A 72,089-nucleotide genomic window follows, 5' to 3' on the forward strand; every position below is an offset into this window, starting at 1 on the left:
TTCACAAGTTTGTTGTAGGAATTACATGGACAAATGCATGTTAAAATATGTAGTTTGCAATATATCAGGTGTTTATTCTTTATCCCCCAGGCTGTCCTGTCCCATCATGAACACAACAGTCCTACTAGTCTGGTAAGTGAACCTGTCCTTGACACACAGACCTCTTTTCCTTTCTTTTACTCTCCTCTCAAGTAGCTATCCCTCTCCTTCTTTTTAACCACTTAATTATATGTAATTGTAGCAAAGAATAAGGAACCTTTTATAACTGGCTTTTTATTATTTATTTATTTATTTATTTATTTATTTATTTAAATGTTTGCTCCATCTAAACTAAGCTGCCTAAGAAGAGGTCCCAGGGAGCATGGACTGTGTTGCTTGGTCATGTATGTAACTCCAGAGCTGAGCCAAGAGTTTGGCATATCGCGGGCACTCCATATGTGTCAGGAGTTGGCATGAGGTTCTAGAAGCTAAATTTGCAATCTTAATTTTTTTCGCCCTCCTTGGACTTAAGGCAAGTCACTTAACCTTTGTTCTATTTCTTCATCTGGAAAGTGGAGATAACAGTAGCATTTTCCTCTGTATTCTGTTGAGGATAAAATGTAAAATTAAATGCTCAATATGTTTTACCTATTTATTGACAGTTATAATTAAATAACTATTAAAATAGCACATGGAGATGAAATAACTGACAAAAAAATGCACAAGTATTTTGATATTATTTAACTGTAGATCTTGAGTTAGATGAGCTAGGGCCTTGGGGACCTTTTCATTCTTTTATAAAAGGACACCCCCTTGGGATGCCTAGGTGGCTCAGTGGTTTGGCGCCTGCCTTTGGCCTAGGGCGTGATATAGGAGTTCCTGGATTGAGTCCCATGTCGGGCTCTCTGCATGGGGCCTACTTCTCCCTCTGCCTGTGTCTCTGCCTCTGTGTGTGTGTGTGTGTGTGTGTGTGTCTCATGAATAAATAAATAAAATCTTTAAAATAAAATTAAAAAATAAATAAAATAAATAAATAAAATAAAAGGACACCCCCGCCAAATGACATTCTCCTTTGCACAAGGTGTCCTTCACGTGGCCATGACATTACCCTTGCTCATGTACTTCATTTCGTTTTGCAGACCTTTTGCAGTATTTGCACTGCATTTTGCAGACCTTTTGCAGTATTTGCACTGCATTACCTTTTATTATTCAAGACCCTCTTCCTTCCCAACCCATAAAATTGTATCCTCCTTTCAAGATACAACCTTCATGCAGAGACCCACATGATGTCTTCTTGGATTCCCCCACCAACTGCCTTCCGTATCCCTCTTTCCCTTTCCTTCCAAATACAACAGGTCACAGGTCTTCCCATCCTCTGCTACTCCATGGCAACCCACCCACACCTCCCTCACAGCATTGCATGGACTTGCCAGATTGGCTTCTCTGGTTTATCTCTATTAGATTAAGAACTCCTTGCCTGCAGGGTTGGCTTCATTTTTTATCTCCCTAAGTAGGGAACCTGGCAGGCCTCTGTCCCATTTGATGGGATCACATTGGATTGATTTAGCTGGAACTAACAGCCCTTTGTGAAATCATTTGCTCTGCCCCTTCTTACATTCTTGTCGATGATTTACTCCCATTACCTCTTACTGGAACTATATAGTCAGTTTAGTTTCTTGAGATGGGAAATTAAAACAACAAACAGGTTGAGTGGGGTGAGGCTGCCTTAAGGGTGATTATAAAGGATTTGAAAGCAGTACTGTAGAGACATGCAAATCAGCACCAGGAATCCACCCCACCTTATTCTCAGAGTTCTGTAGTTTCTAGTCTTTTCTTTTGGGAGGAATCAGCCTGATGCATTGAGCACAAGGGTTGGTCTAACAGCAAGCTGACTGGAATATGTGTGAACTCCCTAACTCTTTGGATGAGTTTAACTGCGTAAGTGTCTTCTGGGAGAGTCTAGCCTTATCCATAGGTTTGGCTTTGAAAACAAGGGAGAGGACAAGAAAGCTGTATTGTTCACATGTGTTTGAGCTTATTTAAGCTTTAAAGTTTTTTTTTTAAGTGTTTTATAAAAGAGCTTTTAATAAGATAATCATTTTTTGTAAAAGCAGTACTTGAAAAGAAAATGCTTAATGATTAAGAGAAGCTTAGGAAGGGGTGCCTGCCTGGTGCAGTTGGTGGAGAGTGTAACTCTTGATCTTGAGGTTGTGAGTTCAAGCTCCATGTTGGGTGTAGTGTAGAGATTACTTTATAATTTTTTTTTTAAACATCAAAAAGAGCTTAGGAAAAAGACTCCTATTTCTACAAAATGTCTGTACATTAAAAATATTTCAATGTACATTGGTATCATATTTTTAATTTTTTCCTTGAAGAACATTTTGAACTCTTCCTAATTTCTTAACTGTTCTTAAAACAATAACACTTTTATTCATCCCTTACAAAGTGGTATTTTAAAATTATATAAAAAATTCTCATAAAATATCTTTTACTTTGGGAAAATTATGACCCATATTAAAATCATGTAAATAATTATAAATGAATTCATCACACTTTGAAGATGCCAAAGGCTTTTTTTTTAAAGACTTTATTTATTTATTCATAAAAGACATAGAGAGTCAGAGGCATAGGCAGAGGGAGAAGCAGGCTCCTTGCGGGGAGCCCGATGAGGGACTTGATCCCAGGACCCCGGGATCAGGCCTTGAGTCAAAGGCTTTGAGCTTCTGCTCAACCAGGTGCTCAATGCCACAGGTTTTGAAGGCAGGTGGACCACCTGAGTCTGTGCCCCTTCCATCACTGTGGGTCCTTGGATATAGTATCAGCCTCTCTAAGCTTCCAATTCTCTGGACAAATCTTGGTATGTTTCTCATCAGACTGATGTGTGGATTAAAGTAAAAGATTATGTAGGAAGGCAGCCCGGATGGCTCAGCCGTTTACCTCTGCCTTCAGCCCAGGGCATGATCCTGGAGACCCGGGATGGAGTCCCACGTTGGGTTCCCAGCATGGAGCCTCCTTCTCCCTCTGCCTGTGTCTCTCATGAATAAATAAATAAAATCTTAAAAAAAAAAAAAATGATGTGAGAAACAAAGGCACAAGAAAACTTAAGTTTCCTTATTATCCATAGCCCACTGACAAGTCCTTGAAACAAGCAGAGAGACATTCCTCTCTGAACTCAGCAGCCTTGATGTTAATACTTTGCCAAGGGTAAAAGGCAATCTGGGCCCAACCCCAGGATCCTGTAAGTCTATTTTAACATATAAAATTTCCTTTGGAAACTTCCTTTATCTCTACCTACTCTCCACCCCCCAAATACATGTTGGCAATCATTCCTCAAGCATACAGCCTACTGATATCTGAAAGGTCTCATGACTAAGGTTTTACTGAACAGTAATAAATGATCTTTTCCAAACAACAGCTAGCCTCCTCAAGGCCCTGGAAACTTTGTTTCCAAAATATCTGAGAGGCTTATGCTTTCCCTAAACCCCTCTTAACTTGAAAGTATATAATGGGCCACTTCTCAAGACCCCAGGGCAGCTCTTTCTGTCCTTGGGACCTGACCTCATTATTTAATAAAATCACCTTTTTGCACCAAAGACAACTCAATTTTCTCTTGGTCATTGGCTCCAGACCTCACCAACATTCCCAAACTACGTCAGAAAATGCACACAAAATGCTTAGCATTAGGGTTGCCTGGGTGGGTCAGTTGATTAAGCCTCTGCCTTGCTCAGGTCATGGGAATCAAGCCCAGCATCAAGACTCCCTGCCCGGTTAGGAGCCTGCTTCTTCTCCTCCTCGCTTGTGCTCTCTCTCTCTCAAATAAAAATAAATAAATAAATAAATAAATACCTTTAAAAATGCTCAGCAAAGTGCCTGACACCCACAAATGCACAATAAACATTTTTTGATTGTTAAAAATTTACATTTGAACTTTGAATAATGTGGCAGTTAGGGGCACCTACCCCTTGTACAGCTGAAAATACGGGAATAATTTTGACTCACCAAAAACTTACCTACTAATACCTACTATTGATTGGAAGCCTTACCAATAACATAAACAGTCAACACACACTTTTTTTTTTTTTAAGATTTTATTTATTTATTCATGAGAGACACACAGAGAGAGGCAGAGACATAGGCAGAGAGAGAAGCAGGCTCCATGCAGGAAGCCTCATGTGGGACTCGATCCTGGCACTCAGGAATCACAACTTGAGCCAAAGGCAGATGCTCAACTGCTGAGCCACCCAGGCGTCCCAAAACACACTTTATATATGTATTTTATACTTATATTCTTACAATCAAGTAAGCTAGAGAAAAGAAAATGTTATAAAAATCATAAGGAAAAGAAAATACATTTACAGTACTTTACTGTATTTATTGAAAAAAATCCATGTATAAACAGACCCTTGGAATTCAAACCCATGTTGCTCAAGGGTCAAATGTATACTAAATTTCTACCTGTTTCAGGTACCATACCCCAGCCTATGATGCTATAAAGACAAGAAAAGGGTCCTGGCCTAACTTCTACTCTATTTAGAAGAAAGCAAGGACAGTGAAAAAATTAAAACAGTCTTTGAACTACTGACAGCCAGGAAACAGGGAGCACTGGAGACGAATAAAAATCTTTGTTTCAGAAACTCCAGCTGACCAAAACATTCTACTGATTTTGTGATGCAAAAGGCCAGAGAGCGGTACCTGGGTGGCTCAGTGGTTGAGCATCTGCCTTTGGCTCAGGGCATGATCTGGGGATCCTGGGATCAAGTCCCACATCAGGCTCACCACAAGGAGCCTGCTTCTCCCTTTGCCTATGTCTGTGCCTCTCTCTCTCTCTCTCTCAAATAAATAAATAAATAATAAATAAATAAATAAATAAAATTCTAAAAAGAAAAAAAAAAAAGAAAGAAAAGCAGAGCCTAGAGAATGTTAGCAATATTCACGATATTTAGAAATAGAGCTTGGTGTTTCAGAGAATGGGCTCTAGAGACAGAATGTCTGGGTTTGAATATTGCTTCCACGGCTTGCTTGCTCTGTGACTTTAGGCAAGTTGTTTAAACGTTCTGTGCTTTTATTATCTATGAAAAGGGAGATGATGATGATTTCTATGAGATAAGGTTGATATAAAGATTTATTAGTTAGCATATGTAAAGTGCTAAGAGCAGTGCCTGATTCATCAGAAGTATTAAAGATTTTCCCACCCTTACCCAATATCTCACACCAGTTAACAAAACAGAGGATCCAGGAATCAAGTCTCCTGGCCACACAAACAGTGCATCTAGCGCTGTAATAGAGTGCTTTAATTAACTATCAATACAAGCTCAAAGAGAGACACTGAGTCTACTATGTAATCTGTGCTGTGCTAAGCATCTTACCACCTTTTCTCTTTATGGCTCACAGTGATCCTATAAGGTATTTTCAGTCTACAGTACCTTCTCTGCAATTCCAAAATAAAAGAAACTCTGAACACTCAAAATGCTTCATTATTCATTGGGTGACTTGACTTGAACTCCTTTGGAGGTAAAAATCTGACTTATATTGATATAAAACTATCTTTAGACATCATTGCATTTAGTGCGAACATGAGTATGATTCGCTGGAGAAATTTAATATTTTTTTTATAATGGAGTGCTGTCTCACATCCCCTGTCTAACACCTGAGGGTGTTAATATACATTACTAGGTTGTTAGATAATATATAGTATTTGCACTGCATTACCTTTTATTATTCAAAACTTCCAAATTGTATCTTTTTATGATGATAGAAATGTTTTATAACTTTATTGTAAGGACAGTTGTACAATTCTGTCAATTTATTAAAAAAAAAAAAAAAAACAACAAATCATTGAATTGGTTGTGCCTGGCTGGCTCAGTCAGTGGAACATGTATGTGACTCTTAATCTTGAGGCTTTAAGTTCAAGCAGCACACTGGCTGTAGAGATTACTTAAAAATAAAATCTGAAAAAATATCATTGCATTGTGCATATAAAACAGATCAGTGTAGATAATATATAAATTATACCTTAAAAAAGCTATGTCCAAAATGCCATTACAAAAAGGAAAACATAGATCATTATTAGGAATAAGAAAATTAATTTAGGAACACCTTTAACAACTGATCATGGTGTTTGGTGTTTTAGACTAAAGTCGGATCTAGCTGATGAAAGTACTTGAGTGGTATCTACATAGGATTTGAATCTGTAATGACATGTGAGTGAGTACTGTAGCAGTTTTCAGGAAAGAGAAAGGAAACTGCACACACACATACACACATGCACAATGGACTAAAGGGTAGTAAAAATAATTAACGAAAAGTTAATGAAATTGAAGAATAAGTCCAAATACTGCCTCTTTTATCATTTTTCCTGAGCCACGCCATTCCATCAGAATTCATTTTCTCCCTCTGAGCTTCCATAGACTTTTCTGACTAGGGAAACTTATAATGTGTTCTGGTCTTCTGCATTTGTTATACAGAATTGTAAGCTCCTAGACAGCAAGGATAGTTCTGTTCATTTTTGTATTACTCATCGTGCATAAAAAAATGCTTAAATAGGAGTCTAGTTAATATCTGAATTATATTGAACCACTTCCTCAAAAAAAAGTTTATACATAAAGGGTTGCCTGGGTGCCTCAGTTGGTTAAGTGTCTGCCTTCTGCTCAGGTCATGATTCTGGGGTCCTGGGACAGAACCCACATTGGGCTCCCTGCCCAGTGGGCAGCCTGCTTCTCACTCTCCCTCTGTCCATCCCCCTGTTTGTGCTCTCTCCTCTCTCTGTCAAATAAATACGTAAAATCTTTTGAAAAAAATGTTTATACATAAAAAATTATATTTTGTTTCTAATTTTCAGAACATAGCTGATCTTGAGTTTTGATTAAGAGATTATGGGCCATTGTTACCACATCAGTTTTACAAAAACAAAAGGTTAAAGATGTTAAGTTACTTGTTCAAGATGACACAGTTGTTAAATGGTAGAGCTGGTATTCCAATCCATGTCTGGTAAACTTAGAACCCAAACCTTTATCTGTTTCTCCTGAAAAAAATTTGTTACTATGGGTACAAAACTAACAAATAAGTAATCTTGATTTTTTAATAAAATCCCTAACATATCAATGTTATAGAAATTTAAAATTTTTCTTTTTTTTTAATTTAAATTTTTTCTAAGAGTTGAATATTTTCTTTCTTTCTATTTTTTTTTTTTTTTTTTTTTTTGGTTAGAACAGTAATCAACCTCCTTTCTTCTCTTCAGAACCTACAGACTCTATCTGAATACTAAAAACTACTGAGTCTTTATTCTTTTCTTTGTCTATTCTCTTCAAACTGTAAGCATTACTGAGCTAACCTCAACAGACAGAATTAGATAAGATAGTACAGAAAAAAAAATAATAAAAACATTTATCACCAACTGGGTTTTCTTTTTCTTTTCTTTTCTTTCTTTTCTTTTTTTTTTTTTTTTTATCAAACTCTTCAACAAATTATCTCCCCAAGCACATCTTCTCATACAGTTGGGTCCCTTACCATGATGTGAGGCCACAGGATGAACTGTCAGATTTGAAAAGCAATAAATACAGTGCAGTCCCGTTTCCTGGGAAAGATCAAATGTTTTGAGTTTGACTTCCTCTCTATTCCTAAAAAACATTTCAGAAGGAAAAGACTGATGGATTCCTCATTGGCCTTTTTCCTTTGTATGTTTTGTTAGATTTTTTTTTTTTTTTTTTATCCAGGCTGTGAAAAGTTGTTGTTCATTAATGAAACTCAGAAAGTAGTCAAGTCCCTTTGAAGTTTAAGACAGCATCTGTTCCACTGTCCAAAGAGAGTAGAGAAATTAACATCTCCATCACATGGGTTTCAATGTAATTCAAGTTATTACCACCCAGAAGTTGCAGGTGCAAGGATATAGCTAACTTTGTTTTATGAAACATATTCGTGTGTGTGCATCTGTGTGTGATGCTTGCATGCATGCACCCATGTGCAAAATAAGGACCAGGTCTCATATAATGAATATTTCAAAAGGTAAGTACAAATACATTCATATTAAGTTAAAATTGCTCTTTGGGTGGATTTTTCTCAGTTAGCTGTCAAAGCCATTTACAGTTCAGTCAATAATGATCTAGGTCTTGTAGGAAAAAAATCTAAATTTTCTAAAGAACAACTTAAATTTTTCAGTTGAGCTACTTGAAAGGGATATATTTAACAGTAAGAAATCAAATTTGAGCAGCATTTAGGGAATTCCTATCTCACTTGTCCTTCCCAATTAAGACTTAAGAAGTAGAGTATTAAAAAATTAAATAAATATTATATTTTAATTTAACTTTGTATATAAATGCACATTAATTTGTCAGTCTTTTGATGTATAGTTATGGCATTTTGGAGAAGAGAAAGAAGCATAAGTCAAATAATCCATGCCATCTACCTTTTATGAGCTATATCAGTAATGAAACTTCTATAATTTCCAGTTTTGGTTTCCTTAGAATGAGAACTCTAGAAACACTTGGAACATGATCTCAATGCATAAACCTTCAATATTTTCAATAGTTTATCATCCATACCTAATTTCATAGCCATTATTTCAAACAATGTTAGTTTTCATAGATCCATTTATTCCCCCTGATACACACAATGTTGTGTTCATTCAAGTATAATTCATTAAAATAATCACAGTGATCCCTGGGTGGCTCAGTGGTTTCGCTCCTGCCTTTGTCCCAGGGCGTGATCCTGGAGTCCTGCATCCGGCTCCCTGTGTGGAGCCTGCTTCTTCTTCTGCCTGTGTCTCTGCCTCTCTCTCTCTCTGTCTCTCATGAATAAATAAATAAAATCTTAAAAAAATAATCACAATAATAATTGCCAAAAGTAGGGTATGCTTATACTTCTAAGAAGATAGAGAAAATATACTTTTCTTTATTTCTTCTATGAAGTACAACTAAAAACCTTGGAAATTATCTATAAGACAAACCAAAGAAGACCTTGAAAAGTCTGTTTCTGGAAAACAGAAATAATATAGACAGGGAAAAAAAAAAAGAACAGAGCCCTAGCAACCTGTGGGACTATCACAAAAGATCTATTTGTGAAGAGGAAATGTTTATGGCAATTATAAAATGTGGAAGTTAAAGGGACATCAAGGGAGGTAAGGTTTTTACATTTCACTCAAGCTGATAAAATTTCAACTTCAGTATTCTGTGATAATTACATATATATATATAATGTAGTATTTACAACCATTATAAAAGACATAAAGCAATAAACTGAAAGAACTACAAATGAATCAAAATGGAATTTAAAAAAAGTTTAAGCAATCCATAGGAAGCAAAGAAAAAAAGAAGTGAAAGAACAAGAAGAAAAGAAAATTTCAAATGGTGAACTTTAAGCCCCAACATATCAATAATATTAGATGTAAATGGCTTAAATACACTAATTATAAGATACAGATAAGCAGAGTAGGTAAAAAACAAAAAAAAAAAAAAACATGGTGCAAGTATATGCACTCTATAAGAAACTTACTTCCAATATAATGACACAGGTAAGTTAAAAGTAAATAAATGGAAAAAGATAAATCATATAAACTTTAAAAGAAAGTGGGGCACCTGGGTGGGTCAATCGGTGAAGCATATGTAACTCTGGATGTCAATGTTGTCTATGAGCCCCACATTGAGTAGAGATTATTATTAAAAAAAAAAAAAAGACCTTAAAACAGTGAAAGAAAGCAGAAGTAGCTGTATTAATATCAGCTAAAGTAGATTTCAAAGCAATAAAAATTACCATTTACTAAGAGGCATATTACATAATGATAAAAAGATCAATCTAAAAAAAATTAATCCTAAATGTGCATGCATCAAACAACAGAGTTTCAAAATCTGTGAAGGAAAAAAAAAAAAAAGAATTGAAAGGAGAAACAGATTCACACTGTTAGAAACTTCCAATACCACTCTGCCAACAACTGTGAGAACCAAACAGAAAATCAGAAAAACAGTACCATTCACCAACACTATCAACCAACAGAATCTAATCAACATTTATAGAACACTCCCTTCACCAAAAATGGAATATATTCAAGTGTCCACAGAAGATATTGCTAGATGGACCATATCATGGGCCATAAAACAAATTTCAAAACATTTAAAAGAAATGAAATCATACAGAGTGTTTTCAGCCACAGTGGAATCAAACCAGAAATTGATAACAGAAAGGAAAGAAAATCACCAAACATGTGGAAACTAAACCACATACTTTTAAATAATCCATGGGTCAAAGAGGAACTTTCAAGGTAAATAAGAAAATATACCGAATGGAATGAAAATAAAAATATAGCACATCAAAGCATGTGGGGAGTAGTTAAAACAGTGTTGAGAGGGAAATTTATAGTTCTACATGCCTGCTTTAGAAACGAAAAAAAATATCTAAGTAAGTATGAGAGAAATTTTTTTTAAATTCTTACATGTTAACTTAGATTCGTTTATGCATTCTTAAAATCTCACCAGTTACTAATTTATTTTACTACTACTACTGATTTACAAATTTATATGACTAAGAGACAAAAAAGGATATTGTTAATTGCCACAATAAATAACAAATAAAAAATATAGGAAAAATAGAAGAACCTTCAATTTTGCTACTAAATAGAAAAAAGTTGCAACTGATACTAAATTGTTATCGTGGCTTTCCTTTGGTGTGTAAGCTACCATTTCCAAATTTCTATTAACTTTTTTCTTTCCTTTCTCTCTCTCTTTTTTTGGCTTGACTTTTTGGTGTGTTGAAAATGTATTTAGAGAAAAAAAATGGTAGAGTTCTGTGTGTGTTTGTATGTGTGTGTGTGATAGCCAAAATGGAAATCTGGCTTTTTATCCAAGTAAACTTATTATATTTAGTCTCCTATATTGCCTTTATAATTGGACTTTAAAAAACATAATTGGACTTATTTTTATCTCTGGTTTCATATGTTCTATTCATCATCCAATTATATCTGTGAAAATAAAAGACCTATTTTTATTACATCGATGTTTTAAAAAGTTTTCATTAAATCCAGTTGATTCGGGATCCCTGGGTGGTGCAGCGGTTTGGCGCCTGCCTTTGGCCCAGGGCGCGATCCTGGAGACCTGGGATCAAATCCCACATCGGGTTCCTGGTGCATGGAGCCTGCTTCTCCCTCTGCCTGTGTCTCTGCCTCTCTCTCTCTCTCACTCTCTCTCTCTGTGACTATCATAAATAAATAAAAAAATAAATAAAAATAAAAAAAATCCAATTGATTCTTTTTTAAAATAAACTCTATACCTAACTAACCTGAGGCTTGAACTCACGACCCCAAGATGAAGCACCAGAAGTTCTACCAACTGAACCAGCTAGGTGCCCCAGAAAAATGACATTTTAGATTTGTGCATTTTGCATACTTCACATTGGTGGTTATATATGGAATTAATTTATGATCAGAAAACCTGTTGATAAATACTGAGAATCTGAACAATGGACTGGTAGGTGAGTTACAGAGGGGAGATCAGGTTTGAGAAATGCATAGAGGAGAAATGTATAGAATTACAACAACTTGAGTGTTAATTCAATTTGGAAAGTGGTAGACAAAAAATCACTTCGGCAACTCTAGCTGGGAGAACTTACCAGAGGGCGTCACTGTACAACATAAAAAAGTATGCAGTACATTTGCACCAAAAGTGCCATTGCTCTCCCAATAGGTCCTGCCCCTTAGGAGGGGCCCTCCCTCCAGGAGGATTATACTTTCCACTCATTTGATGTCAGCTTTGTCCATGTGACTTGCTTAGACCAATGAGTTATGAGCAAAGGAGCTTCAAAGCAGAATCCAGCCTCTTCTGCAACCTTCTCTTTTTCCTTTGAACATCCCAGGAAGGAGCTGTTCTCTCAGCCTAGACACCAGAATAAAAAGGCATGAAGCAGAGCCTCAGTCAATCACACAAAGACAGTGAGAAATAAACCTTTGCTTTCCTAAATCACTGTGATTTGGGGTCTTTTTTTTTTTTTTTTTTTTTTTTTGTGCTGTCGCATAACTTAATCTCAGCTGACTGATCTATGCAAATGAGTTTTCTTATTATCTGGTCTGAGCTCTTTATCTCTATCAGCTGTAAGTATTGACACCACTTTTGCACCTAGACTCAAGACTTGCATGAATGGTGTGATACATATTAAGTGAATAAGGGTTTAGAATATTTGAAATCGGGACTGCCTAGTAAATTCTCCCTCTATAGTCACTTTTTTTTTTTTTAAGATTTTATTTATTTATTTATGAGACACACACAGAGAAAAGCAGAGACACAGGCAGAGGAAGAAGCAGGCTCCATGCAGGAAGCTGGATGTGGGACTCGATCTGGGGACTCCCGGATCATGCTCTGAACCAAAGGCAGACTCTCAACCACTGAGCCACCCAGGCGTCCCTATGGTCACTTTACTTAAAGAATGTGGATGCATGTGTAGGTGGGAAGAAAGAATTTATATAGATCTGAATACATTATATATATATGTATATAATATATACACATATATATATAATGTTTATATTGTTAAATAAATTCATATTATATATTACATATTTATTTCGACTTGGTATTATTTTTATAGCCACAGAAAACATTTTTATGTTACACTCTACGAAGAATAGGAATATTTGTGAAAGTTAGAATAAGGATGATTTATGCCAATTTGTTAAAACAACTATTTTTTGTTAAAACAACTATTTTTAAACCACAATTATTTCCCCTAAGGATCCAAATGTCACTATTTCCCCCCAAAATAAAAACTCTTAGCCTTTTAGATTAGAGCCCATATTTCAAAATATAAATGGGAGTATTTGGAGAGAGATAAAAGAACAAAGAACCTTTGAAGACTGATTTAATCTTACTTGGGTCAGTTACTGTGGATGTTTGGGGATGATTAAAATTTCATCTATCAAAATAAAAATAAGCCAATGACAGTTATTGTTAAAGAATAATATTTTGTAGAAGATATCAGCATTAGACTCCCTTTTGTCTTTGCTCCTTCCCTCCTTTTATAGGAATATGTATATTTTTAGGATCTAACATGTACCAGGCAGTGTGCTAGATGCTAGGGATTAATCAAAGAATAAGATAGAATCCGTCCCTTCCTAAAATGAGTTACATGTTTTTACTTAAAAACTACCGCCTACTTAGGCAGCACACATTCCTGCCTTATCTTAACAAGTGACAGGATTTTCAGCAAACTTGCCATCTTCACCAACTGGAAAAAGCAAAGTCACCCTCAGGTGTAGCTGGTCTGTTGGAGGCACTGAAGAAACAGAAGGTCGTTTCTTCTTCCAATTTGTATCTTTCCATTGGCAAAAGGAGAGACCACCTGCAGAGTGATTCTAAGAAGCCAGTGCCTGTGGCAGAGTTCTTCATTAAGATGAAATGGTGGAAAACCATCATTTGGTTAAAAGGCAAAGTGGTGGATTTGAGAAAACATGAGACTGGAGGAAAAACAGAGTGTGGGGCTCCTTCTGCAAGGCAGGTCACCTTGGGCAAATCATTTCTTCCATCCTAGTTCAAGTTCTTCATCTGCAAAATAGAGGCAGTGACATCAGCTTTATCTTTTCAGAGAATCCTTAAGAATAGCAAATAAACACAAGTAGTGGGGGTGCCTGGGTGGTTCAGTCCCTTGAGCTTCCGACTCTTGTTTTGGCTCAAGTCTTGATCTCAGGGTCATGAGACAGAGCCCGCGTGGGCTCCCCTCTCAGTGGGGAGTCTGCCCCTAGGCCCATTGGTGTTTTTGCTCTCCCTCTCTCTCTCAAATAATCTTAAAAAAACGAACAAATAAACAAAAACATAGGTAAGGAAGTGTGTCACTGCACATGTATCTATCTCTTTTGATTTTAAACTTTATTATTTCCTTTTTTTTCTCTTGAAGTTTTGTCGATGTAAATAAGTAGCATAAATCCAGATTGGCTCCTCCCAGAACATCCAATTACAGTACTGCATTGGGTCAGGTATAGATAGATAGATAGATAGATAGATAGATAGATAGATATTAAGTAGCCAATCACTAAGGAATTAATGAATTTACTTATGTAGCCAATATTGATTTACTATTTTTTTTAATTTTTTAAAAAATTTTTACTTATTTATGATAGTCACAGAGAGAGAGAGAGAGAGACGGAGAGGCAGAGACACAGGCAGAGGGAGAAGCAGGCTCCATGCACCGGGAGCCCGATGTGGGATTCAATCCCGGGTCTCCAGGATCGCGCCCTGGGCTAAAGGCAGGTGCCAAACCGCTGCGCCACCCAGGGATCCCTACTATCTATTTATTATAAGACTTCACATCAGGTGCTCCAAGAGATACAAAAGTGAATGGCACTTTTTTTTTTTTTTAAAGATTTTATTTATTTATTCAGGAGAGACACACAGAGAGAGGGAGAGACACAGGCAGAGGGAGAAGCAGGCGCCCCACGGGGAGCTCGATGTGGGGTTCGATCCCGGGTCTCCAGGATCGCACCCTGGACCAAAGGCAGGCGCCAAACCGCTGAGCCACCCAGGGATCCCTGAATGGCACTTTTGTATCACTTTTCATGCTCTGACACGAAAGAATCTCTAGTTTTAAGAATTTATCCCAAGGGGATAATTGTACATGATTGGATCTTGTATGAATTGTACAAGACCATGTCTTATAATATTTTTTATAATAGAAACAGAGAATAAAATAAAGAAAACAATGAAGCAAAAGAGATCAATTAAATAAATTGTAAAGTTTTGCCAGCGTAGAATAATAAGCAGTTATTTAAAAAGACTAATGTAGATCTCTTTATCAATCAAAAAGAAAAGGTACAAAGATAAATGTTCTTCTTGCATAACTTCTATACATCGATCCATAAGTCTATATGAAAAAATTGGCAACATTTCTGAGTTTGTAGTCTCTTTATGCCATCTATTGTGGTGTGATTCATTTACAACAAATAAGCATAATTTCTACAAAGACAGTAAAGATATTTTCAAAGAACTGAAAGAAAGTGAGTGGCAGAGGACTAGTCCTCAACATCTCACAACCAAAACTAGTCTAAACATACAACTAGAGACTTAGTAAGGGATAAGTCTGATGGAAAGCATAGTGTGGAGTCTCCTAAGGGATAAGGAGAGATGAATAAGAATATCAAGCCAGGCAGAAACAGAAAAAGTATTTTAGGCAGAAAGGAGAAATAGAGTAAGTTACTGAGATGGAAACACGATCTAACTTGTTTACTGTGAGTACACTGGTGTTAAAGAACAAAAAAACAATAAGTAAATATAAAGATCTAATTTTTTTTTTAAGATTTTATTTATTTATTCATGAGAGACACACACACAGAGAGGCAGAGACGCAGGGAGAGGGAGAAGCAGGCTCCCTGTGGGGAGCCTGAATGTGGGGCTCTATCCCAGGACCCCGGAATCACTACCTGAGCCAAAGGCAGTTGCTCAGCCACTGAGCCATCCAGGTGCCCCCAAGACCAAATGGTTCTATTAAGTGATTCATGAATCAGGGAGCAGCATTCATCTAGCAAGCAGAGGGGAGTTCAGAGGAGTTGTACAAAAGGTTGTTATAGGAAAGAGGTTGGGGTGAGAAGTTATCAGAGAAAGAAAGGATTGTTCCAGGCATGGTCACATTCCCCTGAGGAGAAGGGCAGGGGATCTTATTAGGTAGTTTACCTCATTTTTGGGGGGGATAGAGAGGGACAATGTGATAGATTACCTCATTGGTGCTGATCAGATAATTCCTGACTGACTCATCAAGAATTACATTTCTGGGGGAAGTCGAAATTGCAATTAGGTTGGGTATTAAGCCCAGGTTTGGTAACTTGGCTTAGGTGAAACCATTTTTTTTTTTTTTTAAGATTTTATGTATTTATTCATGAGAGACACACACACACAGAGAGAGGCAGAGACACAGGCAGACAGAGAAGCAGGCTCCATGCAGGGAGCCCGACGTGGGACTCTATCCCAGGTCTCCAGGATCAGGCCCTGGGCTGAAGGTGGCACTAGATCACTGAGTCACCTGGGCTGCCCAGGTGACACCATTTTGACCTGCAGTTTTCTTTTTAACACTGTAAATGGAAAAGTTGGCTATCAAGTTGGAAAGTTTAAGGCCAGATCAGACTAAGAATTTGGACTTTTGCTGAGCTGACAATGAAAGTGGTGATATTTTAGGAGAATGATATATATACTCAGATTGCATGGTGGAAATTTTAGTCTTGCATGGATGGCAAGACTGGTATGGCTCCTGGCAGTACCACCCTTAGATCCAAGCATGAAAGACCTTATTTCTGAGCCAATTTCCAGGGCTAGCAGAATCTTCTAACCTCAGTCTGAAGGGCAGGGGTCCAAAGAATAGTACAGTGGAGGCTGATGTCGGTAACTGTGGATGTACTTGGATGTGTAAGCTGAGATTCAATGCATATGCATATTCAAGATGCACTGTGACCAAAAAAAAAAAAAAAAAAAAAAAAAAAAGCACTGTGATCTGCTAGAACCCAAGACCTGACATTTACTGCTCACCTGTTTGTACTCACGTTTGTCCCACATTTTTCCTTAAGCTCTTCTTGCCAGCTTACCTCTTAACTCTGGCAAATGAAACTTGAAACCACCCCTCGGGTGATGGTGACTGTCCTGACAAGACCTCCAGCCCACCCAGACCTTCTGAGCTATACCAGAGTAGGGCCTGTGCAGACAGACTATGGAATGACATGTGGAATGACCCACCATTACCTTCACCTCATTATATTACTAAAATCTCCACCCAAGGAGAAGCCTCAGCCTCATTTACATAATATACAATGCAAATGTAGACATGTTTTCCTTTGTTTTTAAGATTTTATTTATTTATTCATGATAGACAGAGAGAGAGAGGCAGAGGGAGAAGCAGGCTCCATGCCAGGAGCCCGATGCGGAACTCGATCCCGGGTCCCCAGGATCGTGCCCTTGGCCAAAGGCAGGCGCCAAACCGCTGAGCCACCCAGGGATCCCCCTAGGCATATTTTCTTAAGGTGTATGTACGACCCTATGCCTGCCTCTTTGTACAATGACAAGGCTTCCCTGTCTAAAAACTCATCCTAACCCTAAACAAAAGGAACTCACTCGCCCTCTCTTGGGGAGGAATGCCTCTGGAAGCTCTTCTGTGATCTCCTTATTTGCTGCAAATAAAAGTCTTTGTTTTTTTTGTTTTTTTTTTTTTTTTTTATTATTTATTATAGTCACAGAGAGAGAGAGAGAGGCAGAGACACAGGCAGAGGGAGAAGCAGGCTCCATGCACCGGGAGCCTGACGTGGGATTCGATCCCGGGTCTCCAGGATCGCGCCCTGGGCCAAAGGCAGGCGCCAAACCGCTGCGCCACCCAGGGATCCCAAATAAAAGTCTTTGTACAACAGTCACCCTAGTGCAATTTCTCACCAAAGAATGAACTCACGAACTCCTGTTGGTCCCGTTACCCATCACATTATAGGATGAAGCTGGAAGTGGGAAAGAAAGAAGTCAGTTGGATTGATAAATATTAGGCATTTAGATATACTTAGTACTCTTGGGCTGAGTCCTGCAAATGCTAGTGGCAAGACTGTAGAATAGCCCATAGGAGATAATCAATACACTTTTGGAGAACGGATACTTGGCAACAATGAACACAGTAACTCAAGCTGAGGAGTGATGACAGAGAGTAGATCAAATTGGCCAGAATTTCCAAAAGATAAACTCTCCTGCGATACTTCCAACTCACTATAGTTAGTTACACATCATAAATTTCGCAATTTGGAAGACGGTTGGGAGGCCATGTTTGAGTTATTCTATTTAGAAATATTTTTAAAATTGTATTTAGAAATTCAAATTTAATAAAGATGCAAGAAAATAGCAAATGTATCCCTTTTCTTTGCTCTAAAAGCAGAAGCGTAAATATTTATCTCAGTTAACCATTTATTTGTGGACACTCCCACCAAAGAAACCTGCCAGGAGCCCGGGCATAAAAATCCTTGATTCAATTAGGCCTGAATCACTGACTCATTGTGTGTGACCTGGGGCAAGTCACTTGACCTCTCAGCACCACAGAACATTCAGCTGGAAACATAGGTGTAAAGCAAGGGTGTGCTGAAAACCAGATGCCCCATCTAAACTGGCTTCCTTCGGTAAATATATCATGGAAGAAAAGGAACATTCAATTCTTTCAAATAAGTATTTTAAATTTGGCTTTTAATTCTCAAACATGGGCTTCTTATAATACGGGTGGATTTGGTGAATACTTACATAACAAATTCTTTATGAACTGCATACTTACTGCTGGTACTCAGTACCTTAAAAGGATTTTCTTGGAATTTTTTTTTTTTTTTTAAGATTTTATTTACTTATTCTTGAGAGACACACACACAGAGGCAGAGACACAGGCAGAGGGAGAATGCGGGACTTGACCCCAGGACCCCGGGGTCATGACCTGAGCCCAAGGCAGATGCTCAACCACAGAGCCAGCCAGGTGTCCCTTTTTCAGGAATTTAAAACCAAATCTGCAGCTTTTAAAATCTTCAAGATTTGACCAGTTTTTAAATGTTTTGAATTCCGAGCAAGTAGGGTGTCTGGGTGGCTCAGTCGGTTAAGCATCTGCCCTTGGCTCAGGTCATGATTCCAGGGCCTTAGTTTGGATTGGACTGAGTCCCCACTTGGGAATGAATCCCTGCTCAGCGGGGTGCCTGCTTTTCCCTCTGCCCCTCCCCCTGCTTGTGTGCGTGCTCTCTCTCTTAAATAAGTAAATAAAATCTTAAAAAAAAAAAAAAGTGACTTCTGAGCAAATCCAGGAATATACAGGAGCAAGAAGCATAACAATGAAGGAATAAGTTCTTGGGTGCTGCTCTTTCAACCTAACAGTGTTTTCAGTGACAACAGTAATTATAGTTAAAATTGCTTGCTCACTTCTCAGAGTTTAAGATTGATAGTTTTATTTACTTTCCCCATGAACTTCTAAGGTCCAATTTTACTACGATGCCTGTTTTACATAGAGAGAAACTGAGGCATAGAGAGATTAAGCAATTTGCCCAGACTATACAGTTTTTTCCCAAACAGGTAGGGTGAGTTTAGAGCTCTCACTTTTCTACTTGATATCGCCTAACTTGTTGTAGAAATCACTGGATTCAGATGCAAGCAGATACCGTATTGACTGTATAAACCTCATCAATACAAAGATGCTGTCATTATAAAGAGAAATTCGTTCAATTCACAATTCACTTGTATTCTGCAAAAGAGGCATTTTTATTTTTTTGTTATCCAAGTAGAGTTAGGGACAAAAATCGAATCTTAAAGAGCAATGTGTAAAAAGCCCAGGAAATGATCTCTTCATCTACAACAACCCGAAAGCAGAAGTTGCCAAGCATCAGAGGGCATAACAATAACCTGGGCAATTTTTCAAACTAGGCATGTTCCCAGGACTTGCTGCTATAGATTCTGATGAAGTAGGTCTGGAGTCTGGGCATAGAATCTGTGTTTTTAAAAGCAGCTTGGTAACTGCAGTGGAGGCCACCCTCAGTCCACGCTTTCAGAGGGTTTTAAAATTTCTTTTCATCCCAGACTCTGGGAGACACTGGGCTTTTCAAAACAAACAATAAGGCTACTTCCCAAATTGCTTAATTAGAAGCTTGACAAATTCGGTGCGAACAAACACCAGGTGCTATTTGCAAGAGGTGGGTCAGGACCCAAATCAAAATGTGTCCTGGTTCTTGGCTTTGGCTAAGTTCTCAAAGCCACAGAGATCTGGGTGCCCTCTGAAACTGTAAAATACTAGAAAAATATTGCTATGGGGAAGAATATTTGCATAGTTCAGAAAAATATAGTTCTTTCGAATAGCTTCACAGTTACTTGGTTTTACTCCCAAATTATCCTGATATCTATGGTAGGCAGGAAGTGACTAATGCAATGCATGGAGTCACACCTCTTAAGGTATTTTTAGGATGACAGCGGCAGTACAAGCCCTCAGGTGCCATTGGAATGGTAATTTGGCTAATTGGGTCTTGGAGCTAACACCTCTTTTGGATAAAGGTAGGAAGTCTCACTTTACTGAATGGGTTCAGGGTTTTTCCTCACAAAGATTTCAAGCCACCTGTATTTGAAGGCAGGCTTTTTTATCCTGAAAGTTTGGAATCATTTTGGATGCTGTTGTTTTCTTAAAAATCCAAGATCAGGTCTCAATGCCTGAGGAAGGCTAGATGTAATGGATTCTTGAAATATTTTGTATTTCTAGGTTTCTGTTCCCTTTGAATAGCTTTCTCCTAAATGCCTAAAGTTCCTTTGAGATTTCCTTTCCCTCCAAATTTATGATTTCAAAAGAAAATTAGTGTGAATCAATAGAGAAAATAAAAGGCTCATTCCGGTTTTTCCCCCTTTTGTTTTCTTTTTCAACCTTTAACTATATGGTGTGGTTTACAATGAAGTAGGAAGTTGTAGTATTTCCAAAGACTGAATAATACTTCTTTGGGACAAGGAGATTTTTCGTTCCTCCGTGAATAGGTTTTGGGGAAAGCTCTCTGTGAACCCTCTGAAATTGTATGAAAACTTTTGAATGAATATTCACTTTTCTGGGAACAGAATCACTTTTTTAAAAATTACACACAAAAAAGGTCCCTCTACCTAGAAACTTTAACAACTAGTCAGAAATAAATTAGTTTATAATAAACAGGAATAAGGAATAAGAACTAAATTAGCTTCTAGAAATTAAGCTATCCTTTTAAAGATTTTAAAAAGCTGGAAAGTTCATTGATCTTTTCAGGAGTTGAAATTTCCAAGGCAGATTATTTAAATAATGTGACTACTTACTCTAATTCCACAATTAAGACTATTAGCATCTGCTTGTGGACAAAGACATTATAACATCTTCCGCTTAGACATTATGATTAAGACTATTAAAATATCAAAGGACAATTAGACTATAGGCTTCCCTTTGAGTAGCACTTTCTGCTTTTATTGATTTGTCATGTAAATTGTAAGCCCTTGTTGACAGAAATTATTGGCATTTAAATCAAGTAGGATAAATAGTCCTTTTCTGTAATCTTTGTCAGAAAAATGCAAGTGATAAATGTGTCCTTTAAACTATGTAAAAGAATTTGTTCCCCTTCCAATCTGAAATACATAGGAGTCTGGAGGTAATTTTAAAAAAGTAAATAGTCCAACAATATGAAAGTAAAGCTTCTGCTTATTCAGTGATTTAGGGTAAAGTTCCAAAATACAAGGCATTTTTTCTTTTTAATTAAAAAATATTATACATATAAATTTTATATAGTAAATATATTAAGTAAACTCTACACCCAATGTGGGACTGGAAGTCATGACCCTGAGATCAAGAGTTGCAAGCTCTACTGACTGAGCCAGCCAGGCATCCCTCTATTTTTTTTTTTTTTTAATAAGTCATCCAGATGGTTGTATTTGAAGATTTTATTGTCAATCAAATTACAATCATTAATCTCAGGTCCTTTTGAGCATCAACCTTTCAAAGTGTAGACTAAGTCATATAATACTTTTTAAAAAGATTTTATTTATTTATTCATGAGAGACACACAGAGAGAGGCAGAGACATAGGCAGAGGGAGAAGCAGACTCCCTCTGGAGTCTGGGGCATGGGGAGCCCAACATGAAACTCTATCCCAGGATCCCGGGATCACACCCTGAGCTGAAGGCAGATGCTCAACCAATGAGCTACCCAGGCATCCCAGTCGTATAATATTTTAAATCTAGTTTCCTCACCCGTGGAAAAAAGTGTTAGAAGACAATTATAAATAATGCTTGATGAGAAAGATTTTTCTTCTTTTTTTCTCATATGAGTAATCCTTAAAGCATACTTTTAATAAAATTCAGTATCCAATTTGAAATCATCAACAATTGGTAATTTACTACTCTGATATGGTGAGATGTTCAAAAACTATAATTATAATAAGAAATAAAGTATCCTCTTCTACCTATATCAATGAATCAATAAGCATTTTGATCTCTTCCAGTGTGTTCATTTTAATTCCTTGGGTGATATATGCTTCCATATATCCCTCTATCTACATCTTCAAATTTAGCCATAAACACAGTTAGCCATACCCTTTTCAAAATTTGTTCTGAATTAATACTAGAGCTTCAAGAGGCTAACCTTGGAATTAACACTAGAAGTAAGAAGTCTGACTTCTATGTGATACTGGAAACCCCTTCCTATCATTCAAACTGGGATCTAGAAAACTAAATTTCAGGTCAATCTCTTTCCATCCTTGCGCAACTCAGACTCACAAAGTTTTATCTCTTGTAAAGCTGAAAAACGTTGGGTTTTAATTCCCACTGGAGTACAGTCTTAGGGTTTAGAGAATGTTACATCTCACATGTATATGGAATAATGAAATATATCGACATTTGGAAAATTTACACAATTCAGTGAAATGGTACCTTCCAATGGTACATTCCAAAGGGTATAAATTCATGAATGGTTGTAAAAGATGAATTTAAAGTGTAAAATAAACCAAGAGATTTTAATGTAGCAGAGTACACAAAGTTCATTTCTGTTATTTTAGATAGAACATTGCAACCTGCCTTTATAAAATTACTGTTTGTTGAGGTGCCCGGCTGGTTCAGTCCACAGGGCATGAGCATGGGGCTCTTGATCTCAGAAACATGAGTTCGAGGCCCACGTTGAGGGTAGGACTTACTTAAAAAAAAAAAATCACTATTTGTCAAGTTTTGACATAGTACCAAAGACTATGTAAAAAGACTACTAAGATACTTCTCCATTTTCCAATTACAAATCTGTTTGAAGCCAGATTTTTTTGTATACTTCAGTCAAAACAATTGGATGATAAAGCAAATGTGAGAATCCAGCTGTCTTCTATTAGGCCAGCTAGCAGAGATTTGTAAAAATGGAAAACAATGTTACATTTCACCCGAGTGTTATTAAGTTGACAGGCCATTGTGTTTATTATTGTTTTCAATGAACTAATCAATATTTTAAAACTTTTCAGTCATCTTTTATTTCTAATGTGGTAAATATAGATAGATATAACCTGTGTAAACAAAGTTCTGTGATGTCCTCAATAATTTTTAAAAGTGTATCAAGGCCCTTGACACCAACAAGTTTGAGAACCACTTATACATAGAATTGTGAAGGTATTAAATACATTTTCTGCAAACTGCCTCTCAAACATAGGAGCACTTCTTCTGTGATGGGGGTGGGGTAGGATTGGCAACACTTTACTGCTAAGTCGCATTAACTCAAGTAAAAGCCCCTATTTCCAAAGTTCTTTGCCACATTGTCTTGTATGGTTGAAAACATCAGATAAGGTATGAGCTAGGATGTCAAAACCTGAAACATCTGTCATCTTCTGATCCAAGCAGCTCATGTTTAAAATAGAAATTAAAATTTAAATTATCGGGATCCCTGGGTGGCGCAGTGGTTTGGCGCTTGCCTTTGGCCCAGGGCGCGATCCTGGAGACCCGGGATCGAATCCCACATCAGGCTCCCGGTGCACGGAGCCTGCTTCTCCCTCTGCCTATGTCTCTGCCTCTCTCTCTCTCTCTCTCTGTTACTATCATAAATAAATAAAAAAAAAGATTAAAAAAAAATTTAAATTATCATGAGTTATTCAATTTGTTGATGTCATAGCTTGTTTGTGAAACTGGTTCTCAAATCCTTGTGAATCAGTACCGGATGGCTGGTGGCCGAAATTCAGGCCTAGGGCTCAGAGAGGAAATTTGGTTAAATGTGAAGTTTTGGGTGTATCCATGGGCACAGAGAATAATTCAGTCCATGAGAGTCAGTGAGCAGACATCAGAAAGCTGGAAGTGGATCAAATAAATGAACAGAGGATAAAACCTCAGTTAATGCTTATCAAGAATAACATAAAAAATAGGGGCACCTGAGTGGCTCAGCTGGTGAACTGGCTGCCTTTGGCTCAGGTCATGATCTCTAGGTCCTGGGATGGAGCCCCACTTTGGGCTCCCTGCTCAGCGGAGTCAGTCTTCTCCTTTTCCCTCTGCCTCTCCCTCTGTGTGCTCTCTGTTTCTCAAATGAATAAACAAAAAAAAAATCTTAAAAAAAAAAAGTATAGAAAGTCAGGAGAAGGGTATGAATACTTTTTGAATACCCACAATGGTTATACTGGAAACCACTGGGTTACATGCAGAACCATTGGCTTACATTACCTAGGAGTAGACTTTAGGCCTATACTAAGCTCTTAATATAATTTAACAAACTATATCATCATAACAACTGTGTAAGGCAGGTATTTTCTTCATTTATCAACTAGGAAATGAAAGTCTAGTGAGGTGAATATGCTTCTAGTGAGGTGAATATAGATTCCACGGCACACAATGCCACATCAAAGATTGGGTTTGAATTTCAGGTCTCTCTTATCTGGGATCGTCCCTAAGAAAATCTGATGTATATAATAGTCTACTCTCAAGAACTTTCATGTCTAGCTTTAAATTGTACTCGTCTCTTCCCTATTCTCTTGAGGTAGGGGGAACTGATAGAAATGGATGGATGTGCAATGAGCTTTTATATTCATTCATGGTCAGGCAACATTTTACTTTTTCTTAATGGGCCACGAATTTATAAGTACAAGGGGACAAACAACAAATGTGTTTTTGTTTATTTTATTTTTTTTTTAATTTTTATTTATTTATGATAGTCACAGAGAGAGAGAGAGAGAGGCAGAGGCACAGGCGGAGGGAGAAGCAGGCTCCATGCACCGGGAGCCTGATGTGGGATTCAATCCCGGGTCTCCAGGATCGTGCCCTGGGCCAAAGGCAGGCGCCAAACCGCTGCGCCACCCAGGGATCCCTGTGTTTTTGTTTAATAAAGAAACCCAGCTTTACTAAATGTTCTCATTGCTGGAACTATCAGCACAGGGACAGCTAAATGCTACTGATCAAGAATCTGCAGTCCTGCATTACATATAATATTCCCTGAAATTTAGAGCTGAGGTTAAGTGTTCCCGTGGGGTCCCACAGCTAGACACTTGATATCCACAATTTTCACCCTACCCCTAAATAAGCTTAATCCATATTATATGCAAGAGTACATAAGTTAGATGACATATTTTAAGTTACAAGTTAGCATTTAAAAACTACCATATATAAAAATAAATAATAAATAAATAATGAATGAATGAATGAATGAATGAATGAATAAATAAATAAATAAATAAAACTACCATACAACTAAAATTCAAGAAACAGGAGTCTAAATGGGATGAAACTGTGCTCTGAAATCTAAGCCAGTTCCTCAAGAGTTGAATCACCTAAGGCAGTGTTCAAACAAAGGCTGAAGCCTTGAAGGTTTGTAGGGGAAAATTAGTAAGTGGGTTTCCCCAGAACAGTGTGAAGTCATCAGACCTGGGTAATGCTTCCCAGAGGTGTAACCGCGGCGGGGGTGTGTGTGGGGTGTGGGGGCGGGTGTGGGGGGGCAGGTGGCGGAAATGCGTGGTACTTTGCAGGTCGGCCCCTGGGGACTGGGTTGGCTCACTACCTGGTATCGCAATAAAATTCTTGACCTCTAAGCACATCCCCTAACACCACACCCTGCGTGACTCGTGGAAAAGCATCGTTTCTAGTTGACTTTTCTCTTTCGCCTTGTTCGTTATTGTCCAAAATGCGTGATAAGCGGCAAGAACCCACTTTGCAAGGCCTAGCCGGGACCCAAAGAAGATACCTTGAAATACCAGGGATGCCTTGCAAGGGCAGGGAATAAAGACATCTCTTTTTACCCTATAATATTGATAGCGGAACCGTCGAGGGCCAGATTAGTGAATTTGTAAACTCCCTCTCATTTTTTCCTAAACAGTGCCACCTACCGTCCGTTTTAAGTTATCAGGCCCAAAGAGAAATCGAGGGGGGAAAGGGTGACCGGCCCAAGGAACTCTTCCCAGCTCTGGGGCATTGGAAAAAAAGGATGGAGAAAAGAGCGTCTCAAAGCAAAAGTCAGCATTTTGACTCGTTAGCTTCTCACAAGGCTCGCAAGACGCAAAAAGCCAGTTAAGTCATTCTCTTGGAAATGGCTTTTTCTAAACCGCGCTACCTTCGAGGTCTCCAGGGCACGATTTTTATCTTACGTTTCATTTATAACGCGTGCTGCCTGCGTTATTTTTACGTTAGGGGGTCAAGTTATGGGAAAAAGTGTAACTGCTTCTTTTTTCCGCTCCCCCCCCCCCCCACCACGCATGGGAATGTCTGTGTAAGAGGGGCTGTGACACAGGACATCCCAGAAACTTCCGAGCTCCTGCAAAAAAAGGGTTAACAAGTGGGAGACCTGTAGCCGATTTTATTTAGAGTCGCAGCCGGCTCTCGAGGTTCCAGGTGCGCACACACACACACACACACACCCTCCCCAGCTATGCCCCCCCCCCTCCCCGGGCTGTTACTTAGCCTAAGGGCACCACTTGGCCTGCAAGCAAATTAGCTAAAAGGTGCGGGGACTTTTTCCGCCAAGAGGGCATCCTCGCAGCTCAGCCTGGAGGTCGGGGATGTCTGCAGAGCGCGGCCTCCCCGCTCCACCGCTGGAGGGAAGGAGGGAGTCAGGTGGTGGCCAGCAGCCGCGCACGGCCGTTCTCTGCACACGTTAGCAATCAAGTTAATTGAATTCATTGGAGTTTAGAACCGGCCTGTAGCTCAGAGAGGGCTTTGAATGGCCAATTTCTCTTTCTTCCTCTCCCCCACCCCGCCTCCCGCCCGCCCGCCCGCCAGCCCGCCCGCCCGCGCGCGCTCCCAGTTCCCTCCCCCTGCGGGTTCCCCAGTCCGCACCTCCCTCCTCCGCTCCCCCCACCCCCCACCCCTCCTCCGCCCTATTAAAACACCCACCGGCTAGCTTGTTAAGACCCCCTTAACTTGGAGGAGGCAGAAAGCAACAACAGCGGGGAAGGAGAAGTCAAGACGTCTGGAAAGAATTACCCACCCAGCCCTGGCTTCCCGCAGCCCATTGAACCAGGGACTTGAACCAGCCCCAGCCAAAGACTTTCTCCTAATTCTGCGCTTCCCGGGTTCTGCTGAGTCTTCACCGGGCTTTTCTTGATACGAAAAAGAAAAGAGACTTTCCGATATCAGGGGAGGGGGAAACTGGAGCGAGAAAAAAAAAAAAAAAATATATATATATAAAATAATAATAAATAAAATAAAAATAAAGTTAATTTATTTTTAAAGCACAGATTTTTCTTTTAAGAATTAGACTGGAGTGCGACGGAGACCTTAACAAGAACAGTGGTGGAATTGCCTTCTGAAGTGGGGGAGAACCAAGCGTTGAAGACCCCCCCCCCCATCCTTTTTAAATGTTGTTTTTAAATTTTTTATTTTTTTTGGCCGGCCGTCTCAAATTCATCTGATCTCTTATTACCTCAATTTTGGAAACTGCCCGCCACCGACCCTCCGGGACCACACAGACAGGCTGAGGACAACTTTATGACCAAGAGCTGAACAAGGTATGTTACACTGGCGCGAGACGGTGAACCAGGAGGGCCCCCCGAGTAGGCCAGGGAGAGGGAAGAAATTATCCACATCAGCGTTAAAAAAAAAAAAAAAAAAAAAATTAAAAAAAAAAAAAAACCTGTAAAGCTGGGTTTTTCGACAGAAAAGTTTGAGGTCTGCCAGTTGCCCAACAGCCTGAAAATCAGGGGAGATTTCAGATCACTGTCAGGCTGGCGATGCATCCCTGTCGCTTCCCATCCCTGCGGCGCTCGCCCGCGGTCCGCTGCCTTTCGGGGAACACAGGTAGCCTCTCCGCCCGGGAGAGCCTGCACGTCCCGGGGTGTAGTTTTCCACTCCTCGTCTTCCGGAGCCGCACAGGGGCTCCCAAGTTAGGAAACAAGGATTTCCACTGTGCAGGAAAGACGCACTCCGCGCCGCGGCTCCCCCCTTGCCCCTTCCTCCCCATCCCTTCCCACCCCCTCTCCGCCCCCCCACTTTGCGCGGGGAGGACAAACCTGGGACAGCCCGATGCCTTAGTTCTAAGGGGGGGGCCCGCTGCTTGCTTGGAATGCAAAGGGTTAACGCGGCCCGGGCTCCCCGCTCCCGAGAGCCGGGACCCCCGGGAAGGAGGGTCCTTCGCCACCTCCTCGCAGCTACCGGCCTCGCTCGGCCACTCCCACCTCCCGGGCTTCCCCTCCTTTGCACTCTCCGGACCCCCAGAAAGCGTCAGGCTGGGTCCGCGCGGGCTCAGCCGGGCTCCGGGAGCCGTGCTCGGGCGGGGGGCCGGGGGGTCCCGGGGTCCCGGGGTCCCGGGGTCCCGGGCCAGGGCGTGCGTGGGGACCGCGCGCTGCAGCGTGGGCGGCGGCAGGGTCCCGGGAGCCGGCTCCGACGTGGCACCGAGCACGCCCGCGCTTCTCCCCGCGGGGGCGGCGCGGGGCCCGGCGGGCGGGGGGCCCGGGGGGCCCGGCGGGCGGGGGGCCCGGGGCTGGGTGGGGACGGGGACCGTGTACCCCCCGGGCGAGTGCGTCCGGCCGCCGGGCGGGAGCGAGGGCTCGGCTCCCGGGCCCCGTGAAGGGCGGCGGGGGCGGGGGCGAAAGGACGGTCTGCGGGCGCGGCGGCGGGGAGCCGCCCCCTCCGGCCGGGACACTCCGCCGGGGGGCAGCGGCGCTGAAACCGGAGGACTCGGGCTGGAAAGCGGGGCAGGGAGCGAGAGGCGGAGCTGCGGAGGCCCCCGAGCCCCGGGGCCTGTTACACCCGCGTGGGAGCCCCCGAACGCCCGCGCGGAGGAGGGGACCCCGCGCCCCGCGCGCCTCCGGGGAGGGGGCCCCTGGGGTGCGCATCGGAGCCCGCGCCCCCTCCCGGCCCACGGCCCCGGCCTGGGCGCCGCCGCCGCCGGGCGTCTCCCGAGCGGCCGCCCAGCAACGCCGCGCTCCAACCCACGTGGCTGGCCAGGGATCGCCTTTGACGTCACGCCCTGGGGGGAGGTGTGACGCAATAGGTCGGGGAGCCCTGATTGGCCCCGAAGGGCTTCCCCGAGCTGGAGGCCTGAGTATATATAGACTCGGCTCTGGGCTGGGAGTAAAGCGGAGGGTGCTGGTAGCTGGGCTTCCGGAGGGGCGAGGGGGCGAGGGGTCTTGGGGGGGATTATCTGCCCATTGTGGATGTCAAGCTGTTGTTCTCCCCCAGGCAGATTTCTTCTTTGCAGTGAAGGAGGAGGATAATGTACCTTTGGAAGCGTTAAACAGGATTACGTTTTTATTATTATTATTATTTTTTAGAAAGGCAATTTAAACTTTTTATTTTAATTTATATATATATTTTTTTGATTTAAACTTTTTTAAAGGTCAACACGTATTCAAACACATTCAGTGGGGAAAGGTTTAAAAGTAAAATGTGTATTTATGTAGATGTGGCTAGGGACAGATATTTATGCCCGTCAGATTGTTTGTAGATAGGGTTTTAAATTTTACAAAACAGGACTGAAGGGAATACTTAAAATCTAACCATTTTCTTTTCATTCCAGTGTGTGCACATTGATTCATTCATTATATTTTGGCTGCGCTTTCCTAGATGCTAAATAAGGTTACTTAAAGTGCTGGGGTACTGCATTTTTTTATCCTTCCTTTTTATTTTTATCACTTATTGATTGATTGATACTACATTTTTAGTACTCATCATACTCATTGCAGGTCTTCTCACTACTTGGCTGTTTTCGATTTTCCATAAAAGGTTAACTCTTTAAAGTGCCTATTTTAGTATTTATGTCATGTGTGAGTTTTCAGTTTTGGGACAAGTATTCAGAATTCTAGGTCAACATTTCTCAATGACAGCACTGGGAATTAGAATATGAACCCTTCTCTTCATTTTTGTTACATATTCCTCCTGAATTGGAGGAATAGCAAAATGTCTTGTAGATTTATTAACAAACATATTACCTGAGTTGCTTGTATTGTACATGAAACTAAATTTTTTTTTTTAAGATTTTATTCATTTATTCATGAGAGACACACAGAGAGGCAGAGACACAGGCAGAGGGAGAAGCAGGCTCCCTGTAGGGAACCCAATGTGGGACTCGATCCCGGGACTCCAGGATCACTCCCAAGGCGGAAGGCAGGCGCGGAACTGCTGTGTACCTAACTCCTTACTTTACCAGAGGAAGTTATGCAGCTTCCAAAAATTAAGGTCTTAAATCTGACGATTAGCAGCAGATTTGAATGTCACTCACCACAAAGCAAAGATGTAGTAGCTGCCTTCCTGGAACACAGGGATAGAGCAACAAATGAGTAAGAAACTCACCAGTTAGTAGTCAGATTGAAACTAATTGTTTTTGTTAGGTTTATAGAATAGCCTCATAGTTTTGAATCTTGTAAACACTTTTTTTTCTTTTAAGATTTATTTATTTATTTATTTATTTATTTATTTATTTATTTATTTATTTATTTATTTATGATAGACCTAGAGAGAGAGAGAGGCAGAGACACAGGAGGGAGAAGCAGGCTCCATGCAGGGAGCCCAATGTGGGACTTGATCCCAGGACTCCAGGATCATGCCCTGGGCCAAAGGCAGGCATCAAACCGCTGAGCCACCCAGGGATCCCCTCGTAAACACTTTTTTATACATGGTTTCTGGACCAGTTGTCTTTTAAAACAAAAATTTTTAAAGATTTTATTTATTTATTTATTTGAGAGACAGAGCACGAGCTGGGGTGGGGGAGGGGTAGAGGGAGAAGCAGACCTCCCATCACCAAGCAGGGAGCCCCACACAGGGCTCCATCCTAGGCCCCTAAGATCATGACCTGAGCTTAATGCAGATGCTTGACCAACTGAGCCACCCAGGTGCCCCTAAAAAAAATTTTTTTTCTTGAAATTTTAAAGCACAGACTGTTCACGAATTCATTTAGTGTGTCTTATTGGAACTGTGGGGAAAACCTTTATGGATAAGGTGTGGGTCCTCTTGGGCAAAGTTATATTGCAGTGTTACATTTCTTTAATTGAATTATAGTTCACACACAATGTTACGTTAATTCTAGGTATACAACATAGTGATTCAACAAGTCTGAACTTCATGCTGTACTCACCAGCAGTGTAGCTACTCACCTCTCCTCATCGTACAGCATTGCAATACCATTGACTGTATTCCCTATTTTGTACCTTTTACCCCACAACTTATTTACCTGATTTACCTGGTTACATTTTTTTTTTCAATTTAAGAACAAGTATTACATTATTAGCTTCCTGACTTTTATGTAATGTGGGAGTGATGAATTAATGTAATTAGAGAACAGAGCATAAACTCCACTGTCCCTTTCTGGGTCCTGGTTTCTTTCTTTTTTTTTTTTAAGATTTATTTATTTATTCATGAGAGACACAGAGAGGCAGAGACACAGGCAGAGGGAGAAGCAGGCTCCATGCAAAGAGCCCGATGTGGGACTTGATCCCACGATGCCAGGATCACTCCCTGAGACAAAGGTAGATGCTCAACCACTGAGCCACCCAGGCGTCCCTGGTTGTTTTTTTTTTTTTTTTTTTTAATTCAAATTCACCCAGGTTGTGTCCCACTAAGAGGCTGCAAGGACCAACCCAGTGGCAGCTAATGTGACAGCTGAATGGGGGAAGATAGCCCCCTGTAGAAAAATCATTTCCACTCCAACTTGGTTTTAATCCTTTCCCCTCTAGCGGCAATCTGCATAGAATAAATGTCACCCCACTGAATATACCTTAAATTATTCAAGTATATTTTGAATGTCATCAATGTATACAAATGTATACAGATGTGTACAATGTATACAGATGTGTAGTATATACTATATAGTGTATCCACTATACATCTATATATACTATATATATAGTATATATATATATGTCCTTGTCCACAATCTATTTTTCCGAGTTATGCCCCCCTGGGGGGGGGTTGGAAAGATGGGGGGCAGGGCTTGAACTCAAGACCCTGAGATCAAGAATGGCATGATCTACGGACTGAGCCAGCCAGGTACCCCTCATAACCTATGAAAATGTTGTTGATATTAGAGTCAAAATAAATTTAATGAAGTTACACTCTTAAATATATTTTTTAAGATTTTATTTATTTGAGAGAGAGCAAGTAGGAGCAGGAGCAGCGTGGGGTGGAGAGAAAGAAGCAGGATCCCCACCAAGCAGGGAACCAGATGTACGCTTAACTAACTGAGCCACCCAGGCGCCCCTCTTAAATTTTTTTTTGACTTTAATAAAATAGTTCCAAAAGAATGTCTCTTAAATTCATTATTTTTACTGCAAATTTTTAAAAAATAAGATGCAGTTCACATTTTAATGGAATTTGTCATACAAAAAAATATACTCGAAGAAGTCTTTATAAATAACCATAGTGTAGGACACAATATAATAGGGTCCATAAAAAAGTAAAATAGCTACTGTTTATCACATGTCTAATATGTATCAGGCACTGAGTTAGATACTCAATATACATTATATCTAATTCCAACCCTCTATAAAGAAAATTTTGTAATTAAAGGACCCTTGCCTCAGATTAAGCAACTGAATCAAAGTCACAGTGTTTAGTGAGGAATGTGGATGGAATTTAGTCTAATAATTTTTGAATATCATGCCCTGGAACTAGACCATGCTGCAGCTGGCCTAGTCAAGTTTTATGGGGGCTTAAACTGAGAAGAAATCACATCTGAGAGAGATCAGAAAAGATTTCATGAGAAGACTTGGCATTTGTGGTGCATATGGCTATATGGGGTTTTGACCTATAAAGATAGTGCCCAAGAGCCAGTGGGGGAGGAGCATAGAGAGCAAAGATTCTATGCCAGGGCTTTTTGCAAACTTTCTCCTTTGCCATGCTGAACTTTAGGATGCAGTCTGTGATGGTGAAATTCAGGAACCCATAGGGCAGTTGGGGGAATTGGCATCCTAGGAGTAATTGATTAATACTGATGGTACAAATGAAGAGAAATCTGAAACCCAGAGATCTGGATCCAGACACAGCTGGGGTGACAAGGCCTTTGACAGGCCTCAAACCTAACCTTGCAAGCTTGGCTCCAGGGTCTCTGCTAGGATCAATGCAGTGGGACTGGTAAGACAAAGGCCAACTTCAAAGCCAGAGAAGGAGAGGAGGTCAGAAGGGGACAAGATGAGGGTCATGTGCTCTAATATGTCCCAGAGGGTAATGTGCTATAATGTGAAGACTGTTGAGAGGCTTTCTTTGGGTACTTTTACCTCGGATTTCTGGTCAAGGACAGTAGCAACAATACACAGGAGGGATGTGTGTGTGTGTCAATGCAAATAAATCACTGAAGTTTTCTTAGACTTTAACCCAGTGATTGCCACACTTTGTTGCAATGAGAATCACATAAGGAGATTTGAAAACTACTGATGCTCTGTAGCCACCCTATACCAATTAACCCAGAATGTTTCAAGAGGCACCCAGGAGTAGATTTTACAGATGCCCCAGTAATGTGGATGTACATCAAAATTTGGGAACCTCTTCTTTCTGCCTTTGCTCATCACGCCTTCGTAACTTACCCTTAGCAAGCAAATGCCTACAAGCAGAGGATGTCTTATATCACCAAGATGCAGGTTTCCAGGATCCTTGCTGGTGTCACCTAAGTTAATATTCTTAATTCTAATCATTCTACGTATGATTTGATCTGTAGATACAAGTCAGGGGTAAAGAAAACCTGTGTTCTCGAACCAGGTCTGCTATTTATGAGATGTGATTTTGAGCAATGCATTCGCTAAGCAAATGTCCTTTACGTATCTCCATTTGGTCTTTGTGTGTCTAAATATTGGCTACCAGTTCAAAAGACAGCAACCTAGTCTTCAGTGGATTTTAGAATATAATAAGGAAGAGGAACAAGTGCACTCTATCAGCTAAGTTACTCTCCCTTTACATTAAGACACTGAAGCTGTTAGTATCCCATGGAACCTGAGATAAATATATATATTTCTTGCCTACTTACAGGAAGCCCGCCAAGAGGTTGTATTTCTATTTAGCAGATGAGGAAATGAGGCTCAGGGAGTAGATACCGAGAGGAATTTATTACTCTTTGTATTCCTCCTTCAGGTGAAGAGCATGCCCACATTGCAACATACATTCACCCTGATAGATACTCAGCTATGCGTGGTTATGATATGACAGTTAATGAAGTTTCAACCCTAATCCCCCAAATTTGAAGTTCAGAGATACTGATTGTCTAAGGACACATGGCTCATGTGCAGGAACCCTCAGGTTGTCAGATATCTAATATGAGGCAGAGCTTGGGCTTGAATCCATTTCTTCCCAGCCCAGCTATGCTCACTATGCCACAATTATCCCTTAATAAGGGAAGGAGAGTCTGACTGATTAGCAGGAGGGCAACAAGTGGCAGAGAGTAAACATCACTGAGCTCTAACTGTTGGTACTTTATTTAGATAGTTGTGAGTTCTCTCTTTTAATTTTATTTATTTGTTTGTTTATTTAGAAACACCATGCTCTTTTTTTTAAAAGACTTTGTTTGTTTGTTTATTTATTTATTTATTTATGAGAGACACACAGAGAGAGGCAAAGACACAGGCAGAGGGAGAAGCAGGCTCCATGCAGGGAGTCCGATGCAGGACTTGATCCCGGGACTCCAGGACCACTCCCTGAGCCAAAGGCAGATGCTCAACCACTGAGCCACCCAGGCATCCCCTCTCTTTTAATTTTAAAAATCTGTCTTGTGGAATCAACATGATGATTTCCATTTTATCTTAGATGAAGAAACTGAAGATGTCAAGTATTATGTAACTTGTTCAGTGGGACCGCACCATTAAAAGAAAGAGCCAGGAATCTATCCCAATTCGGTTTGATTCCAGAGACGTGTAGGTGTGCATGCACCCACAAGTATACACACACCCGAGTCATTAGATCCAAACACGAAACAGTATATGGATCAGTAGGCAATAAATATTGTAAGAGTACCAGATTTCAAGTTGATAAGAGATTACCTCATTACCCTCCGTGTCCCAGACTTGACCACTGGATTCATAAGGTTCCTCAAATTGTAACTGGAGCAATTTCTGGAAATGCTTTTGGAAGTCCACTTGCCTTTTCTGACTTATTTAAAGATCTTCTACAGCTGGCCTGGTACTCCCTACAACCATTACATTTAGATAGTTGGGCAAGAAATTTTTTTGTTTTAAGATTTTATTTATTTATTCATGAGACACAGAGAGAGACAGAGACACAGGCAGAGGGAAAAGCAGGCTCCCCGTGGGGAGCCCCATGTGGGACTCGATCCCAGGACCCTTGGATCATGACCTGAGCCGAAGGCAGATGCTCTATCACTGAGCCACCCAGGCGTCCCAAGGGCAAGACATTTTTTTTTAAACATTTTTTTTAATCTTTATTTATTTATGATAGTCACAGAGAGAGAGAGAGGCAGAGACACAGGCAGAGGGAGAAGCAGGCTCCATGCACCCGGAGCCCGATGTGGGATTCGATCCCGGGTCTCCAGGATTGCGCCCTGGGCCAAAGGCAGGTGCCAAACCGCTGCGCCACCCAGGGATCCCGGGCAAGACATTTTTTAAAAATAAAGAAAAACCTTGCTGGTAGAGGGGTAAGTAGTCTTAAGGGTTCAACATATATTCATTGACCCTGCAGCAGAGATAGGAGAGGGGTCTGTTCTTTGTCTGCATTGACTGCCTGAGTCCAAAAGGACTTATTCATTTATTCAGAATGTCTTTATTGCATGCCTACTATGTGCCAAACCCTGTTTTTGGTACAAGAACACAGTTTGTTGAGGTCATCAAATCTCTGTAGCTGTAGAGTATATATAGGACTAGTTAGAAAATCCAGCAGGGTCTGGGGAGAATCACAGGGAGTGAAGAAAGGGTAGGGTGGAGGAATCATTTTAGAAGGGAGTGGTAAGCTAATACCTTTCTGAAGAGATCTCCCTTGGCCCTAATCTCTGTAGCCTTTCCCAGATGCTGAGGACTAATTTGCATTCACTTTTCTTCTCCCGGATTCCAAACAGAAGGACCACTTTAGGAAGCTGTGGGGAACTCAGTTCTTGCTACTGCACTAGTGCTGTGAGAGCAGCTGTCCTTCTAGCTCATTCCACATTGCCTTCTGGTTAATAGGAGATCAAAGGGGAAAAAAGGGCTGATACCCAATGACCTGTAGAGAACTACTTGGGGTATGTGAGCTAACAGCAAGGCTTATATCTGCTCTACAGGTGGGAAAACGAAGGCAGGAGTGCCTTTCTTATAGTAAAGCAGGATTTTGGCTGCAAGCATTAGAGGAACTGATACTGTATAGATGCAACCACTAGTTTTCTCTGGGATAGTGTCATTCTATGCCCTTTTGGGCTGCATCTGCATAGAAAAGTATATGAGCCCAGAAATCTTCCCTGAGTGTGGGCTGATCTGAGTGTCAATTCCCCACTTTCCATGGTAGCAGGAAAGTTCATTTCTAACATGTCCTCACATGACATGTTGTATTAACCAGACACAAAAGGATGCTGCCTCTTTTGTCATGATGATTCAAATCTATTCAGAAAATATTTACTGAGAATACTCTAATCTGGCATTATGCTACCATGTGGATTCTACTCCTGATTTTGTGACTGTGGACAAGTTACTTGTATACTTAAGAGTCTTGGTTTCCTCGTCCTATGGAAATGTTATTTGTAATATGAGATTAAGAGTACATGTACCATTTAAAGTTAAGATTAAATAGGATCATGCTACTCAACAAAACAGAGCTTGCCCAGGTGCCAGGAACCTAATGAACGGTGAATGTTAGCGGATATAATAGTGATGCCAAGGATGATGTGGATGCATAAAGTCCCATCCATTGATTCAGCAAATATTTACTAAATACCACCCATAAGCCAGGCAGTGTTGTATGTCCTTGAGGCACATTAGTGAAAATAGATTTTTAAAAAATCTGTTGACTTTGTGGGACTTATATTATTGTACATCAAGGTATTCTCAAACATTTGGTTTGGCTTAGAATTCCGTGAAGACTAGTACTTAGTGAATAATTAGTATCAGGTGTAATAGTAGCTTAAAAATTAAAGTTTGATTTGGGCAGAAAAAAAGAATCCAGGTTTTAGGTCTTAAGTACTACTGGAAGGTGGATTTCTAAATCCCCTTTCTATGTAGCAGTAGACTCTTATGATCCAGGATGGAACTAACCATATTTCCCAATTTAACAATCAAGCCATATGTCTGACAAGGAGAGTTTGCTTATGAAACAGAATCTGAATTGAGGATTGTCTCCGAAAGTCTCACACATATGGTGCCCATATCTATGAAATTGCCCTGGGGGAAATTATAAAGAAACACTCTGCGTGTCACTCCTTGAGATCAATGTATTCCCTCAGGAAAGCTGGCTCTGAAATGTGCCTTTTGCCCTTTGGCCTGGACAGAGATGTCGCATGTGTCACACCAGGCAACAATCCGATACGTCGCCGAAATAGGTTCGATTTCAGTCATGTTGCTGTGGTTTACTAGCAGCTTTTCCCAGGCTTCAAAGGGACATTCTGTAGACTCCTATGATGTAAGAGGGTGTTCCCACTTCAGCTGTGGCCAGCAGATGCTATGTGCACACTCTCTTTGTCCACGTGTGCTGATAAAAGCAAGGAAAATGTGAATAATGGAAAAGAATGGCAGGCAGTTCTTTTGCTGGCTCTGGTGATTTTAAACACAAGCGAAACACACACTTCAGCTTCTCCCTGGCAGAGCGTTTTGGTCTCCTTGAAATTTTTCACTCTTGTGAGAATGACTCACGTCTTGGAAACGTCAAGTTCCAAGTCTGGTGCTCCCCGCACCTTTAGGCATGGGTTAAAGCGCCCGATGGGAGTTTTCAGCATCCTGTCAGCTGTTTGAATTAACAAGGGATGCTGTGCTCTCTTGCCTTTCACTGGAAACTCAACATTTCACTGTTCCCCAGCACCGTGAATTTTCCATTGTGTCGTGATTACCTTAATCAGTCTCTGATGTCCTACGGAAGGATGGGAAGGGGACCGCATCTGCGTACTGTTGTTTCAGCTTCCTTGTTAGCCGACACTTTAAACTGCATTGTGTCTTTTGGTTTTGTAAAAACCCTTTCAAGGAACACTTTGATTTGGCTCCTCACTGCAGCTCTGTGAAGGTCCTTGACAAATACTATTAGCTCCACTTAACAAAGGAAAATAATGTCCACAAGCTAGAATCCTGGTCACCAGGCTGCTTTGCATTACCCTGGTTGTATAAGTGAGGGGGAGGTAGACTCAATTCACAGTGGATAAAAAAAAACAAACAAGCACCCAGAAATTATTTCTTGCTAACTAAGTGTCCAAGGCGGGTCTTCCTGATGGGTGGCTGGCTCCCTTCCACGTGGGAATTCAAAAACCGAGATCCCTCTATCTTTGGGTTCTGCAATCCCCCCGGGGAATTTGTTGGTATGTGCATCAAGCCTGTGGAAGGAAGAGAGATTGCTCCTGACTCTCCCTCAAGTCTTTATTGGAAGTGGCCCATCTCGGGTTTCCAAAAGCTGGAACACCAGGGCCAGCCACGTCAAGCAGTCTGTGCGTAGGAGAGGAAGCACGATTGATGAGCAGTCATGCAAAGGGTCCCCAAAGCATAATGCGCATCCACTCAGGACCACCTCAGTGGAATATGAGTGGTGCCTCTTGGATCTGAGCGATGTGTTGACCACACAATGAGTAACAACCAACATCATACTGGGTGCTACGTGGACATTCAATATTAAGTCAATGTCAGAGTCGGAAAAATAGAAACAGCATATCCAGCAAGAGACTGTGCAGAGATAATTGCTTACTTTAAGTTTCCACTTAGAGTAGATTTACTTCGCTTTCAAAAGCTGGTTGAATTAAAGAATAAGGTTAAGTATTAATTATACATAGATAGGATGAAAACCCTGAAGTCAGTGTGAATGATTGGAGATTGGGACACTGCGTTTATGCCAACTGTGTCCTTCATTATAGTTCATTATTGGAAGAGGAAGAAAATAAGCTTTGTGTGAAAAGTTCTTATTGTGACTTATAATAAGAAATACATATTTGGTCTTCATCTTGTTCAGGGCAGAGCTTCTAAAACCCTTGGTACACTGAAGTGAGACACAGGTGTCTTTTCTTCTGTTAAGTGACTTTAAGACCTTCGAAGTAAGGGTGAAGACTGGTTGCCAATGGAGCCAACCATTTGATTAGAGGATTGGAGCATCTAGTCCCACCCCCAAACCTCTGGGGAGCTGAGTGGGGCTAGAGATTGAGTTAAATTAAAACACAGAAGAGAGTTGAGAGGGCTTCTGGGTTGGTGAACACACCGAGATTTGAGAAAAGTGGTGCTCTTGGAGAGGCATGGAAGCTCTGTGCCCTTTCCCCAGATCTTGTATCTGGCTGCTCCTGTGTTAGGTCCTTTTTATAATAAATCAGTAATCTAGTGAGTAGACAGGTTTCCTGAGTTTGTGAGCCACTCTAGCAAACTAATCAAACACAAGGTGGTGAACGTCTGATCTATAACTGGTGGGTCAGATGATGTATAGGTCACAACCTGGGCTTGGGACTGAAGTTGGGGAGATGGGAAGCAGTCTTGTAGGACTAAACCCGTGGAGTCTGATACTATTGGGTAGATGGTGTCAGGATTGAGTTAAATTGTGGGACACCCACAATTGTTTGTTGGATGTGTGGGAAACCTTTCCACCACACACTGGCCCTGGGTCCAGGGAACCCAAAAGAAAAACAAAATAACAAGTCTACCAGGTAACTCTAATGCATTCAGCTTTGGAGATACTTTAGGAAATACAAAAAGAAAAAAAAAAAAAAAGAAATTGTCCTCCTATACTCTGGATGTTCAAAACCTTATTCAGGACACACACAAACTATAGGGAGGAGCACACAACTGGCTGTTATTAAAAGCTGAAATGTGTCTCCGGTATAATGTATTACAGCTTCGAGAGGATGGGAAATTTACCTGTTGAAATTAAGCATGGTGCTATTTCTTCCTTAACTTATGAATCATTTCTATAAACATTTATTGTGTGCTTACTCTGTTACAGTAAGCTCTCTGATCCCCAGGATTTAACCATCTGGTGTTAGTGCTGGTGGATGGAGGAAAGAGACTTCTGAACAAAGGAATGCAAATCAGAATTACCAGGGCTTGATAGATGTATGTGCAGGATCCCCAGGCATGAAGAACTTTTAATGTCAACAGAGATTTGGAGTCTAAACTCCCTCTTTTAATAGATTAAAAAACCCTGAGGCTCAGAGGGGTAAAGTGGCTTTCTCAAGGTCACACAGCTAGTTGTTGGAAGAGTTAGTACTAGAATCCAGATATCCTGATCTCCAACCTCAGCTGGCTGCATGGAAAGGATGTGAGCTGAGGGGTTTGGATTGGAGAAGAGATGAAATTTGGCAAAATCTCCTATCCATTTTTCACTGGTCAGTATTGGGGGGTTCGGAGTAACATGGTGTAGGAAGAATGCCTTGCTCACTAGGATGTTTAGGTTCTACACCTAGCTATGACCACCTCCATAGAGTGCATCCTTAGGTAAATGATCTAACATATCTAAAATAATACTTGCATGTATTTGTTCAACACATTATGGTTTTCAGTACCACCTTGCCACCATCCTCTCATTTGATTCTTGAAACAGCCCCCTGAGGTGTACCAGAAGGGCAACCTAAATAGATAGATCCAAAATAGGCATCTATTTTGCAAATGAGCAAACCTGAGGTATAGAAAGTCACACAACTGGTTAAGTGAAAAAGTGTGTGGCTCCCAAGTGCTTCTTGTCCAATAATCCCCATGATACCATGTTTATAACAATGGGGACCAGAGTGGCTAACCGAGAGTATCCTTTGATTATATTACAGATGCATTGTGAGAGGTTTCTATGCATCCTGAGAATAATTGGAACCACACTTTTTGGAGTGTCTCTCCTCCTTGGAATCACAGCTGCTTACATTGTTGGCTACCAATTTATCCAAACAGATAATTACTACTTCTCTTTTGGACTGTATGGTGCCTTTTTAGCATCACACCTCATCATCCAAAGCCTGTTTGCCTTTTTGGAGCATCGAAAAATGAAGAAATCCCTAGAAACACCCATCAAATTGAACAAGACTGTTGCTCTTTGCATCGCTGCCTATCAAGAAGATCCAGACTACTTACGAAAATGTTTGCAATCTGTGAAGAGGCTAACCTACCCTGGGATTAAAGTTGTCATGGTCATAGATGGGAACTCGGAAGATGACCTTTATATGATGGACATCTTTAGCGAAGTCATGGGCAGGGACAAATCAGCCACTTACATCTGGAAGAACAACTTCCACGAGAAAGGTCCTGGTGAGACGGATGAGTCACATAAAGAAAGCTCGCAACATGTCACCCAGTTGGTCTTGTCCAACAAAAGTATTTGCATCATGCAAAAATGGGGTGGAAAAAGAGAAGTCATGTACACGGCCTTCAGAGCACTGGGACGAAGTGTGGATTATGTACAGGTAGGTTTCCGAATTCCTGCCAGGGCAAACATACATTTAAATAAAGCAGCTTTTGTATCTCTGCAGGCATATGCTATAGCCCATCCTTGTCCCTCTGAACACAGTACTCCTTTCAGTTCTTTTGAAAACAGCATGACTGTTGAAAGCACATTTTGAAAGGGAGGGAAAAAAAAAATCTTGTGTAACTGTTAAGACTATCTACGAAAATCCTTAACTCCTCCAGTGTTATTGGTTGGAAATCAAGATTATTTTGAACAGGAGACCCTTCCTTCCTTCTCTCCCCCCCTCCCTTACCTTCTCTGCCCCCTTGCTTCTGCCAAGTCAAATCCAACGTCATTTTCCACAGTCTTAAAATCTCCAGCCTTGTAAGAAAATAGTGTCTGCCGAGCAGAAGGGTCTTGAGAAAAATCTGCAGGCTCGAGAGATGGCTATAAAACGTTTTTTCACAGAGACTGGGCAAAATGGGGGTGGTGAGAACAATTTTGATTTAAAAGGCGAAGGAATTCAAAACTGAAAGACAGAAAGAAAAGGAAAACAAAAAAGGGAGAAAAACAAACACACACACAAAAAAACCCTTCCCAGAGCAAAAGCGAAGTAATGTTTATTTCACTCCCCAAACAGCATTACCTCACTCACTGCACTTGACCTTTGAAAGCATTTGTGATGGTGTTTGGTCTCATGAAAATGAGACAGGCTGTGTCTGTCATTAATTCCCTGACTGCTGGCCCTGGGGCTTCTCCCCTCTTAGTTGAAGCTTTCTCTAGAATGTTAGTAGCGTCCCTGTGAGTTTGCTGGTTGCAATTTTCTTGCAGATACTTTAGTTGGGTTTTGGCCATGATGATTTGGAAAAAGGAGACCTGTCTCTGATTTAAGAAAATCCATTGGGACACCCTCCCTGTCCTCACATAGGTGAAATGCTTCTTTTCAGAAGACCTGTCATATACTTTAGGGACTTTTATTCCCGCAAAGTCATGCCCAGTGGGATGACATGCTTTGTGTAATGGGATGCCAATGGGCAGTGGCTGCAGAGTCCAAGTATTGCTAGCTGGGTGACCTCGAGCAGGACCACCTCCCCTGCATAGAGTTTCCTGCATAGAGTAAACCAATCTCACAAGGGGTTTGCGAGGACCATGGGGTTAATTTTGGTTAATATCTGAAGAGTTTTGAGGCATTTTTAAAAAAAGATTGTATTTATTTATTCATTACAGACAGAGAGAGGCAGAGACATAGGCAGAGGGAGAAGTAGGCTCCATATGGGGAGCCTGATGCGGGACTTCATCCCAGGACCCCGGGATCATGACCTGAGCCAAAGGCAGATGCTCAATCACAGAGCGACTCAGGTGGCCCCCAAGGCATTTTTTTTTCCAGTTGATACCAACCTGTGTGTTAATCTCTTCTAGGGAATTGATAGAGTTTCACTCCTAAGTTTCTCCTAGTCTCCTAATTTCTAGAACCGTTGCAGTTGAGGTTATTTTAGTTAACTCAGGACATTTTTATGGGTTTTCATAATGCAACTTCAGGCCCAGATAGAGGATGAAGCAGTCCTTTTAAAGGAAGTGATGAGATGGTCAGGGAACTTCTCGAGAGGGTTTGAAGAGTGAGGCTCTGGTCCTAAAATGAGGAAGCGTGTTTTGATATTTTGCCTTTAATTCTAATTAAAACGATTGCTACATTTGTCATTTCTAATCAGATTGTCATTGTGAAGGTTTTCTTTTCTTTCTTTCTTTCTTTTTTATTTTTTTAAGCCTGTTCCTCCCAAATCCCTTTCTCCCATCATTCTTGTTTTGAATTTTGTTTGTATCCTTGACGACCTGACATTGTGCCTGACCAGGGCAAAATAATACAAACTATGAAATGTTAGAGTAACCTCCTTGCTAGAGCCCAAATCAGGCTTGAGAACTCGCCTTCCATCAGGGCTGAGGACTTCAGGTATAGACCGACTCTGAATCCTGCTGGAATTTTTAGCCCATTCCAAGCACTCACACTAGGGTAGAAAAACTTTTGGCATTCATTGGCTCCCCGATACTTAAACAATGTGAGCCCTATAAAAATGGAAATGTCATAAGGTTCAAATCCGTGCATTCTCACCATCCATTCTGACTGACCCAGGGTCCGAGCATTACAAAGCAGAAGCCACAGAAAGACGAAGGAGAGGGGTCAAAGGATGCTGGCTACTAAACACTACAAGTGACTGGGTGGAGAGCCGATTGCCCACAGAAAGTAGGAAGTAAAGTTTGGGTGCTCATACACAAGAGAAACTAAGGGCTGGGCAGAAACAGGACCATCTGCTCACATGCTTGCTTTTCTTTTTTTTAAGGCTGCTCCTCCCAAATCCCCTTTTCCCATCATTTGTGTTATGGCTGAAGACACTGCTTAGTTGTGCAGACATGGCCAAGACGATTGGTTTCCTCCAGGGTCTTGGGCACTGGTTAGCTCTTTCCACCCGATGTCGAGTAGATGTCTTGCTTGTTGCTCTCATGACCTGTTATTTCATGCCTTCACCACTCTCTAGCACCCATCCAGAGTCCTCCCCAACTGCTCACGCATGAGTCTGCCTCCTAACAAGAGAAAATCAAAAGTCCTGCTTCTGAATGCTGTCAGGATTCTTCTTTCCTGTTCCTTGTTTACAGTTGCAAAGGTACCCAACTTCACTTCCCATCTCAAGGTTAACCTGTCTACACACACGCCTGGGCGCTCTCCACCAGAGCGAGGCTCTGCTGCCTGCCCCTCCACCTCTCTGTTTTCACGTCTAGTCTTCTTGACCAACTACTGTCTCAGCCTAAAGCCATCCAGATAGTCAACACTGACCTAGAATGTAGAGGGACGCTTTAGTCTAAGAGAAAGCGGAAGGTAGCAAATTCACCTGGGGTGCTAGAGGCTGCGTTCAGAGGTAAAGAATATAGGAAAACATCAGTAATGAAGTGAGAAAAGAAGGAATTGAGAAATGAAAGGGAGAGGAGGGAAGATTTTCTGAATTTTGAATCAAAGCATTTTCTGGAGGGAACTTTTTTTTTTTCTTTCCCAAAAAGAGATTCTGATCTGTCTGGAATGGCTTAAGTAAAGTAGGGCAAAAGTCTTTTTTACCTTTTTAAAATAGTACTTAAAAAAAAAGATTTTATTTATTCGTGAGAGACACAGAGAGACAGACAGACAGACAGAGGGAGAAGCAGGCTCCATGCAGAGAGCCCGATGTGGGACTTGATCTCGGGACCCCAGGATCACATCCTGGGCCAAAGGCAGATGCTCAACTGCTGAGCCACCCAGGCATCCCTCAAATTAGTACTTCTGTTAGCTTTTTTATTCACCATAGTAACATATGCTGCTGATGGTGTGTTTAAAAGTATGGAAATGGACAATGAGCAAAATTAAAATCCTCCACAGCAAATACATGACCCATAGATTCTCAAATCTGATACTTGACAGCATATACCTTTCTAATTTTCCCTTATTTTGGAAACAGTTTTCAGGTTATGTTGTATTTGCTTTTCATTTTTGTTTGTTTGTTACTTCTTAACATCAGAAGACGTTTTTAGGTGTACTTTGATACCTAGATTATAGAATTTCTTTATTCTTATGTCCTATTACTGAACGTGGATATTACAGTGTAGCCGGCACTGGTCTGTGTGACAAGGGTAACTGACAATATCCCCTGATGTGTGGTATTAGGGATTTTCTGATGGGAAAATCTATAATAAGTATAAATATGGTCTACCAGTGAAGATGATGGAAGACGACTTTTTTTTTTTTTAAGATTTTATTTATTCATTTGAGAGAGTGTGTGCATGCACAAGTAGGGGGGCGGGCAGAGGGAGAAACAGGCTTTGCCAAGCAAGGAGTCCAATAGGGGACTCAATCCCAGAACCCTGGGATCATGACCTAACCCCGAAAGCAGCGGCTTAACCGACTGAGCCACCCGGGCGCCACTCCCCCTGTTTTTTTTTTTGTTTGTTTGTTGTTTCTTTTTAAAAACATTTTATTTAAATTCAAGTAATTAACATATACTGTATTATTGGTGTCAGAGGTAGAGGTCAGTGATTCCTCAGTCTTCTATCACACCCAGTTCTCATCACATCACTTGCCCTCCTTCATGCCCATCACCGGGTTACCCCATCCTCCTCCCCCTCCAGCGACCCTCAGTTTGCTTCCTATGATTAAAAGTCTCTTATGGTTTGTCTCCCCTCTCTGATTTTGTCTTGTTTTATTTTTAATAGGAGACCATTTATTATTAATTTAATCTGACAGTGTCCTAGGTATCCATGTTCCTTTTAGCAGGAGACAAGTGAGACTAAATTATTCATAATTGTAGAGTTGACCTTCACTATTCATGGAATCTGTGTTTGTAGATTACCCTACTCACTAAAGTGTATGTGTAACCCCCAAATCAGTACTTGCAGTGCTTTTGTGATCATTTGCAGACGTGTGGAACAGCAAAAAATTTGAGTCACCTGATGTGCATGTTCCCAACTGAGGTCAAAGAAGACTGTGCTAGAAACTGTGCTGAACACGGTACAGTACAGTATAACAAGGAACTTCATAATCTACTTGGTATCATGTTTTTCACATTGTTGGGCTTTTTGTTGGGGATGCAACTGTTTAAAATGTGTCCTGCTGAAGTGCTGGCTAGTGTTCCTGAGCACAAGGCTCTGATTGCCTTATGGAGAAAATGTGTTTGTTAGGTGAACTTTGGTTAGGTGTCAGTTATAGCTGTTGGTGCTGAATTCAATGCTAATGACTCAAATTATTTATTTATTTATTTTAAATGATTTTTATTTATTTATTCATGAGAGACCGAGAGAGGCTGAGACATAAGCAGAGGGAGAAGCAGGCTCCCTGTGGGGAGCCCGAGATGGGACTCCATCCCAGTACCCGGGGATCACGAGCTGAGCCAAAGGCAGACGCTCAACCACTGAGCCACCCAGGTGTCCCTAAGATTCTATTTTCAAGTAATCTCTAGACCCAACATGGGGCTCGAACTTGTACACTCAACCAACTGAGCCAGCCAGGCTCCCCTCACTTTCATTTTTAACCTGCCCTTCCCCCCAAATTTGGAATCTTGAATGTAAGTCCTGAGTTAGGTGCCATCATTATGGGATTTCCTGATTCCTTTCTTTAGAATGAGAATTCCAACCATTTGGAATAGGGGTGTTTCATGACTTAAGCCTTAGAGGTGTCAACATTTGGTTTCCCACGTTCCCAGCTGGCTTGTCACCTTTGTTTTGCACCTTCTAGGACTTTCACTCATGTTTAAGCCTTCCTAAAAAGAAAAGAGAATGACCAAATGACTTCTTTTTTAACCTTAATGTTTTGAAGAGATTCTAGGTTGATGAAAGACAGTAATTATTTTACAAAAATTTGGATAATTCATTCTACCAGGGAAGGCATATATCTTCCTAATTCTTTTTTTAAAAAGCAACAGAGAAGGGCCAAATTGCTTAGATGTCTATGATTGTCTTAGATGTTCATTGACTAGATTTAGAATCCCTTGCCATAAACTTAATTGATGTAAGAAAAGATGGTCTTCCTCATTCTTCCCTCTCACAAAAGAAAGATTACCTTTCTCTTTCTTGGAGAGTATTTTTTTTCTGGAATGGTTTTACTAACTAATTTCAAAGTGTCTTTTTAGCTCTATAAGTCTTAGATTTTATGATTCTTGTATTTGCCACTTTAATCTGAGGCTGGTAAATTTAGCTGCATTTGTAAATTCCATTTATCTAGAATACAAATAAATAGAAAAATCAAGATTTTTAAAAATTGAAAGCATCATGCAATATTGATAAAGTCCTAGAGGTTTGCTATAATAAAGTTAATTATTGTGTACCATGAACTTTTGAGTGACCTTGTTGGTTATATGAGAAATTTTAAATTGTGTGTGATATTCTGTTTTTGTGAAGGTTATTTTCCATTCTAATTTTAGTTTCCACCATCTTCTGCATGTTTATGGTCCCATCCAAATTATGGATTCATTTTTAGCAGATAATTGAGTCTTCAAGTCCAGATTTAAAAAGTAAAATTCTGCCCTGTATGTTTATGTACTTATTAGACCAAAGAGTATGTTCCTATTTTAAATAGTATCACATTCAGCGGATACAATGGCAATGAGATACGAAGTCAAGATACAACAAACATGGGATGCTTGGGTGGCTCAGTGGTTGGTCGTCTGCCTTTGGCTCAAGGTATGATCCTGGAGTCCTGGGATCAAGTCCCACATTGGACTCCCTGCATGGAGCCTGCTTCTCCCTCTACCTTATCTCTGCCTCTCTCTCTCTCTCTTTCATGAATAAATAAATCTTAAAAAAAAAAAAATACAACAAATACTTTTGTTAAGTTTTAACCCAGGATCTACCCTTTGCTATAGGAGCAACTTTCACACTTTACACCCCAAGAGTACATTCAAGGCTATAAACGAATACTCATTAGCAGCAAACTACTATTTTTTTTTAAATTTCTTTTCTCTTGTAAACAACCCAATCTAAGGATTTTACATTGCCTGCTCAGAATTTAGTTTGCTTAACTTCAGCTTATTGGGTATGGCGTAGGCACTGGCTTCTTGCTCTCTCAGTGAGCCATCACTTATTTATAGTGATAGTAGAAAGGACCACTTCTCATTGGATTAGTGTCCTTAGTTGGGGCCTCTGTTTTTGGTTTGTCACTTCTGGTTTAGGTTTACCACTTTATGTCTTCCTTTTATTGAGCATTTACTATGAGCTAGCCATTCTTAAGTGCTTTACATGCATTATCGAATTAACTTACCAATACAACAAACTTTAGGTGGATATGATTAACCACATTTTTCATCTGAGTGGTAGAGGCTTAGGAAGATGATGTGAGGACACTAAAGTCAAGAAGCTAGTCCAGGTTTAGATAAACTTGGTGAATGGTGGATTGGGACAGTTCTGTTTGGTTCCAATATTTGCATGGTGCTTTCTCTTCCACAGCAGTGTGTTTCCTCTGGTATCATACTGCTAAGAATTCAAGGAGACTGGCACCATCTTGTGTTTGTTAGTAAATAACTATTTGTGATTTTTGTTATTGTTGGTCTGGCCTATCCCTTTTCACTAGAGAAATGTCTCCAGGGAAAGGAGGGATGAGGGAGACTCCATTTACTTCATGGTAAAGCTGTGTCAAGAAAGCTGGTAGCAAGGTCACGGCCAAGCGTACATTCCACACACTATAGAAAAAAATAGTTTCACTGGGTCAAGGTTAAGATGAAGGGTCAAGTCTTGTAAGCAGGCAAAGGATAAAGACAGTAGCAGCAGAAGGGGTCCTGATTTATTTTCAACCTGTTTCCTCATTTGAAGGCAGCCAGAGTAATTAAGATTTTCTCTTAATCTGTATAGCTCTCAATGCCCTTTGAAGTGGTATGGGGCTGGAGGTGGGGGTGGGGAGATCCACCAGGCAGTTTCAAAAGGAAACACGTTTTGAAAAGTGAAACATTTAAAAAAAGTAAAACCCGGAGACTTGAGATTTTAGACTTCGGTCTTAGATTTGAACTGCGTTTTGTAGAAGAGGTAGGAATATTTCTAAAGGAGATTTTTGTTTAAATTGTAGTGAGGTAGATTCACTTTAAGATCAGTGAGATAAGTTGGAATGAATTTATAGTCAATTAACTTATGTAATAGACTATAAACTAATAGTTCTTAAAAATATTTATTTATTCATGAGAGACACACAGAGAGAGGCAGAGACACAGGCAAAGGGAGAAGCAGGCTCTATGCAGGGAGCCCAATGCGGGACTCGATCCTGAGACTCCAGGATCACAACCCGAGCTGAAAGCAGATGCTCAACCGCTGAGCCACCCAGGTGTCACTAAACTAATAGTTTGTAACTGAATTATAGTTGCAGACACATTTGAATTTGTTCATTGGGATAAAAGTACCTTGATATGTAATCAATTCACATGGTCATTTTAGAGATTCTCTACTAAGCCATCTATTTGTGGCAAGAATTGTCATGATCTCTTAGGTTAGGGTTACTTAGTGAGTATAAAAAGGTAAGAATTATTACCTTATATTAATGGTGTACCTCTCTACAGTCCTTTGTACTTTACAAGGTACTTTGATGTGCAGTGTCTCACTCCAGGACCATGATGATGGTCAATGGCTTGTTAAAGGTCACAGAAGTAGTCAGATACAGGACCCAGGACTTAATCTGGGGACATTTGCCCTTATAATAAGCCAATGTTGGCCAAAGAAAAAAATCTGCTTTACCTAATGATGTACTTTACACCTTCTATGCATTTACTGTTCTTTATAACACATGACGATGGAGGCTATGTTTTTAAAAATCCACTAGAATTAAAATTGGGTTTAGAATACGTTTAATCTCAACCTTTTTTTTTTTTTTTTTTAAATAGAACCCTCCCCCTGCAACCAATTATTTTAGTCTCAGGGTTGGCAAACTTTGCTTGTAAAAGGCCTGATAGTAACTATTAGGCTTTGCAGGCCATATGGTCTCCATTACAACTATTCCACTTTGCTGTTTTAGTGTGAAAGCAGCCATAGCTGATATGACAATGAATGAATATGCTTGAGCTGCAATACAACTTTATTTATGGATACTGAAATTTGAGTTTCATATAATTTCCATGTGCCACAAAATAGTATTTTTTAAATGAATTTTTACATTATTTTAAAAGATAAAAACCATTTTTTTAAGCCCACAGACTGTATCAAAACAGGTGGCAGGCTAGACTTGGCCTGAAGACCTTATTTTGTCAACCGTTGTTTTAAATAGGGAGGGAAGGAAAGGCTATTAACCTCTTGACTGCAGAGAAGGAGGAAGAAGGAGGAGTGGTAGTCATAGGCACTTCAGTTGATGATTCTGTGGTTAAGACTGAGGTGGCTGGTTCCTCCCCAAAATGTCATTCTGTCTTGACATTTTCCACTCATTTTAGTGAAAACTTGATGACTTTGCTTCATTTCCATATCTCCTAGTGAGAAATCTTATGACTAGTGATCATGTGGTTTAGACAAATGACAGTGAGACATTCAGTGTGGAGAGATTTGCTCTCTAATTGTTTCCTGGGTGCTAATCACAGCCTGTATTTTGTCCTTAGGTGAGGTCAAGCTCTGTGTCCACTGGCTGTGTGTCCCCCCCACCCAACAGTATCTAGCCTAGAGCTAAATAGCCAACATTTATGGAATTACATACTTGTTATTAACTGGTGGGGAGACAACTAGAAATCCTGTTCCCACTATCTTGATTTTCAGAGGAGCTAAAGTCACACTCTTTAGATACTCATAAACACATACTATTAGGTCCATGAGCATACATGCTGATTGTCACCGGTGATGGCTTTCTAGCTGGCATTTGGTCATCAAAGTGCATCCAGAAATCCAGACATCGAACTTATTTATCTTTTTTCTTCTCTTTTTAAAATATGGAATGCTTCACAACCTTGCACGTTGTCCACACTCAGGGACCATGTTAACCTTCTCTATATTGTCCCCAGTTGGGTATATGTGCTGCTGCAGCGAGTCACAGAGATTGTACTTCTTTAGAGCTCTGTGATCCTGCTGTAGCAAATCCCTTCCCAGGAGGCTTCTGGGAGCCTTCCCTTCTGACACTTAAACCCACCAGGAGAACAGTCTCTCTCAGAGAACTGCTGGCGCTTTGCTGTTGGAAACTGGGAGGGACAGGACCAATTTAAATATTCAGAGCCTCAGAAGTTTAGTCATTTCAACGGGGCAGTTCCCTTGGCTTGCCTGTGCTCACAAGGCGGGGTTACTTGAACATTAATTCTAGATTGCCCCCTTCCTGTTATTTTTAGTCTTATTTTAGCTTTCCGGCTTTACCTGTCCCAGCTTGAGTCAATAGAGGTGGGTGTGGCCATAAGCTTGGGATCCTGGATTCTAAAGGTGGGCTGAACTCTTGCCTTCACCCTTCTACCCTCCTTAGAGGCCGAACAGGTTTGCAGCCATCCACTTACAAACCAGTGATAGGCAAGACACAAGGGAGGTAAAAGGTCACTTTAGGAGAAATCTGTTGAGGCTTCTGAGGTTTGCATATGAACCCAAGTATTAGTAAAATCCTACTTTCTACAGTGAAAAACCAATGCCTTGCTGTTGCCTAAATAAGTGAGCTCATGCTGGACCAGAATAGAATGCTAAGAAATGAAACAAAACAAAATAAATAGTTTTCATTTAGAAAAGGAAGCCTTCTAAATAAGTAAAATAAAATAAAAAATTCAGATGTTAACCCTAAAATTGCTATGATTAGTTAAATCCAAAGAAGTTATAACTGAATACCCTACATCCTTCTTAATTTACAAGTTTCAATAATGCATTTAAATTGTTTTCACCAACATTATTCATTAATGTTTTCAAAAATACATATTAATCCATGTTTGTTTCAGGAAAATATAGCTGTTAGTAAAACAGAGGCAGACACTTTTTTTTAAATTTTTTTTTTTTTAATTCATGAAAGACAGAGAGAGAGGGAGAGAGAGAGAGAGGCAAAGACACAGGCAGAAGGAGAAGCAGGCTCCATGCAGGGAGCCTGATGTGGGACTCGATCCCAGGTCTCCAGGATCAGGCCCTGGGCTGAAGGCAGCACTAAACAGCTGAGCCACCCGGGCTGCCCATGCAGACACGTTTTTAAAAATGTTGAAATTCCTTAACTAATTATGTGAGAGACTCATGCTATATATATATATATATATATATATATATATATATATAGAGAGAGAGAGAGAGAGAGAGAGAGAGAGAGAGAGAGACCCTTTCAACTTAGTTTATGCTTTTACAAGTTACTAGGTTTTTTTTTTTTTCATTCAAAACTGGTATATCAGATCTCTACTATTTTATTTTATTTTTAAATATTTATTTATTCATGAGTGACTCACACACCGAGGCAGAGACACAGGCAGAGGCAGAGGCAGGCTCCCTGTGGGGAGCCTGATATAGGACTTATGATCCAGGACCCTAGGTTCATGACCTGAGCCACAGGCAGACACTCGACCACTGAGCCACCCAGCTGTCCCAGATCCCTACTATTTTAATAAAGTAGTATGGAGAACTATAAAGATAATTACTTTTGATATAAATAAATAGGCTTAATCTTTATTAAATCCATCCAGTGGTCAGAATAGATGGCAAAATAATGGGAATTGCTGATAACTCTCCCATCTCAATTATGTTCTATGTTGTTTGGATGGGGGTGTGAAACTGGTTCATTACAGGTCACTCTCATTAATTTTTATCTACTAGGCTTTGCTGCGGTCCCCAGAAAAGAATATGGGGACTATGTCTAACTGGTATTAATCAGAGATAGAGAGATGGGAGCATTTTTCCTCCTTCTGATTTTCTTTGATCACGTGGAAGAAGCTCTGTCCCCAGGTATAACCCACCTGGAGGGAAAGGTAGTAGCCTGCCTCACTCCTTCCTTCCTAGGACAAGTGATTTAATCTGATAGCTGAGGATGGGAGAAGGGGTAGCTGGCTCCTCCTTCCCCCTTTCTTCTGGGTGTGGATTACCCCCAAGAAGCCAGCACCTGCCATATCTTTAGAAGGGAATGCACTTTACCTGCAGGAGGAGGCTGACCCCACTCAGATGCTATTTGGACTTTATAAGTCTGTCTAATACTGGGAAACATAATTATGACACCTGCTATTCCACAGGTATAAGCTCTGTTCACTGTATTAGCTTTAGGATTAGACACGTGATATTTTAGGTTCTCCTCTCTTTTATTCTTCTGTTGTTTTCCAACTGGCTCAGAAATCAGGCTGGAAAGAAAAGTAATTATAACCCTGCCCCCTTGGACCTCCAACAGAACTGTCTGTCAGAGGTTCACTGGTAGAGATTAATCCCAATAATTTTCTTGAAGTTGTAGTTTGGTTTGGTTTCAGAATTACTTTTTTAGACCTATATAAAGATTCTCTTCAAGAACAACTAACGGCATTTCTAGAATGGCTTATGATAATTTACATTTGTTTTTATGTACAAAAGGCTAGTTGAGTACTTCATGGTTTAGAATAGGAAGGTGGTCTGCAGATCAAGCTAGTTCCCTTCTCGTTGCTCTGTCAACTGCTAAGTCCAGCTCATATGGACATCTTGTTTAAAAGCATACAACAGATGTAGGGGAATTACTCTTCTGCCTTTTAGTCACCATATTAAAATAGGAGAGGGAGGGCACCTGGGTGGCTCAGCGGTTGAACATCTATCTGCCTTTGGCTCAGGTCTTGGGACCAAGTCCCACATCAGGCTCCCCATAGGGAGCCTGTTTCTCCCTCTGCCTGTGTCTTTGCCTCTCTCTGTGTGTCTCTCATGAATAAATACACAAATAAATAAAATCTTTAAAAAGTAAATAAATAAAATAGGGGAGGGAATTTGTTGTTAAACATGTCTCCCTTTCAATAGAATTTTCTGACCCTCATTCAGACCTGAGGGATAAGCTACCTAGAAGGCTTATTTAAGGCAACAGTAACAACAATAAAAGACCTCTCTGGTGACCAACCTAAAGTGTTTCCTAAGTCCTGGAAAACTAGTGTGTTACCTGGGACATAAGACTTTCATTGCCAAGATAAGGAACATCCATGGTAAACCAAGACGAACTGGTTAGCGTGTAAGACACACCTAGCACATCACTTCAGCTGGTCTATCTAGCTATGCCATTTCCTTCGATGTCAAGCACGCTCTTTGTATTGTTCTTGATAGAACAAACCATCATTCCTGCAATACTGGCTTATTGAGGCCCTGTGACAATAAAGCTGAAGGCATAATATGGATGCTCAATGTTGACTGCATTGACCACACTTGTGCTTCTTCCTTTTCTTTAACTCATTGCTACTTTTTTGCAGGTTTGTGATTCAGACACCATGCTTGACCCTGCCTCATCTGTGGAGATGGTGAAAGTTTTAGAAGAAGACCCCATGGTTGGAGGTGTCGGGGGAGATGTCCAGGTGCAGATCAGCTTCACTTTCTGCATGACTTACTTTTCATTATACTCTTAACTCATTGATTCATTGAACATATATTTATTATACACCAAACACTCTACCAGATGTTGCTTTTGGTGCTAGTGACATGTTAGTATGTGCCTTGGACCCACTTTATTTCCTCTTTTCTAAATTGAAAAAAAAAAAAGGGTTTTTTTGCTTAACCCTGGGATATAATTCTTGTCTGTTTTGGCTGATAAGTTATACACAATTAATTTAAATGTGTAATGATTTCTATCATATCTTCTTGAACCATAACTTAATGTTCTGGTAAAATCTTGATATTGGAGTTCATTTAGTTGAGAAGGTAAAAAAAGAATGGAAGAAGGGCAGAGATGGATGCTGTGTTTTATACCTAGGTATTTAAAAGCTGGTCAATATGTGGTTGATTAAAAATCCAAATTAGGTTACAAAAGAGGAAAAGAGAAGTAGCAACTCATATTTATACTGGTAAGAAAGGCAAAGGAACAAATAGCAAGTCGGTTTTCTGATTATGATTTCTCACTAATTACTATTGATTTCCCATTATTGGCTATAAATGGAGAAACAATGAAGCAAATATTAACGAAAGCAACTTGGAATCTGTGGGATGGGAAATGAATATATATGTGAATACTTGAAAATATGTGAAGATTAAAATGAGTGCTTTGCAAACGTGATTTTAGCAAAAGGTGAGAGGCACATGGAAACCTGAGTTTAAAAATTAGGTATTAAAAAAAATAAAAAATAAAAATTAGGTATTTCATTGCTGTATAACCCATTTTATACATACATGGTGATAGTGAAGGCAAAGACAATGCCTGGAAAAGACAAAGAAACAGCCTAGTTGGTGGTAAAAGAGGAAGCATGCGAAATCCAGATGAGAACCGAGCAAAATCGAGATGGAGGAAAGAATTTAGAAATATTGCCAAGAAAAAGCTGATAAGTTTCAGTAGCCTTTACATAAAGCATGATTTCAGGATTTAAGTTTTGGGGAGAGGCCAGAACAAACAGTTTATCACTGGCATTGCATAAAAGAGGGAAAGAAAGAGGAAGAAAATTGATAGAATTGAATGAGCTGGAAATTAACCAGAACAGGAGAGATTAAGACTTAAAAACCTTCAGATCTTACATGGTAGGAGAGTGGGAGAATTTAGGATCTGAGAAGTAATGCCTAAAAAAAAAAAAAAAAAAATGCTGACTATTATAGCATAACAACAAGAAAAAATTTAAAAAGCCCAACAAAAACGAGGACAGAGTCACGAAGTAGAGAAAGTATTGCTCATCAAAAACTAAATGCATGCACACAATTTATCAGATTAATCTCAGAACACAGAATCAGAGAAAACAAAATATAACCTAGGAGGATCAAACAACAAACGTCGCTCTAGGTAGTAACCTCACGATGGCACCGATTTTGTTGGTGTTAGTGAAGGCTTCCCTTTTATTTATTCTTTTTTTTTTTTTTCCCTTCTTGCAGATTTTAAACAAGTATGATTCCTGGATCTCCTTCCTCAGCAGTGTGAGATACTGGATGGCTTTTAACATAGAAAGGGCCTGCCAGTCTTATTTTGGGTGTGTCCAGTGCATTAGCGGACCTCTGGGAATGTACAGAAACTCCTTGCTGCATGAATTTGTGGAAGACTGGTACAATCAGGAATTTATGGGCAGCCAATGCAGTTTTGGGGACGACCGGCATCTAACGAACCGAGTGCTGAGTCTGGGCTATGCAACAAAATACACAGCTCGATCCAAGTGCCTTACGGAGACGCCTATAGAGTATCTCAGATGGTTAAACCAGCAGACCCGTTGGAGCAAGTCCTACTTCCGAGAGTGGCTGTACAATGCGATGTGGTTTCATAAACATCACTTGTGGATGACCTACGAGGCCGTTATCACTGGATTCTTCCCTTTCTTTCTCATTGCCACAGTGATCCAGCTCTTCTACAGGGGTAAAATTTGGAACATCCTCCTCTTCTTGTTAACTGTCCAGTTAGTAGGTCTCATAAAGTCCTCCTTTGCCAGCTGCCTTAGAGGAAATATTGTCATGGTCTTCATGTCCCTCTACTCAGTGCTATACATGTCAAGTTTACTTCCTGCCAAAATGTTTGCCATTGCCACGATAAACAAAGCTGGGTGGGGCACATCTGGAAGGAAAACCATTGTCGTTAATTTCATAGGACTCATTCCAGTATCGGTTTGGTTTACAATCCTCCTGGGTGGTGTGATTTTCACCATTTATAAGGAATCTAAAAAGCCATTCTCAGAATCCAAGCAGACAGTTCTCATTGTTGGAACGTTGCTCTATGCATGCTATTGGGTCATGCTTTTGACGCTGTATGTGGTTCTCATCAATAAGTGTGGCAGGAGGAAGAAGGGACAACAGTATGACATGGTGCTCGATGTATGATCTTCTGTTGTTTGACGTTTGCAGTCACGCACGCAGACACACACAAAACCTTAGTTCCTCTCGGGACTGTACAGTATCGTGGCATCAGATAATGCCACCAAAGGAGACATATCACTGCTGCTGGGACTTGAACAAAGACATTTCTATGGGTTTATTTTGATTCTGCCAAAGTAAAACAAGACATCCATGAGAAGAAACTCAGATTTAACCTGTTATTTCTATGAAAGTGGGAAGCATTCTTTGTTTATGCACTTTTTCCTTACTGTACATCCGCCTAACAGTGTTTGCCCTATATACCTCACTAGCCATGCTTTATGTGGGTTATCATGGAAGAAAAGGATTTTGGAAACTCAAGGAAAAGTTCTTTCAACATATACAACCTAACTTATGGACTGTGTTGATAGCTAATTTTTTTTTTTTTTTTAGAAAGGATTTTCTGTTTAACTCTACCAAATGAGATGCCAAAGGAAATTTTAAAGGCCGTTGGCTGTGCTGTATTTTTATATAATTGTACTGTGTTTTAAAATTTTGTATGCCAATTTTTAAAACAAATTTTGCATATTCTATATTTTACTTCTCTGCCAAAATACACCTGTTCTTTTTTATTATTATTAAAATAAGTTCTGAAAAAATTCATACTGAAAAAAAAAAACCTACCCAAAATGTGAAGCTTGGTTGACTGATGTTGTTCATGATAGAAAGAATAAAATGTTTCTCTCTCTCTCTACCTTTTAAAATGGAATAGTTTATTTCCGTGGAAAATACTTAAAACTTTCAATATTTTAATTTTTTTTCTTTACCTTTAGAAAAGGCCAATATACCTGTCACACTTTGGGAGTAAGAAATACATACTTGTGTGTACAAAAAAGAAAAAAGAAAAGAAAATCATTGAAAATCAAGGCCAAGGGGGTAGAAAAGTGCAATTTTTCATGAGATTTAAACGAAAAAAGGGAATGCTAGTCCTTGAGAGAAAACACTAGGCAACCGGCACTGGACAAATGTGAAGATTTCTGGCAGTGTTTTCTCAGGCTGAGTAAATTGGAAAGTGGAAAAAATTATCCGTGTTACTTGGATAAATACAATACAGTTCATCATTTTGTTCTGTGGCCTGAATTTACCAGATCCTGTCTACATATGGAACGTAATTTACCTGTCTTTTTTTTTTTTTTTTTTTTTCAGCTTGCCAGTTCACTTTACATGAGGTTTACAGGGGTGAGTTGGATACATTTTAATCAGTGTTAAGCCTATAGATAAAAAACTGGCACATTCAAGCTCCTCTTCTACTTCCTAGGGAGGATTTTTTTTTTCCTGAATTTATACAGATAATTGCTTCATCTGTCCTGCTATTGGCCTACATAGATATGTTTACGTAGTCAAAATAATATCAAGGTTTAATACGTGTATCAAGAATTGGCACATAAAAAAAAAAATTGATGAACTCGGTAACCTTAACCCGGCTAATTTAACTACTCCAAGGGCCTCAGTTATCCAGTTTGGCTTTTGACATGAACCATCTTGCCTTGTAGCTGGTGCTGTGTAGACCTGTGTTAGAAACAATCAAATACACGGGTCATTGCATTAAAAAAAATGTTGGGATGAAGTGGAGTGCGAATGTGGAGAAGTGTTCAACCTTGTGCTTCTGCCATTCTGCTTCCTTTCCATGCAGATGTCTATGCTCCATCTATCCTGCCCAAGAAAAAGCTGCACATTCTACCTTCGATGTACAAAAAGGTACAGATCATTCTGCAACCCAGACTCACTGACCAGAGAGTTTGTGGGAAACGAAACACACAGCATGCCAATAAATGAAACTGAAACTTGAGTTTGCCTTTTTAACTATTTATGTTCTAAGTTAAGCTTTGATAACTTTCAAATGTCAAATTCTCTCATTCTTATAAAAGATTGAATTAATTGCCTGTATTTATTTTAGCAATTATTCAATGTATTTCCAGGATAGGATGTATAGTATAATTGATTTTTTTGTAAATAAAATATTTTTGATAAGACTATCGCCTTTTTTTCTAAGGGAAGGGGGAATTTCAAATGAAACAAAAACTTTGTTTTCCTGATTGTAGTGGAATAGATTGAAGAAGGGGGTATGTAAAAAACAGACAAACATGCTTGGTCAAAGATAATAGAAGTCGCTTAATGTTACTAATCATGAAGCAGAAATCCCCCAAATTGGTGTTTGGAAATCAGGAAAACGAGAGAGAGAGAGAGAGACCCAATTAATAGAACGTGTCTGTACCTTCTACTTCCCTTGGAAGCAGCCCAAATTTAGACCGAAATTGCTTTATTATAGTAATTTGGGGGGAAAAGCAGATTTTCAGAAGAGTTACAAGCAAGTTTGTTTAATTATAATACTTAACAAATAATAGCAAAATCTTAAAAGAACTTCAAATCCAATGGGTAGCAATAATTAAATGAATTATGGCATTTTCAAACATTGGAGCATTATTATCCTTTAAAATATTCTCAGAGGATATGGGAAATTAGACAAATGTTACATTAAAAATATACAACCATTCTGTACAGTAACGTCCCGATTTTGTAAAAATAAAAATGTTTAAGTGTGGTTATCTCTACTCTTGGGAGTATCACCGATTTCTATGCTGTATACATTTTTGTATTTTCCAAATACCATGATCCTGTATTGTTTTTATAATCCGAAAAAGGACAATAAATACTGCTTTTTTAAAAAAGTGGGTTGGGGCATCTAATAGCATTTCCTGTTCTGAGGAGCTTTGATGGTAATCCATTTTGCCACTCATCCCTCAAATTCATCTTATTTCCCAATTTTTATTATTTGGTTCCTAAGAATCTCTCATTACTTTGGTACAGTTACATTTTATGTACAAAGAAAAATAACAGTAGCCACTGAACATTACTGCCACTCTAGCGGTGGTTCTAATCCCAATAATTCACTGATAAAGTCACTTGGTGCTATATAAGAGGTTGGCAAACAATGTAAAGAGCCAGTGTACGCTGCAGTCTTTCCTGGCCATGTGGTCTGTCATGGAACTACTTACTTTGCTCTTGTAGCACAAAAGCATCCATAGGCATTATACCAACGAATGTGTGTGGCCATGTTCCAGTAACCCTTTATGGACATCGAAATTTGAATTTATAATTTTCATGCATTATGAAATCTTTTCATATTTTGTAGTCCTTTAAATATCTTAAAACTCTTCCTAGCTTAACAGCATTACTAAAACCGGCGATGAGCCAGGTTTGGTCTGCCGGCCACGGTTTAATGGCCCTTGCTCTTTAGAAATCTGTTGACTTATTTGTACCCTTAAATACTTCATACCAACACCTAATTTTTGAGCCCGTACCAGGTTATCAGGGATTGCCAGAAGTACATTGTATAGACTGCCTATTTTATTTATTTATTTATTTATTTATTTATTTATTTATTTATTTATTATTTTTATTTTTTTTTAGACTGCCTATTTTAATTCTATCAGTCCAAAGGGGTTCCACTGTTCCTGCCATTTTACGGGTGAGGAATCAGAGGCTTAAAGAGACTTGGTATCTTGAGATCATAAAGCTAGCAAATTGCAATGGCAGAACTTGGCTGCACGCATTCTGATGTCAGACTTCTTCAAACCCAACACTCAGTGTGCCATCCATGGTCCAATGGTGCCAGCATCACATGGGAATTTGTTAGAAATGCAAATGCACAGCCCTGGTCAAGACCACCTGAATCAAAAGCTCTCACTGAATCAAAATCTTGGGCTGGGCCCCAGGACCTGTTTAATAAGATCCCCAGATGACTTTGACTCACCTTGAATTTGAGAAGCATTGCTCTAATCTAGTACATTCTACTGTTTTCTTCATACTAAGTATGGTCTCTATGATAACTGTAAATTCAAATATTCGTGTTTTCCTACTGAGATTCTTACCATTACTATCAAATATAGATGTTGACACACACCTGGTTTTAGTGAAGTTTACTGAATACCTATCATGAGTAAGGCATTGAATAAGGGATATGATAATTATACTAACATTTGGTGCAAAATGGCATAATAAAGGTATAAAGAATGGCACAGGGATATAAAAAGGAATGAAGTGGATGATTAACTCTTAAGATCGATTTCAAGATAGTGTGGCATTGAGGTGTCTGGGATGATTGTGCAAATTTATGGGAACTAGGGACTTTCCAGATGAAAAGAATATGGGTAGAGCAATAAAGGTGTGATTTTTTTTTTTTAAAGATTTTATTTACTTATTCATGAGAGACACAGAGATAGAGGCAGAGACACAGAGATGGAGAGATGCAGAGACACTGGCAGAGGGAGAAGCAGGCTCCATGCAGGGAGCCCGATGCAGGACTCGATCCTGGGACTCCTGGATCACGCCCTGGGCCGAAGGCAGGCGCTAAACTGCTGAGCCACCCAGGTGTCCCAAAGTGTGATTTTGATATATGTTCCTTTCCACAGAACTAACAAGTTTAATTAAGGTTGGCCTGTATCTATAAGCAAGAGTGCAGACTTAGCTATAGAAAGTACATTTGAGGACACCTGGCTGACTCAGTCAGTAGAGCATGTGCCTCTTGACCTTGGGGTTGTAAGTTTGAGCCCCACATTGGGCGTAGAGATTGTTTAAAAATCTTTAAAAAAAAAAAAAGTACATTTGAAGGTAGATCACAGAAAACCAGAATCCAACTGGGAGAAATACTAGAATGAGATGTTTCAATTTGATAGGGTACAGGACATGCAGGTAATTTTGAATGGGGTGCTGACATTTTTGCAAACCAAACGATATGATGGAGGTTTGGATTTGAGTGCCCCACATGAACAAGTATGATTTGGTTCAAGTGTGCTTATAATAAACTGGCATTATGCTTCCGGGCACTTGACTATTTTCATCCTATTCCATTCAGATCTCCCTCTAGTTGCCCAAACACCATCTTTAGCTTCTTTTATATGCCCCATAACTGGATAGTCCCAATCATTTGATTCCCTCCTTGCCATGTCAGTCAAATTCTTCTCTCACCCTAGGTAAGACATACTGTATCTCCTACCTGAATCATTAAAAACACCTCCTAATTACCTCTTTTCCTCCTTTCTGTTTCATCCAATGGTTTCTGTACATTTCTGTCAAAATTTTCCTTCTAAGACCTAACTCTGAATACAAAGGTTTAATTTCATCTCATCGTCAACAAGATAAAAGCATTAAAACAAATGCATTCAAGGCTAATGATTATCTGTTTGCATCCTCTCTCATAGGCCTTAATCCTATTTTTTGAGGTCCCACTAAAGTAGATTACTTTGTTTCTTCTTGCACACACTTTGCCCTTTACCTTAGCTTTTTTTATTGCAGAAATTCTCAGAAAACTTAACATGCTGATAAAGTTTTATGAATCTGCAAGATAGGCCCATCACACACAGAAATATCTGCACTTAGATGACTACGGTATCCATTCCACAGGGATGTTGGTTAACATCTAGATTAACATTGTTATCCCACAGTATATAGTTTAGGTTATGCTGGTATATAACCCCTGACACCACAAGTTAGATTTATTTTCACTCAATATCTGGAAAAAATATGCAATGCTTAAGCTCCTTATTTCTTGAGTAATCAGCTCCAGGTGTGGAGACCACATGCGTAAGAGGGAGGAGGCTTCAGGTTCATTTGGCTCAGCCCCTGAGTTAGAGACAGGATCTTTTTGAAGAGTTGTTTACCCACTTACTGTCAGAAAGCTCTCCCCACTCTGGCTTCAGCAAATCTAGATGACTTCTTTTAGCTCTGCTATTCAGGGCAACAAGGAGTTCAATCCTAATACATTGGGGGAAATGTGCAATGAGTAGGTGAGCCTAATCTTTGAAATAACTTGGCAATGTATAGGGTGCTGACTGAAAGGAAGCACAATTGCTTCATAAACTGGAGGGAGGGTTGCCTTTTATCTTGGACTGAGTTGGGTTGTTGAGTCGAAAAATCAAATACAATCATTTTTAACAAGGTCAGGAGAGGATCACAGTTGTACATGTTCACTCAGAAAGAACAGATGCATGAGCATGTCACATAAGGACACATCCCACTTTTCTAGACAATCCACTTTTCTAGACAACTCAAGCAAAATATCAAAAACATAGGGCAAAAATTTTAAGGAAAAAAGAATCTTGGAAAAAATATTTCTGGGATCCAAGTTGAATGGCTGTTTAAATGAAGTGATCAGTATAAACACTGTACAAAGGCAACTTGAAGTTCATTTAGTCCAACTCAGCTGCCTCAAATCTTAGTTGGAATCAGTCAAGACCTAAAGAAAGGGGGAGAGTAAACGCCCCTTATCTCAAAGGAATCAATTGCAATCCAGTTGATTTTAGCACCTCGCTCAAGGTTGCACAGCTGGCTACAAACCCTGAGGCTAGCATCTGGGGCTCTTTTACCCAGATGTTTTGGCCTGCTTTATAATGCAGAAAACCTCAAATTAGCCGTTTCTGGGCAGCTACTCCCCTCTTAAATCTGACATATTGAGGCTATGCTTAAATCCATTCCCCTCGAAAGGCGTTGTAAATCATAAGCTTTCAGGTTTACGGGTCTTTGATATTTAGACTTTAAATAAAAAGCCACCCTGGGCTGTCTACAACAATACCTGACATTTTCAGTACCACTAAGAAATATTGCAACATATCAAAAATGGATCTTCTAAAGTTCTTGCCCTAAACCAAATTATTGCCATATTACCCACTTTGGAAGTGCACAGGCTGGAACAGGTTTGGAGGTCTGACTTATTTAGTATTGAGGTTTGGGTTGCAGATTGACTTAAAGTTGAGAAAATCCCACTTCTTTGAGCCTTATTTTCTTCATGTGATTAATAATGGAGATGACACATCTCAAAGTTACCAGGCAGTCAAGACAGCCTACGAGTGCACCTAGGAAAGATATTTGCCTCCGAATAGAAGTTCAATAAAATTTTATTTTCTTTTTTCCCTCTTTCCTGAGCAGCTAACTTCACTTATGTTCCTTTCTTCTTTCTTCCTTTGGTTGTACCTTACTTCTTTTTTATTTTTATTTTTTTTAAGATTTTTTATTTATTCATTCATGAGAGACACACAGAGAGAGGCAGAGACATAGGCAGAGAGAGAAGCAGACTCCTTGTGGGACTTGATCCTAAGACCCCAGGATCACGACCTGAGTCACAGGCAGATGGCTCAACCACTGAGTCACCCAGGTGCCCCCTTATATCCTTTTTAAAATTTCTTTACACAGCAAACCACTGGACCAAGAGCTGGGACATTTAACGCAAATACCAAGGAATTTTGCTTCTCAGAAATGCATTTTAACCTTTTTCCTAGGTTCATAATGTATTGTACGAATTGACTAGCACATGATGAGTTGACATTAGCTTCTCCAGGCAGGGGTACTTAACAGATACAGTATAGTTTATTTCTATTTTTTTAAGATTTTTATTTTTTCACCCATTCTTGAGAGACACAAAGAGAGAGGCAGGGACATAGGCAGAGGGAGAAGCAGCTCCCCATGGGAAGCCTAATGTAGAACTTGATCCCAGGACCCGGGGATCACGACCTGAGCCGAAGGCAGACACCCAACCACTGAGCCACCCAGGCGTCCGAGATACAGTCCAGTTTAAAACTCATTTATATTGCTTTCACAACTGGTGTGTTTTTAGATCTTAGGTTGATGTATTAGACCATCAAAGCAATGCCTCCATCTGTGGCCAGTACACTGTGAGAATAGGAGAATAGAATTTTTTTTTTGATACCAGTGAAATGGAATTGAGCAGCAGTTTCTTTAATCTTGCCAAATGGACCAATTCCACTGGTTGTGTCCTTCAGCATACCTCAAAAATGCATTTTAAATCATCCATTTGTTGGCTTCTTTACAGCCTTAAGATTTTTTCTAGCAATAGGTGGCCTTCTTTTCCTTTAGACACAAAGCAGGAGAATTGTTATAATTGCCTAGTATATAGGCAATCTTGAAGTTCTAACTTCAAGAAGAGCACTTGATTCAATACAGTTTTGTGCCTGACAAAGTAAATATTCTGGAATGCCTGAAACATGGTAGGTGGGCCTGTAGGAAGAGCATGGTGTTGGTGTCCAATGGATTTGAGTCCTGGCTATGCTGTGTTCTGGTTGACTCTTAGTGAAAACCCCAATTTATTCATTTGTAAAAGTATAAGAACTCCACTGCTATGGACCTTGTAGGGCTGCTGCCGGGCTCAATAAAAAAATAATAGAAGGGAAATGCTATCGGAAATTCAGAAGAAACCTTCTGATTTGAGTTTCTGTTATTTGTTGAGAGCATTAGGAGACATTCAGACATTTACCACAACAGAAGTCAGATTCAGGCTCCGAGTCCTAATGAACATGTTTTCTCATCCTTGTTGCTACCATTCCAGCCACATTGCCACACCACCTTGTGCCTGCTGTCACAGACATCCCATTGTGTCCCCCACTCTTGCTCCTCTTTATTTTTCCATGGAACAGTGTGAGATCATGACATTCACCTGCTTAGAACCCTTCGAGTGTCTTCTTATCTTGGGATAACACACTCTACAAGATTCTACATGATTTGCCTTCTGTTTCCATGACCTCTGTTGAACTCCTATCTTTCTTCCTTATTACACTATACACTGGCACTTTTTCTGCTCCTCAGCCAAGACAAACTTGTTTCCACTTCAGGATTACTACCTAAGGACTTAGCATGGTTGGTTTATTCTTGTCATTTAGGTCACCTCCTCATAGAGGCCTTATCTGACCATGCTCCCTAAAGTGACATCCACATTCCCACTTTCCAACGCATTATCCTGTGATTTTTCTCAGTGCATTTATCATTAATGGAAACGATGACATTTATTTATTTATTTACTTGATTGTTGTCTCTCTCAGCACTTAGAGTTTATTTATTTCTTTAAATTAATTTATTTATTCATGAGAGACAGAGAGAGAGAGAGAGAGAGAGAGAGAGAGAGGCAGAGACACAGGCAGAGGGAGAAGCAGCCTCCATGCAGGGAGCCTGACATGGGACTCGCTCCTGGGTCCCACCCCGGGTGGAAGGCAAGCACTAAATCACTGAGCCACCCAGGGATCCCCAGCACTTAGAGTTTAAATAAAACCCTGATAGCAGGGGGATAGTCTATATTTCAGAGCCTAGAGCAGCACTTGGTGGAGAGAAAGTGCCCAGTGAATATTGTTGAATGCATGCAGGTCTAAAATAATGGTGCTAACTGCTCAACTGTAAATCTTGTACCTGCCTTCCCAAAATCTCGTATTCAAATTTTAAAAAGGGATTTTCCTCTTCTCTGCTATTCATTTCCACAAATCAAGAACTAACCCAAGTTAGATCCAAGGAAAAACTTAAAACTGGGTGGCTTGTTTATACATACACTGTGGATCCAAATTTGCTTTCCATGTTATAATCAATATTGCATGAATGTGTATTTAGCACACCAACCAGAGTTTTACATTTTTTACTATCTTTGATAACTGGCAACATTTTTTTTAATGTCTGAGTATCTTGGAGAAGATCATTTTAGAAAGGGAAATAGGCTAACTCTGTGTGCGTTGATGACCACAGTCATTGCTTGCCTAATTTTCAGCTCCACCCAAGAAAAGTCCCACCCAGTATTGCCAAGAATCTAGGCACTGGATGGTAATTTGGAACCAGTACCAGTTTTCCACAAGTATATTTTTGGCAGAAGAAACAACTAGAGATTAGGGAGTGTAAAGAGGGCTGAAAGCTTCCATTGACCTTCTGAGACCTTGACTAAGCCTGCTTATGTTGCTGTGACCCCCATTAGATGGCTACTTTCCAAACTGTTCAGAATTACTTCTGGGGCATATAGAGCTCATATCTCACTGCATGGATAGAAGCCCAGGCTGGACAAGGTCCAGTTAAGAAAGCATCTCCATTGGAATAATATTATCTGCCAAGGGATAAATCCAATGATGCCATAGGTATTAGCCGTCTTTCCTTTCTATGCTTGAGTCATTTCCTTCATAGACCAGATAACAGGCAGTCTACAGAAATATAACTGGGTGAGAATCTGTATATAAACACTGAAATATTTCTTCAGAGTTAATCTCGTCCAGCTGAATTTCTGGAGTCACAGGGATATGAGCCCCAGCTAGAACCTCATTCTCTTTCTACCATGATGAATGACAACATATGGACTAGTTGTTTCTGTTTTGTTTACTCTAAACCCACTGATAAAATCTTTTTTTTCCTGTTTAAACTAAGTTGACAAGTGTGAATGCTACAGTGGATGAAGGCTTAGATTTGGAGTAAAAATTAGCAGATAATCACTTTAATTCAACTGATTCCTATTCATGATGAGTTCACCAGTCCTGATAAGGTCACACACCCTGTCACATCATCTCGTAAGGCCTAGGTGAAGTAACAACTTCCTCTCTGAAGCCTTTGGATGGTCACTAACCAAGAGGTAGTGACTCCATCCTTTCTTTCCAAAATGCACATGTATTTTCCAGTAATAATACCCTTCATATACTATATTTAATTATTTAAAAGTTTCTGTCTTCTTCTCTCTACTAAGTTGTGATATGCACGAGGAAGAGGGCTATGTCTGATTCATCTTTGTAAACATATCTTACTAACATGAAATGCTTATCCACTAAGGACTTTGTATTTGTTGATCAGGTAAGTAAATAATTGATCAAGTGAGTGAATAAAAGTTATTTATCTTAGTTTAACAAAAAAATACAGAACCCTTAAGTCAATGACAAGTAAAGTTTGGTTGAGTACCTGCTGAATGACAAGGAGTTTAGAATACATGATTTCACTAACACTAAATAAGCCTATAAATTAAATATCAATGCCTCCTTTTTTTCAGTAAGGAAGGTGTCATGAAACACAGGGTTGAGGGAGCGAGTGCCAAGTTCAAGATCTCAAAAGTAGAAAAGTGTCTTACTTAATATGAATTTGTTTACTGTGTGGCCAAACTTATGTTTTACTGAACTTAATTAATAGAAATCAAGCTAAGTGGCCCTCAATGGAGATATCTCTCAGAATAATGACTTTGTTGTTCAACTTACTCACTTTGCATAATAACCCCATTGTATAGATGAAGAAATTGGGACTCTACAGTATAAAAAACTTCTTTAAAGTCTATAATGAGACAGAATTAATTCAAAACAGATTTGTTCCCTTCAAGTCTGATGCTCTTTCAGTATCTCATAAACCCCTTTTAATTATTTTCCTATAAATCCTGGTAGGATTACATTAAATCATATCCCAATAAACACATTTTTGCAGGGTGTTAAAATAATGGAGTCCATTTATGTTAGTCTGATTACCAAAAAACAAAGATATCTGTTTATCTAATAATATGCAGCTCAAGAGAATCTAAAAGAATCTAAGATTGGAATGATTAAAAGCATAGGTTTGGGCTGAAGGTGTGAATTAGAATCCTGGTCTGCCATTCACCCAATGAGGCAAGTTTTCTCATTTTTAAATAAACCTTGCCTTGAATGCAATGGAACATGACTGGTTAATCAGAGCAGAGATGGAATGTCCTGAACTTACTAATGAGGAAAGACCAGAGAATCAGATAAAGAAGAGGGTAGAGACATAGTAGATCTAGATAATTAAAGGAGAAATCTCATCTTGATTCCTACTCTTTTCCATGCCCACCTCCCACAAGGAGTGAGCTTCAGCCCAGTTTCTGTCTTTGCAAAAATTCTCACAAGGGAGATTCTGATTGGTCCATGTGTCCATTCTGATAGGTCCCATGACTACCCTTGGCTAAGACTGGACAGAGTGCTTCAATAGTCATTGCCATCAATTCTGTACACAGTAAAAAGGGAGATAATTCTCCAAAAGGTAGCAGAAATCCTCTTACAAAAAAAAAAAAAATCCCAGGAATACCCCAAACAACAGACATCTATAGAACTCCTTCATAGAATTATTGTGAAAGTGGCAGTGGCAGGGCAGAGACTCGAAAGAGGGTAAGAGAAAGGAAGAGATCTTTGGTCTTCAAGTCACAGATTGCTTGATTAATACTGGTATTAATGAGCAGGGTTTTATTATTTTAGAATCAATTTTGGATATTCTAAATTTTAAAAAGTCCTATGAGATTGATCACTAGTTGCAGAATCAGGAATTATAAGAGCTTTGCTTTGTCTGCTATGTTTCTATATTTATAATACTTTCTCTATGAGGTTAAGAAAGCTCCTTTGTAGGAGGAAGATACTAAAATATCAATCAGAAACACAATTTCAGGGGCTCCTAGGTAGCTCAGGGGTTGAGCATCTGCCTTTGGCTCAGGGCGTGATCCTGAGGTCCTGGGATCTAGTCCCACATTGGGCCCTCCAGGGGAGCCTGCCTCTCCCTCCACCTGTGTCTCTGTTTCTCTCTCTCTGTGTCTCTCATGAAAAAATAAATAAAATCTTAAAAAAAAGAAACATAATTTCAGATCAAAAGAAACATCAGACATAATCAGGTCCCTCTTTATCAGAGAGAAAAGCTGAAGCTCAGAAGAAAAAAGGAGCTTGCCAATCCTATTCTGTAATCGTAGGTCTTTTTCAGTTATATGAAGAACCGGGAACAAAAGGCCAAATGAATGAATAAGGTAACCTATAAAATCCTCTTTTTTATACATGAAATTCTTTTTTTTTAAGAGTTTATTTATTTATTCATGAGAGACACAGAGAAGAGGCAGAGACATAGGCAGAGGGAGAAGCAGGCTCCATGCAGGGAACTTGATGCAGAACTCTATCTCAGGATCCCAGGATCACGCTCTGAGCCCAAGGCAGATGCTCAACTGCTGAGCCACCCAGGCATCCCGACAAAGGAGATTTCTTAAACATGCCTAAACTTCAGCCTTTATTTTTGGGAAAAAAAAGAAGAAGAAGAAGAAGAAGGATCCATATGTCATGCATATAGCTTTTTGGAAGTTTAGCAGAGGGCATGGCATTCTGGAACACATAAGTACCCCTAGCTCCTTGTAACAGAGAGGAAGGTCCCTGGCAACTTGCCCCCATGACAAAGCTTGTTCTCAAAATTTAGGCTCCCCTAGGGTTGGCGATGATGGTTTTCATTTAGGCCTGGTTGGGCCCCCCAAGTAGAAGACTTCAAGACTGGTTCTGAATCAACTCCGTCATGCAGTACTCGGGGTGCCAGACTGGAGAAGGGAAAAAAAAAAAAGCAAAACAAAAAACACTCTCAAAGTCCAGAATAGTTTGGCTCAAGCCTATGCATACCATAAAAAAATAGCAAGGAGGAAAAAAGTGTGTGTTTGTTCTTACAAAATATGGAGTCAGTGCTTTTAGGTATCATCAGACTTCAGCGTCAGACCTCAGTGACAGCTGCTGTTAAATGGCTCTGAGAAAGAACTGGAAGGTGAGTGCCTAGGGTGGGATTATGTGAATCCTTGCCTGACAAATCTGTGGATTTCCACAGCCCAGCTAATTACAGGGCAGGGCAGCCCCAGCACTGCCTCTGACAGAGAGACCGGGTTCCACATTCGGTGTAGTAACTTAAGCCACCCTGGGTGTCCAACCTCTGCTCTCAATCTACCCTCAGAACAGGCTGTCCTCAGGCTTAATCTACAGAACTCAAGAGGAAAGAGGAGGCAAAGAGGAATTTTTGTGTGCCTTTTAAAACTCCAGCTGAGTTCAGGCTTCAAAAGGCAAAGGAGAGCTTCCCATATCCCTATGCCTGACCTTTCCTGCAATTCAATCTCCGGGATTTGAAGGGTTTTAAATCAGTGTGTCTCCACCCTGTTTGGAGGGTGTCATGGGAATCTCCAAACAAAGTCGTATTTCACTTTTACTCCAGCCTGTGGGAATGCGGTGTGCGCCTCTATCAGCTGTGCCAGTCCCCAGCCCTTGGGTTTGGGTGGCATCGCGCCAGCTCTCTGATGGTTGAGGGCTCTAGTGATTAAACTCAATTTAGATGTGGGGTGTCGAGGTTTTGAATGCAAGCTGCAGAACTGCATTGCCTATGGTCAGATTTCAGCGCCACGATTTTAAAAAGGCATCAGCTCTACCTGGTTGGTTAAACCCCGAGTCTGTTTCTCCACCTAAAAGAGAGAGATGAGAATAGCAAGCATTGGCTGAATTCTTACTCCATGAAATAAGTTCACAGCACTGTATGCTTCCAACCCATGTCATCTTCACCATATTCCTACAAAGCAGGTACTCTTAGCATCATTGACTCCCCTGTCTTATTGAGAATAACAGGGCACAGAGTGATTAAATGTCACAGCTCGGGTGGCAGGCTCACACACAGAGGACAGGGATTTAAACCCAGCAAATTTAGGGCACCTGGGTGGCTTCAGTCAGTTAAGCATCTGCCTTCAGCTCAGGTCATGATCCCAGGGTCCTGGGATCGAGTCCTACATCAGGTTCCCTGCTCAGCAGAGAGTCTGCCCTTCCCCCTCTGCAAGTGATCTCTCTTTCTCTCTCCCAAATAAATAAAATCTTAAAAAAAAAAAAAAGCCACCTAGCAAGTGTAGCTCCAGTGACATAGTACCTAGTTACTATGCTGCATTGCTTCTCCAACTTTGATAGAAAGGAACAGTACCTAACTCAAAGGATTCTGGTCATGCTGTATAAACAGGTTATGCACAGTGCCTGGACCATAGTAAACACTTCATAAATGCCAATTATTATTGATAATGGTGATGGCAGCGTGACCATTATGGGAATGTGATGACGCTAATAATGATGTTTGAGAAAATGTACATCCATCCTTCTCAACCACATGTCACCTTCTTGAGGACAGGAATCCAGGACAGTGGAGTTTCTCATCATCTTGAACTGGTGGAAAGGGGAATGAAGCTCCCACCTCTTTAGAAGCAAAGATCTACTGTCTTAAAATAACCCCCTGCCCTGGGCCAAAAAAAAGGCTCCTCTGTCTCTGGGTTACTAAAAGATGAAAAAAAGGAAAAGAGCCAAAAGAAAAAAAGAAAAAGAGCCGAAGCAAGAATTTCTCTGCCCTCCTTCCCCGAATCTGACTTATCCCGCAGGCCCTACCTCAGGTGACAGCCACAACAAATTTGTTGGGTGGACCTTAGTTTACAATTTTGTCAATCAAGACACTGGAACGTGAAAGAGGCTAAGAAAGGTGCTGAGATATCACAACTACAACTACAACCTCTGAGCCATCATTTCATTCAGGACCATGGTGCCCCTGCTGCTGTAGTGGTCATCAGTCACTGGATGTAGAAAATAATTGGAATAAACCTCATAGAATCCCCAGGGTAAGTAAGCATCATCCCTGACTCTTCACGGCATTATCTCATGTGACAAACGCTGGCTGAGCATCTCGTAGACACGAAGCCTGTGCTGCCGGATGGCCTCCACCAGCCCTGCCACAGACCATTCAGAAAGTGCCTGGTCAGTTGAAAGCAGGGCTCCAGAGCCATTATAGCAGGAGGCAGCTGTCCAGGAAGATATTAAACAAGGACACAGACTCATAATTCCCAACAGTTGGGAATCTGTTATTTTAAATACTCTTCAGTTCC

General features: G+C 40.1%; 1 protein-coding gene and 1 non-coding gene across 3 annotated transcripts; one reads left to right on the forward strand and one right to left on the reverse strand.

The window, feature by feature from the left end:
* The first annotated feature begins 26,778 nt into the window (after positions 1–26,778).
* Positions 26,779–59,298, forward strand: HAS2 (hyaluronan synthase 2). Of its 2 annotated transcripts, none has more exons than XM_041768458.1 (4): positions 26,779–27,360; positions 40,683–41,309; positions 54,106–54,207; positions 55,703–59,298. In XM_041768458.1, exons 2-4 carry the CDS (start codon positions 40,683–40,685, stop codon positions 56,630–56,632), a joined length of 1,659 nt encoding a protein of 552 aa, XP_041624392.1. In that variant the 5' UTR covers positions 26,779–27,360; the 3' UTR covers positions 56,633–59,298. The 2 variants fall into 2 exon arrangements, with proteins under 2 accessions (XP_041624392.1, XP_041624393.1); XM_041768459.1 differs by lacking the exon at positions 26,779–27,360 and adding an exon at positions 40,138–40,247.
* On the reverse strand, positions 50,683–50,790 carry LOC121499191. Its single transcript, XR_005990035.1, has one exon. It is a non-coding gene; the product is annotated as a U6 spliceosomal RNA (small nuclear RNA).
* Positions 59,299–72,089: the final 12,791 nt, after the last annotated feature.

This window comes from Vulpes lagopus, chromosome 9 (genome assembly GCF_018345385.1).
Source record: "Vulpes lagopus strain Blue_001 chromosome 9, ASM1834538v1, whole genome shotgun sequence".
NCBI lineage: Eukaryota > Metazoa > Chordata > Mammalia > Carnivora > Canidae > Vulpes > Vulpes lagopus.

What these genes read in the sequence shown, in the direction of transcription:
- HAS2 (XM_041768458.1), top strand. Translation starts at nt 40,683, where the DNA reads ATGCATTGTGAGAGGTTTCTATGCATCCTGAGAATAATTGGAACCACA. An exon ending in GAAGTGTGGATTATGTACAG is followed by an intron (nt 41,310 to 54,105) that starts GTAGGTTTCCGA and finishes ACTTTTTTGCAG; the next exon opens with GTTTGTGATTCAGACACCAT. An exon ending in GTGTCGGGGGAGATGTCCAG is followed by an intron (nt 54,208 to 55,702) that starts GTGCAGATCAGC and finishes CCCTTCTTGCAG; the next exon opens with ATTTTAAACAAGTATGATTC.